The 72089-nt window shown below is 32.8% G+C and overlaps 1 protein-coding gene and 1 non-coding gene across 6 annotated transcripts; one reads left to right on the top strand and one right to left on the bottom strand.

Annotated features, from left to right (window-relative positions):
• The first annotated feature begins 19281 nt into the window (after nt 1-19281).
• LOC139903414 (small nucleolar RNA R71) lies at nt 19282-19388 on the top strand. The gene has a single exon (XR_011778234.1). It is a non-coding gene; the product is annotated as a small nucleolar RNA R71 (small nucleolar RNA).
• Nucleotides 19389-28737: 9349 nt separating this feature from the next.
• On the bottom strand, nt 28738-32016 carry LOC139896124 (myosin-binding protein 7-like). 5 transcript variants are annotated; one of them, XM_071878712.1, is made up of 4 exons: nt 31800-32016; nt 30397-31632; nt 29282-29324; nt 28738-29170 (listed from the first exon to the last, which is right to left on the bottom strand). In XM_071878712.1, the coding sequence occupies exons 2-4, from the start codon at nt 31600-31602 to the stop codon at nt 29133-29135; spliced, it is 1287 nt and encodes a 428-aa protein (XP_071734813.1). In that variant the 5' UTR covers nt 31603-31632; nt 31800-32016; the 3' UTR covers nt 28738-29132. The 5 variants fall into 5 exon arrangements, with proteins under 5 accessions (XP_071734813.1, XP_071734811.1, XP_071734812.1 ...); XM_071878710.1 differs by having other exon boundaries at nt 29278-29324; nt 30397-31721; nt 31800-32015; XM_071878711.1 differs by having other exon boundaries at nt 29278-29324; nt 30397-31638; nt 31800-32015.
• Between the last annotated feature and the right edge of the window lie 40073 nt (nt 32017-72089).

Raw genomic sequence — 72089 nt, 5'->3', positions numbered from 1 at the left:
AACATGCTAACAAGTGTCAACACAAAGGTTGGTGAGTTCATAGTTTTTAATGTTGCGCATAATCTGTATATAAAGGTGGATCACAAGATTTCAGTTGTTCAATCCAGAAACGTTTATCAAAATATTCTACGAAATTGAGCACCCTGGTAACTAAACTTAACGTATATATAATTTGTACCCTTTGTATAATCATCCTAATAATACACGCAAACCAACGTGTACGCTTCTCAAATAGCATACGTCCGTTAAAAGGCTAGTGCTCTAGCTCGGACGGGGATATCAAGCCCTATGGATCCATATACTACTACTCGCGCCCACCAGTTCTTATAACTGGCAGTTAACAGTTACCAAAGCTAAGGGATTTTCTGTTCAAACTCAGTGTAGAATTTAGTATGTACTTGTATCCATTGTGTTTTAAATAAAGTGCATGTATTCTCAGCCCAAAAATATATATTGCAAAAGCAATTAAAAAGGGATCAATGAAACTCACACATATAGATATTGTAAAACAGTTATTAAATCATTTGCATGTGTTCTCAGCCCAAAAACATAAAGAGTAAAAGGGAGCAAATGAAACTCACCTTAGCAGCACATAAAGTTGTTCATCGTAATGTGTCCGAAACCCGAAATATCAAATAATCGTAGATCTCAACCTAGAGAACATATGTTGGTCAATAAATGTCTATCAAGCTAGGTCTGTTCATAGTGTATCACAACCCTAATGCTCGAGATCGACATACAAAAGTTTATCAAAAGTCATTTCAAAAAGTCATTCTGACTTTAGTTCAACAAAACGAGACGTGCCTTATATAAGGATTCATTTACTCGGTTGGTAATATTTAAAAATCCATTTTATCAATCTCGTAAACAAGTTGTTTAAATCTTAATTGTAGATTCAAAAGCAATTTCAATTAACGTCAATCATAATTCAGTTGCTTATATCTTTTAATCCGTTCATCGAAACTATTCGATATCTAAATGAAAAGTTATTGATTTTTCGCTAGCTTTCCAAAAATATGTATATCATATACCTTTTACCAGTAATATATGTATTTAATTCGTGATTTATTATAAACTGTTTAGCGACGAAATTTAGCATACAAGCATGTATAAATATATATATACTCGAGCACTAGACATGGATACACAATTATTATGTAAAAGATAAAATATAAGTACTTACATATCAATATTGAGATTCAATATTGTAGGAAAGTACGTAGACGTAACGGAGATGATAAACACTAGTTTTGACTTGCAAACAAAACCCTTGAACAATACCCATAACCTCCTTAGTAATAACCCATATTTTCCTTAGCTCTATCCCTCTCGAAAACCCATTTTTGAAAGTGACACGCTCATAACCTCGTCGTAGTATTTTATGTATAATACTAATTATTAATAATACTAATAATAATAAGATTAATAATAATATTAATCTTAATAATAATAATAATAATAATAATAATAATAATAATAATAATAATAATAATAATAATAATAATATAACAGAGGGAGTAATTGTGCAACAAATGAACAAAAATCGTCGAAATTTATAGATGTTTGCTGGGATCTGTCACCATGCGATCGCATGGCTCCCATGACCAATTCCCATGCGATCGCATGGATTGGTTTTACAGCTCACAATGTTTTATCGTGTAACTCGTCGACATATAAATTGAATTTAAAATTTTAAAAAGTCGTATTTATTAAATACTTCAGGGGTATTCTATGTAACTTATAATTAATAATTTCTATCATGTCGTTTTCATGTGAATAGTAAATGAATTAATTTAAATTCAACTATTTAAGCTACACGTTGTACGTTGTGCTTTACAAATTGTACATTATTAATTTAACTTTGTTTCTTAAAAAAAAATACAAAAATTATATCATAAAAATAAAATGACTTAATACGTAAAAATTTTAATTTGAAATAGCATCGTTTAATAGTAAATTTTTAATCATTTCGTATATAAATATTATCCGCATGATTCCATATATATCGAAAACTCTTATATTTATTAAAATATGTATATAATACATGTTATGACGTTCGTGAATCGTTGGACAAACAGGGTGGTTAACCGTTATATATAAAAAATCATTTTCAAAAGTTTCAAAATTCATTGCTTATCATGTCGAAAATATTAAATCATATAGAGAATTGGTTTAAATAAGTCGAAATTCTCCGGGTCATCACAGTACCTCCCCGTTAAAGAAATTTCGTCCCGAAATTTGAGTGAGGTCGTCATGGCTAACAATAAAAATGTTTTCATGATGAATATGAGTTGATAAATAGAATTTCTATCATCGTTGAATAATATGGATAAAACAATCCAATTACTCGAAGCGTACGAGGGAAGTTATCGTAAAAGAGTGAAATGAAGAATAGAGATGCATCTTATCTCTTGACGTAGTAACGATTGATTTCCGGAATTTAAAGAATAGAAAATCTTCTTAATCTAAATAAGATTTGATTCTTCGGAATTTACGGAAATTATGATTTTTTTTTTTTTGATTAAATGCGCAATCTGCCTCGATTGCTATGTCTGGTATTTAGCTATAAATTGACCTCTTCCGTTTCATTTATTTTCACCACTCCTATAATCTTCTTTCTTATTTCATACATCCCAATAGATTGTGAAAATGCTTAATCCAGTTCTGATTCTTGATATTTTCCTGGCTATCGTATCCTTCATTCTTCTTTTTCATCTGCCACCAGAGGAAGTTATTTTCTTCTACTATTACCTTGGGGTTATAGTGTTTTTCATTCTCCCGTGTCTTTATATTGCTATACGCATTGATATACACGGTTTGTAATTTCGGAGTTGTTATCGGGCTTATATTCTCCTTTATATTTCGGAGCTTCATGCTTTCTTTTTCTCTTCCCGACTTTAAGTCAAGCGAATAATGGTCCAAAATTCGTAGGTATGGATTTTGAAATGAACATAATTAATATTATAAGAAAGAAATGGTAATGGCACAATATGACTTGTCAAATTACCAGAATACCTCGGAAAAAATCGAATCATCAAGAAAAATATTTTCTTGATATGTTTAGAGGTTAAATAGAATGAAAGAGTTATGTAACATGGTTCATGATGAGGGTGTGATCTGTGAACCTTTATCACATTCCACTAGAAACTCAGCATGACTTACTTTAATATAATCACGTTGATCAAGTGTCATTATATTATACTAACACGTGCTTCAATTCCCAACATTACTTCAAAACATCTATTTTTCGAATTTTTCAGATTTTAGAAACTAAAATAGTTTCTTTTATGATGTAACACAGATAGAGCGAAGAGATGAATGATTTCAGATAAGAATGGTTATAAAAAAGTATCTTCAGAAATATGGAGGATATTTATAATAGAAGATACAATGATATCTTAGAATTTCTAATATCAGAGGATGATGCGAAAAATCTGTCTGTGAAGGTTTAGAATAAGAAGTAAGGTTCTTACTAATGGTTTCAGCAGACACTGAATTATTTGGATTCTTTGAAGGCAGGTTCAGTCTTTGTGATTTATCCACAGCCTCCTTCATACTTTGCTCAATCCGTTTTCCAGTTCCAAACCTTCTCTTTTTCTCAGCTTTACCACCATACTATTCTTTATCATTAAACTTTTGACTGTTAAGGTCGTTTACAGTTTTTGCTGCTTCATCAGCATTGTTCCAATTTCAGCGAACTAGTTCATAGTTTGGGATGTTTTTTTTTTTAGAAACTTCACATTCGAAGTATGTAAGTCTAAAAGATAGACATTATATGTATATATAACTGTTGATGTAGAATTGCTGCGATATTCGAAATACTGATTGCTAATTCCAGTAGTTGATATGGCAATTATTGTTACAAAATGTGGATGAGTACATGATAGGGTTTCAATGAATATTATGATTTTTCGGAAGGTCAAAGATCAATGGAGTTGTTAGTAAATTTACTGCTAATGTGGTGGAACATGAAAGGTTTCCCAGTAACAAGAACGTATATATCAAAGTCACAATAAGGCTAATATGAAAAGTCGAAGTTGGTTGGAAGTGTGATAAAACTGGATACTTTGAAAAGGATTGCAAGATTGTTTTCGGTAAAAACAACGCTAAAGGATCTTGCACAGTTATGAAGTCAAAATATAGCTTTGAAAGATATCGAGATCTAAGAATGATGTCATCGGTTCAGAGTTATGACTTGGATTCTGATCCGTCAATATGTAATCGAATTTGTATGAAAACGATTGTATATCGTTGTGAGCATTGTTAATAATTTTTGAATCAAAGTTGAAGAATGTACAGTGTAACATATTAATTGCGAACTTATATATCAAAGTTATAATAAGGCTTATTCGAATGAATAATTGAAGTTGATTTGTTGGAGCTGTGACAAAACTGTCTATGTTGAAAAGGGTTTGAAAAGTTATTTTTGTTAATAAATGCTAAATGGTCTGACACGATTACATGTTAAACTATGACTTTGGTTTCGAGAGTTTTTCAGGTGCATAACTGTGAGTAACATGTGGTTGGATCATCATCTCGATGGTTCATTGTTTGAAGTGTTTTTCAGAAATTTCGGACGGTTTGAACACATATTGTAATCGTTAATATACATATGATGTTCTAGCACAGTTTTGAAATCAAAGTATAGCTTTGAAAGATGTAGGGATCTAAAAGTGATGATATCGGGTATATCTCTACTTGGATTCTGATATGTTAAAATCAGAATATGTAATTGATTTTGAATGAGTATGGTTGTTTTGATTTCTATGAAAGAATGTTTCTCGTTATGAAAGTAGTTGATGATTGGATGAATCAGAATCGAAAAATATAACGTGTTAATTATGGATTTATATATCTCTCGGGTATTACCTACCCGTTAAAATATTCTCACCATTAACAGTTTATACAAAAGAATTTTCTTAATTACAATCTTTATGAAAATATACCTACATATATATTTTCTTTAGATGTAATCATGGATTTAATGAGCTAACATAATATTAATCTCATCTGGTTTTTGACTAGGACTAGAATATATAATCTCTAAAACTTTTAGAAGCTACATATTCTCTGCAGAATATTTCTTCGATGAAGTTATGAATCAATACTTCATCGTTTGTTGTTGTTGTTGTTGGTATTCCTTGGTATCTATGGTGCGTATGACGTTGATGTTCGAGGTACAGATTGTGATGTTAAGGTGTGGGATGCGGATGTTATTGTTGGTGGTGGTGATGGTACTGTTGGTGTTGCTGATGGTGGTACTGTTGCTGTCGGTGCTGCTGGTGGTGCTTGTAACCTTTGCACCACATTCTCCAAAGCCACTACCCGAGCGCGAAGCTCGTTGACTTCTTCTATTACACCGGGGTGATTGTTGGTTCGGACGAGTGGATGAATAAGATCTAGAATTTGAGATAATATATAATCGTGACGAGACACTCTGGAAATGAGAGAGAAAATGGTGTCTCGAACAGGTTCGCCGGTAAGTGCTTCAGATTCTTCGCCAAGAGGGCAATGTGGTGGATGGAAGGGATCACCTTCTTCTTGTCTCCAATGATTGAGGAGGCTACGAACCCATCCCCAATTCATCCAGAATAGATGATGGCTAATTGGTTGATCCATTCCGGTTACACTGTCTTCGGAGTTCAGGTGAATATCCATATCGGAATAGCTGTCGAAATTTAAGGAATTTGAACTAGATACGGGATCCATCTTGTATAATTAGGGAGATTATTTTTGATATGAATTAGATTATAGAATTTAGTTTGGTATTCTTCAATACATAATTTACATATGTATATATAATACCAAATTCCATAAATCACGGAGAAATTTTCGGAAGATGTCAGGAAAAGTTTACAGTATCCGATATGCTAAGATATGTATTAGAAGATATGCTGAGATATGAATTTTATCTACACACTATTCATGCAATAACTGCAGGTAAACGTGTCTAGACTTAAGAATGATAAGCATGTAATTTCTGACAAGAAATGATAAGTAAAACTTTTGACATGTAGACACAGTCGAAGTCCAGACTTACTAATGCATTCTAACAACTATCAGTTAGACACACTCATGCAAGACCTGGTTCACTAGGACCAACGCTCTGATACCAACTGTGATGATCGCTCCAAATCCATATGGACGAACACGTCATTCATTGATTTCATTGCGAGGTATTTGACCTCTATATGATACGTTTTGTAAACATTGCATTCTTTTGAAAAGGCACACCATAAATGTATATTTAAATCAAAGGTTTTCGACATCTGATGATTTCTACATATAGACAATCACCGTATATAATAGTTTACAATAGTACTTTCGTTGACAATGCAGTCAAAATAAGGTACATGGTAATGAATTGGTGAATGCAACGTTTTCTTGAAAAATATGCCATGTAAGACTCCATGCACATAGCTTGTATATCATAATAGCAAACAGCGGAAGACTTCTAGGGAACCTGAGAATAAACATGCTAACAAGTGTCAACACAAAGGTTGGTGAGTTCATAGTTTTAATGTTGCGCATAATCTGTATATAAAGGTGGATCACAAGATTTCAGTTGTTCAATCCAGAAACGTTTATCAAAATATTCTACGAAATTGAGCACCCTGGTAACTAAACTTAACGTATATATAATTTGTACCCTTTGTATAATCATCCTAATAATACACGCAAACCAACGTGTACGCTTCTCAAATAGCATACGTCCGTTAAAAGGCTAGTGCTCTAGCTCGGACGGGGATATCAAGCCCTATGGATCCATATACTACTACTCGCGCCCACCAGTTCTTATAACTGGCAGTTAACAGTTACCAAAGCTAAGGGATTTTCGGTTCAAACTCAGTGTAGAATTTAGTATGTACTTGTATCCATTGTGTTTTAAATAAAGTGCATGTATTCTCAGCCCAAAAATATATATTGCAAAAGCAATTAAAAAGGGATCAATGAAACTCACGCATATAGATATTGTAAAACAGTTATTAAATCATTTGCATGTGTTCTCAGCCCAAAAACATAAAGAGTAAAAGGGAGCAAATGAAACTCACCTTAGCAGCACATAAAGTTGTTCATCGTAATGTGACCGAAACCCGAAATATCAAATAATCGTAGATCTCAACCTAGAGAACATATGTTGTTCAATAAATGTCTATCAAGCTAGGTCTGTTCATAGTGTATCACAACCCTAATGCTCGAGATCGACATACAAAAGTTTATCAAAAGTCATTTCAAAAAGTCATTCTGACTTTAGTTCAACAAAACGAGACGTGCCTTATATAAGGATTCATTTACTCGGTTGGTAATATTTAAAAATCCATTTTATCAATCTCGTAAACAAGTTGTTTAAATCTTAATTGTAGATTCAAAAGCAATTTCAATTAACATCAATCATAATTCAGTTGCTTATATCTTTTAATCCGTTCATCGAAACTATTCGATATCTAAATGAAAAGTTATTGATTTTTCGCTAGCTTTCCAAAAATATGTATATCATATACCTTTTACCAGTAATATATGTATTTAATTCGTGATTTATTATAAACTGTTTAGCGACGAAATTTAGCATACAAGCATGTATAAATATATATATACTCGAGCACTAGACATGGATACACAATTATTATGTAAAAGATAAAATATAAGTACTTACATATCAATATTGAGATTCAATATTGTAGGAAAGTACGTAGACGTAACGGAGATGATAAACACTAGTTTTGACTTGCAAACAAAACCCTTGAACAATACCCATAACCTCCTTAGTAATAACCCATATTTTCCTTAGCTCTATCCCTCTCGAAAACCCATTTTTGAAAGTGACACGCTCATAACCTCGTCGTAGTATTTTATGTATAATACTAATTATTAATAATACTAATAATAATAAGATTAATAATAATATTAATCTTAATAATAATAATAATAATAATAATAATAATAATAATAATAATAATAATAATAATAATAATAATAATAATAATAATAATAATAATATAACAGAGGGAGTAATTGTGCAACAAATGAACAAAAATCGTCGAAATTTATAGATGTTTGCTGGGATCTGTCACCATGCGATCGCATGGCTCCCATGACCAATTCCCATGCGATCGCATGGATTGGTTTTACAGCTCACAATGTTTTATCGTGTAACTCGTCGACATATAAATTGAATTTAAAATTTTAAAAAGTCGTATTTATTAAATACTTCAGGGGTATTCTATGTAACTTATAATTAATAATTTCTATCATGTCGTTTTCATGTGAATAGTAAATGAATTAATTTAAATTCAACTATTTAAGCTACACGTTGTACGTTGTGCTTTACAAATTATACATTATTAATTTAACTTTGTTTCTTAAAAAAAATACAAAAATTATATCATAAAAATAAAATGACTTAATACGTAAAATTTTTAATTTGAAATAGCATCGTTTAATAGTAAATTTTTAATCATTTCGTATATAAATATTATTCGCATGATTCCATATATATCGAAAACTCTTATATTTATTAAAATATGTATATAATACATGTTATGACGTTCGTGAATCGTTGGACAAACAGGGTGGTTAACCGTTATATATAAAAAATCATTTTCAAAAGTTTCAAAATTCATTGCTTATCATGTCGAAAATATTAAATCATATAGAGAATTGGTTTAAATAAGTCGAAATTCTCCGGGTCATCACAAATATAAATGATAATATTGAAAAAAATTAATAAAAATAGAAAGTACCTCAAATTTTCTTCAAGGTTTTGAGAGAATAACTTAAGTTTTTGTGTTTGGCAAGAAAAAATGAATGAGGAGCCATGTATTTATAGGTAAAAAATGGTTGGTGAAAAGAAAAAAAAATAATAAAATAAAGGTGTCAATTTTGACAAAATAATAAAAACATGTTAAAAATGTTTTTAATAAGTTTTTGTTTTTGAAAATATTTAGTCAAAATTCATGGGCTCATTATTTAATTTATAAAAAAAATCTTATTTCTTTTTATTTTTATTTTTTTTATAAGCTAAAAATATATATAATAATTAAAATAATTTATCATTTAATTAATAATTATGTTACATATAGTTTTAAATATAATACGCATTAATATTAACTAAAGTTATTTTATATAATTAGTGTAAACTTTAGTTAACAGAACGTGTCGACTAAAAATAAATATTTGATCAACGTCGAATTTAATTATATATTACGTATGGATAACAACCCTATAGTCAAATTAGTCAATTCAGGCATGGAAATATGAGGGTTGTTATATTAATGGTAACCAAGTGTTTAAGATAAAAATTTTAAAATCTGAAAGAATTTAACCCCTTCCCACACTTAAGATCTTGCAATGCCCTCATTTGCAAGAGATCAGTAACAATTTAAATTATTGAGGGTGATTTGTGTGAAAATGATTAAATTTTACCAAAGTTTCCAAACATATTTGTGTTTGTGTTTAATGATAAATGGTGCACATCATTTGTTCATTCCGTCTTGTTGTTATATCACATTTATTTTGCATCTTGTCGTCAAAATTAGTTGCTTTTGCTGAACTTAATGCCAGTCTTTGAAAATGAGTTGTTTTACCCTGTTGTGTACATAAGATAAACTGCAAACATATATACATATTTTTGAAGTTTGGTATATTACCCCACATTCAAAAATTATTGAAATCTAAGAATAAAAGTTAGAAAATTATAAAAACTATTACAATATTAACATAAGTATTAAACGTATCAACATTACAAATTACAAAATAAATAAAATTAAGTAGACTAGGGATGATACTGATACCAGTAGGGGTTCCATGCATAACCATAGGTGCTATAAAATGTTTCGGCTGGGTTATACGTAGGATACGGTGGTTGGATCTCTATAGACCAGGGAGGGAATATGGGCGATGGAGTAGTAATATAGTTTCTACCTATATGTTGGCAATAAGCTATGATTTGGTTTTGATGAACTTGCCAATCTTCAAATGCTCTATGTCTAGCATTTTTATACTCTTGTGAAGCTATAAACCTTTGCATTTCTGCCATTTCATTTCCCCCTCCTACATTACCTTGCTGTTGGTTTCTCTCAACCTGTGGATGTCTACCATTATATCGTGCTGCGGCGTTATTTCGCCTCTTCAAAACTTTCGCACCATGGTATAAATTTAAACCTATTGTATCTCGGGGTTCTGGTTCTTCGATTAGTAATCTCCCCCGACTTATATCCACACCGAGATATTCAGCAATCAAAGTAATAAATATACCACCTCCTATTATGCTATGCGGTCTCATTCCCCTAACCATAGCTGATAAATAATAACCCACACAATAAGGTATACTTACAGCGCTTTGTGGGTCTCGAATACACATGTGGTAAAATAAATCCTGTTCATTTACCTTTTCTTTGTTCTTACCTCTTTGTGTAATCGAATTAGCTAAAAACCTATGAATTACTCTTAACTCTGCTCTATCTATATCCAAATAAGAGTGATTTCCCCCTTTAAATCGGTGATGGCTAGTCATTTGACTCCATACACCATGTGTATCAAAATTTTCGTCTATCTTTTAGTATCAACCCTCTACAATCGGCAGATGCTAACTCCTCAGGCGTATATATACGTAAAGCCTGAGTCATGTCTAGTAAAGACATGTGGTTCATCGAACTTCCTAACAAAAATCTAATAAAAGATCGATCGGTTAAACTAGCTACTCGATCATTTAATTCTATACTACACAACAATTCTTCACACCATACTTTATATACAGGTCTACGCATGTTGAATAACCGTACCCAATCGTTAAAAGTAGAATTACCATACCTATGTGCAAGTAATTCCCTAATTGGCCCGGCCAATTCTACAGCTTCTAATGGTCCCCATTCTATGACCCTAGGTACTTCAACAGCTTTAGAATGAAGAGTATGCAAACCCCTTTGGTATTTTGGATAATCTATCCAAAGTCTGTCAAATCTCAGGTTCGGGTGCAAATCTTCCAAGTTCATATCAGAAAATGTCATGACTGGATGAGGTATATCTTGTTTGTAGTAGTTATCCACCTCCTGTTGTTCCGTATTCTCAGCAGGAGCATTGCAAGCTTGGGATGAAGATTTACCCCTTTCAGTCTGCAAAACACATCAAACACAATTTTTGTGCATCCAAATATGCATTAGTGTCAGCAAAATCATCAATCAAAATAATTACAATGACATGATCAATTTATATCAAACTTAAGCTCATTTTCATATTTTCATCAAATCTACACTTTTTCAAATAAGCATATACGAAAATGTTCGCCAAGTTCATAAGCATTCAACTCAAATAACATGTCAAAATAATCATTACTAGCAATTAAACAAGTTTCAAATGGCATTATCTCTCAAAAATCAAGTTCATGAATTTTAGACTTGAAAAAGTCCACTTTAATTCTCAAAATCATGTTTAGGCTCAAATTTTGGATCATTTAACTACCTAAATATGTTACACTACTTAATTTAGCAACAATTCATGACAAAAATCGGCCATAACCTATTTATATCAAAAAGCCCCAAATTTGCTCAAGAACACAAACCCTAGATTACTCAAAATTTGAAGTTTAAGGCTTCTAATCATATTAAATAGCATCAATCTAGGTTATACAAGCATAATACATAAACAATTTAAGCATAATTACACTAAAAAGCATCAAAATCAAATTGGGTATAAAATTGCTCAAGAACACTAATTTTTGGATTAAATGGTGTTCAGGTGTAGAAATTTACCGTTTTTCTTGAGTAATTCCTTGATAGCATCCTTCTCAACATGATTTTAGTAAAAGATTTGATGATTAACGGTGAAAAATTGTGAATTTGGGAGGTCTTTTTCGGGTTTTTTCGGGTTTTATTTTCGCAGTATTTGTGTTGTGGTGTGAGGATACTGATCTGATTACGTTTTTATTTTTTTCTGGGTTTTGGTCCCTCCGCGAGTCGCGGTGTTTGACCCTTCAAACTCCGCGAGTCGCGGAGTTTGTATTTTTTTTTTACACATCTTATACTAATTAAAACAATTAAATAATTAATTTTAAAATTTTGTTTCCCTTGTTATTTAGGATGAGGTCGTTTCGGATCGATGTCCTAGTCCGTCCTTCGACAAAATTTTAAAATTTGTCTTTTTGTAGCGATTGTTTTAAAAGCTAAGATTTTTGGGTTTTTTTTTAATGTTTTTGGCATACTTTAATTCAATAAGATTAAAAATAATGATAATAAAAGTTCTCGTCCCTCCCTCGGGTAAAGCAATTTCGGTTCAAAGACCTAGTCTTCAACTTACGACGAATTTTAAAAATCATATTTTTAACTTAATGAGATAAAGTAAATTTCTGTTTTTAAATTCACACCAACTTAAATTAAAAATACATAAAATTCAAAATTAATATTAAAAATTCACACTAAACTTAAAATTTGAAATGCATAAAATTAAAAATTCATATTTTAAAAATTAAAAATTCACACCAAACTTATATTAATTTTTCAAATATTTACAATTTTAAATATATTGATTTTACAAAGTTTACAATATTAATTTAAGATTTATATATTAATTTTAAAAACATGGTAAAAATAAAATTAAAAATCTTTTTGACTTTTATCCCACTTTAATCAATCAAATATTATCAAAAATATGCGCCCCTCTTTTCGGTAAAGTAATTTCGGTTCCAAGACCTAATTTAACTCATGACGAATTTTTGAAATATTTTAGGTTGATTGATTAAAGATATTTATACCTTAAGAATAAACGTTAAATTTCGCAGTGATGTAATAAATTTTTGTATGATATCAATAATTTCGGTCGCCAAACCTAATTTTATTCAATACCAATTTAATACTTTATAGCGAACAAATTAGCGTTTATTATCAAAAGGTTAAAAATAAAAATAAAAATAAAAATAAAAATAAAAAAAACTGTACAGACTTACCTGTGAGATAGTATTCTTAGTTATATGATCTATACCATTCATAAGATAGTCGGTTTAATTGGTTTTCCATGGCTACATAGGCGTAACCTCGAGCATTCAGTGTTTTTTCTTCTAAACATATGAACGGTCCGTCTCTGCATAAATTAACAAATTCGGTGTTTGAATAGGTTTGATTATTTGAACATTTACCTCCATGTGACCATTTTCCGCATTTGTGACATCTTTCTAGGTGTCGTGCTCTTCTTTTTTGCTGCGGATTTTGATTTTCCTTTACCAAATTGTAACTTATTATCTTCGCATCTGGATTCTTTTCTTACTCCGTCTAATCTTTCTCTGATTACTGATACTATTTCACTCGGAAGTGTGTCATTATTACGTTTAGTGATCAAAGCGTGTAGCATTAGACCATGGTTTAGTTCACAGGAAGTCTTCATTTCGTAAAAACCTAAAAAAATAAAAATTCAGAATGGGGTTAGAAGACTAGTTCTTTAGGGTCTGCTAGGGAAAGACCATTCGGGTTCCATTTTCGAGAACTACACGAAAACAGAAAATCTAACTCTAACAGAAATACATAAACTTCCCTATACTTAGTTGAAATTGTGATTAACATTATTTTCAATTGAATCATCAACAACTTGTATATCTTTGACTTTTACTTCAATCCATTTGTTGATTTCCTCCGTAACTTTCACAAATTCAACTAACATCTCCTTTTATTTTGACGATAAATTGGATATTAATCGGTTATATAACTTAAAGTTTCCTTTAATCTTAGCATCGTGAATCCGTTTATAAAGTTTCTTCGTTGAACTGTTAAAAATGGGTTCATCTAATTTCGTATCATCAACGGCATTCTTTGTGATTGGATCATCATTAAGTGTTTCTTTATCTTCCCCACACTTATGCGTTTTTATTGGTCTAACAGTTTTGGTTTGTGGAGATCTAAACTTTCGGTTCACAAAGGTGATCGATGTATCACCATCCCTAAGTGTCATTCTACCTTCTCTTACATCAATGAATGCCTCGGTGGTTGCTAAAAATGGGCGACCTAGAATTAGAGGAATATCAAGGTTTTCCTCCATATTAATCACTATGAAGTTTGCAACAAAGGTCAAACTTCCCACGTTAACAAGTAAATTATTTGCTATTCCAACCGGGTGTTTAATGGTTTGGTCAAATGATTGAACACCTATTTTGGTTGGTTTAATTTACCCATGCCTAATCTTTTGTATAAGGAAAGAGGCATAATATTTGCACTTGCTCCTAAATCTGCGAGTCCATTATATACATCACCATCATTAAGCAAGCAAGAAATGATAAATTCACTCGGGTCTCCTGCTTTAGTAAGTCGAGTTGGTTTGTAAACCTTTTTCGTGTGTTCTTTCCTTGGTTCTTTCACTTCTATTTGAATTTCTTGTTCACATTTTTCTTCGTTTCTTGGAATGGGAGGTTTGTATAAGAATTCTTCTTCATCACTCAAATTTGAATCCTCCTTATATTCTAATTTTGATTTTTCATATGTTGTTGATAACATATTTATGTTTTCATTTTGAAGGTTTTCTTTGGTGGTGAAATTATGATTAACTTCATTGTCAACTTCCATCGGACCATGTATGTAATGTTTAACTCTGTGACCATTAACTTTAAATTCAATCCCATTTGAATTTATTAATTCTATCGTTCCGTATGGGAAAACTCTTTTGACTATGAATGGTCCAGACCATCTTGATTTCAATTTTCCAGGAAATAGCTTGAATCGTGAATTGAAAAGAAGAACTCTGTCTCCTTCTTTAAATTCATTTGAACTTTTGATTCTTTTATCATGCCATTTCTTCATTCTTTCTTTATAGATTAACGAATTTTCGTATGCTTCATGTCTTAATTCTTCTAATTCGTTTAGTTGACTTAATCGTAGACGTCCAGCTTCATGTAAATCAAGATCACATGTCTTCAAAGCCCAAAATGCTTTGTGTTCAATTTCTACTGGAAGATGACATGCTTTTCCATAAACAAGTCTAAAAGGTGTGGTTCCAATTGGAGTTTTGTAGGCTGTTCTAAAAGCCCAGAGTGCATCCTCCAATTTAATGGACCATTCCTTCGGATTTGATCCTACGGTTTTCTCTCGAATACGTTTTAAAGCTCGGTTGGTATTTTCAACTTGTCCACTTGTTTGTGGATGATATGCAGTGGAGATTTTATGAGTTACTCCATATCTTTTAAGAACTTTCTCAAGTTGATTATTACAGAAATGAGTTCCCCGATCACTTATTAAAGCTTTCGGTGTTCCAAACCTTGCAAAAAGACGTTTTAAAAAGTTGACTACAACTCGTGCATCATTAGTTGGGAGAGCTTGTGCTTCCACCCATTTAGATACATAATCAATGGCTACGAGAATATAGAGATTATTATGAGATTTTGGAAATGGACCCATAAAGTCAATACCCCAAATGTCAAATACTTCACATACTTGGATGACATTTTGTGGCATTTCATCACGTTGACTTATTTTTCCGGCCCTTTGACAAGCATCACAGGATTTGCAAAGAAGGTGTGCGTCTTTGTAAATTGTAGGCCAATAGAAGCCAGCATCGTAAACTTTTCTTGCTGTTAGTTGAGGCCCATAATGCCCTCCTGTTGGTCCTGTGTGACAATGTTTTAAAATTTTACTAGCTTCATCTCCGAATACACATCGGCGTATTATTCCATCGGGATAACTTTTAAACAGATGTGGATCTTCCCAAAAATAGTGTTTTATATCACTAAAGAATTTCTTTCGTTTTTGGTACGATAATCCTTTTTCAAGGAATCCACATACTAAATAGTTTGCATAGTCTGCAAACCATGGAATTTCATTATAATCTATCTTCAATAGATATTCATCAGGAAAGTTGTCTTGTATGGCCGATTCATTTAGAACTTCTAATTCGGGATTTTCAAGACGAGAAAGATGATCAGCGGCGAGATTTTCTGCTCCTCTTTTATCTCGGATTTCAATATCGAACTCTCGTAAGAGTAAGATCCAACGGATTAATCTTGGTTTGGCATCTTGTTTCGAAAATAGGTATCTAAGAGCAGAATGGTCGGTATAGACCACCGTTTTAGCTAGAACGAGATATGAACGAAATTTGTCAAAAGCAAAGACAATAGCAAGGAGTTCTTTTTCAGTAGTTGTGTAATTCGTTTGTGCTCCTTGTAACGTCTTACTAGCATAATATATAGGTTGAAATCGTTTTTCAATCCTTTGTCCTAAAACGGCTCCCATTGCAAAATCACTTGCATCACACATTAGTTCGAATGGTAGATTTCAATTTGGTGTTATCATGATCGGCGCATTAGTAAGTTTCTCTTTAAGAATATTAAAAGATTTGATGCATTCATCTGAAAAGATGAATGGAGCATCCTTTTCTAGGAGTTTATTCATAGGAGTAGCAATTTTAGAAAAATCTTTTATGAAACGTCGGTAAAAACCGGCATGCCCTAGAAAACTCCTAACTCCTCTAACATTGGTGGGATGTGGAAGTTTAGCAATTATATCTACTTTAGCTCTATCCACTTCAATTCCTTCTTTTGAAATTTTATGACCAAGAACGATGCCTTCTTTAACCATGAAATGGCATTTCTCCCAATTAAGAACTAGATTTGATTGTTCGCATCTAATCAGCATTCGTTCAAGATTAGCTAGACATGTTTCAAATGTATCACCGAAGACTGAAAAGTCATCCATGAAAACTTCCATGCATTTTTCTATCATGTCGTGAAAAATCGCCATCATACACCTTTGAAAGGTTGCAGGGGCGTTGCAAAGTCCAAATGGCATGCGTTTGTAAGCAAAAGTACCATAAGGGCACGTGAATGTGGTTTTATCTTGATCTTTGGGTGCTATTGGAATTTGAAAATATCCGGAAAATCCATCAAGAAAATAATAGTAACTATTTCCGGCTAATCTTTCCAACATTTGATCAATGAAAGGTAAGGGAAAGTGATCTTTTCTGGTGGCGTCATTTAATTTTATATAATCAATACACACACGCCATCCTGTTACAGTCCTAGTAGGAATAAGCTCATTGTTCTCATTTGTAATGACAGTCATGCCACCCTTCTTAGGTACGCATTGAACTGGGCTTACCCATGGACTATCAGAAATTGGATAAATTAAACCTGCATCTAGTAGTTTAATAATTTCTTTCTTAACTACATCTTGCATATTAGGATTTAGTCTTCGTTGGCGTTGCACATACGTTTTATGACCTTCTTCCATAAGGATTTTATGTGTGCAATACGAAGGACTTATTCCTTTAATATCATGAATCTTCCATGCAATGGCTGGTTTATGAGCTTTCAACACAGAAATGAGTTGTGATTTCTCATTTTCAGTAAGAGAAGACGATATTATTACAGGTAATTCAGATTCACCATGTAAATAAGCGTATTCCAAATGGTTTGGAAGTGGCTTTAACTCTAATTTCGGTGGTTCTTCTATCGATGATTTATATCGATATCTGTCTTCTTCTTTTAGCATTTGAATTTCTTCTGTTGTTGGTTCATATCCATTAGCTATAAGTGTAGCTAACATTTCAGCTTCATCAATTTGTTCTGTTCCTTCTCCTAAAGAACATTCTCCCGTTCCTTGTAATTCTGGAAATTCTTCTAACAATTCTGCATGTGCATCTATAGTTTGAATATAATAACATGTATCATCTGCAGATTGTGGTTGTTGCATTGCTCTATCAACTGAAAAGGTAACACTCTCGTCCTCTATACTTAGGGTCAGTTTCTTACCAAACACGTCTATCATTGCTTTAGCCGTGTTTAAGAATGGTCTTCCTAATATGAGAGGAACTTGAGAATCTTCTTCCATGTCCAGAACAACAAAATCTACTGAAAATACTAAAGTACCAACTTTAACTAGCATATTCTCCATTATCCCTCTAGGATATTTTATTGATCGATCGGCTAGTTGTATACTTATTCTGGTTGGTTTCAATTCTCCAAGGTCTAGTTTAGTGTATAGTGAATACGACATTAAATTTATACTAGCACCTAAGTCTGCCAATGCTTCTATTGAACTAAGACTACCCAGAAAACATGGAATTGTGAAACTTCCTGGATCAGATAGTTTTTCTGGTATCTTATTCAACAGCACTGCTGAACAATTAGCATTCATAGTAACAGCCGAGAGTTCTTCCATTTTCTTTCTATTTGAGATTAGATCTTTCAAGAATTTAGCATATCTAGGCATTCCTGAAATCGCATCAATGAAAGGAAGATTTACATTTATCTGTTTAAACATATCCAAGAATTTGGATTGCTCGGCTTCAAGTTTCTCTTTCTTCATTTTACTCGGGTAAGGAAGTGGTGGTTGGTATGGTTTAACATAAGGTTTAGCCTTAACTGTGTTATCTTCATTAACCTTCTCAACTACCGGTTCTTTTTCCTTATCTTGATCAGGTTGTGGTTCTTGTGGAGTAGGAATAGCTTCATCAGAAGTTACAGGTATTTCAGGTGGTTTAAGTGTTGTACCACTTCTTGTGGTAATAGCTTTAGCTGTTTCATTCCGGGGGTTAGCATTTGTATCACTTGGTAGACTTCCCGGTTTTCTTTCACCTATTAACCTTGCTAGGTTACTTACTTCTTGTTCCAGATTTTGAATAGAAGCTTGTTGATTTCTAAATGCTTGAGCATTTTGTTCATTAGTTTGTTTTTGAGATGTGAAAAACTGCGTTTGAGTTTCAACTAGCTTCGTCATCATATCTTCTAAATTCGGCTTTTTATCATCGGGTTGTGGTGGTTTGTTTTGAAAATTAGGTCTTTGCTGGTTGTAAGTATTATTGGATACTTGTTGATTGCTAGGACCTTGTTGGTTGTTGTATGGAATATTTCTGTTATAATTCTGGTTTTGATTGTAGATCGGTCTTGGCGGTTGATAATTATTCTGATAATTATTTCCAGGCCTTTGGTTTATGTATGAAATATTCTCTCTTTGTTCCATTGTTAATTCAATACTGAGACAATCTTTTGTCAAATGTGGTCCTCCACACTGCTCACAACTAATTCGTATTGAGTGAATATCCTTAGTCATCTTTTCCATTCGTCTCTCGACAGCATCTATCTTTGCGGAAATGGAATCTAAGTCATGGCTAGAATCGGCTCTAGCTGCTTTAGATGATCTAACGATATCTTTTTCTTGGTGCCACTCATGTGAGTGGGAAGCAGTGTTATCAATAATTTTGTAAGCATCAGTTTCTGTTTTCTTCATAATAGAACCACCAGCTGCTATATCGATGTCTTTTCTTGTAGTGATGTCGCATCCTTGGTAGAATATTTGTACTATTTGACAGGTGTCTAAACCATGTTGCGGACATCCTCTTAATAACTTTTCAAATCTTGTCCACGCCTCATATAGAGTTTCATTCGGCTTCTGTGTAAACGTAACAATTTCTCCTTGAAGTCTTACGGCTTTAGATGCAGGAAATAATTGTTTAAGAAATTTTTCAACTAAAACGTCTCATGTATAAATCGCCCCTTCAGGTAACGATTCCAACCAATCTTTGGCTTCTCCCTTTAAAGTCCAGGGAAATAACATGAGATATATCTGTTCATCCTCAACTTCTCGGATTTTAAATAGTGTGCAGATCCTATTAAAGGTACGTAGATATTCATTTGGATCTTCCTTCGACGCACCACTAAATTGGCATTGATTAGTCACCATGTGTAGAATTTGTCCTTTGATTTCATAATCTGGCGCATTAATGTCTGGATGAGTAATTGCGTGACCTTGGCCAGTGCGTTTAGCTCTCATTCGGTCTTCCATACTTAAAGGTTCTAGATTCTCCATAATTGAATTTGTTGAATCGGAATCACTAAAGGATTCTGATTTAATGGTTCGTTCCTCAACAATCTCTGTTTGAATGATTGGTGGTTCCGGAGGAAAGTTTAGTGGTTCAGGATCTATGAATCGTCCCTGAATATTCTCCGGATTCTCAATTGTGAGGTCGGGTTCAAAAAATGGATTATCGGAAATTTGAACTGGAGTACTTGGTCGACTGGATGACGATTCTAAAGAAAAATCAACGGCGGTAATTTTTGCTAAATGTCTTTATCTAGTTACAGGTGGTGAACGTACAAAAGGTGGTGAACGTCTTGCTCGGTGCATTCACTGAATATCCTATTAGTTTTTTTTAAAAAGAAAGAAAAATTATATAAGTTATCCAATCAATAGACTTTTCTGATTTTGCCCACGTTTCGAATAGCCAAAAGATGCAGCAGAGGGGCAGGATTCGTTTGGTCTCAATATAATTGAGGACTGTTTGGCTCCAATAACCCGGTCCACGTACAAATCCAACTATTACTACGAACCAGAAAATTTTGATGTCTATCAATTTAACCACTTAAAATAAATTTTCGTAATTTTAAGAAATTTAGATAAGAAGTAGAATAAAAATCTATGTCCCAAAACTAGAATAGCGAGAAATAAGAAAGAAAAAGAGCGTGTCGGAAAAAGATTGAAAAATAAAAATAAGAAAGAAAAAGAGTAACTTATAGAACTTAAAAACACTCGACTAACCCAACCTTATTAATATTACTAACTTAAAATTATAATCGCAAATTGAGATTACTAATTGGAATGATAATTGATACATAGTTAAAAGGTGTCTAAAAATATTAAAGCTGACAAGAAAAACTATATTCCAAATGACAATAACTTAAAAAGATACTAAAACTTAAAAAGGTGTCGCAAAATTCTAAAGCACCTAAATCTTATTCTAAAGAAAAAGCACTTAAGGAATTTTACGGCAAGGCCTAAAAATCTAGAAATAAAAATAACTATGGCAAAAACTATATCTTAAAACTAAATACGAGCGAAAAATACAAATATTACGCTAAAATAATTAAAAAATGGACAAAATATAAAAATATACAAAAAGTTATAAAAAGTACAATTTTTATAAAAATATTATTTTTATATTATTTATTTTATAAAACTATTAATTTTTATATATAATAAAACTAATTAAAATTTAAAATACAATTTAATTTAAAAACTTAAACTAATTATAATAATAATTAAGTAATTAGGGTTAATAATAATAAATAAATAATAATAAAATCCGTAATTAATGCGAAATTAGGGTTCTGTCACGTGTGTCAGGGAGGCTCCGCGAGTTGCGGTATTTTCTTCCTCAAACTCCGCGAGTCGCGGGATATGAAAATTCAGATGACAGGCTGGTTTCGACAGGTTTCGTTTTACTTTTTTTTTTATATATATTTTCTGTTTAAATATTTAAATAAAATATTTATAAAAACTAAATAAAAATTTATGTTTTAAAAACTAAAATAAAAATAGAAATACTTTATAATAAAAATCTTAAAACTAGATTTATATATTTATTAATTAATTTTTTTTCAGTTTTTTTTATATGTTTTAAATAAAAATATTTAAATAAAACTTATATTTTTATAAAATAAAAATAAAGAAACTTTATAAAACTTAAATATTTAACAAAATCTTAAAAAAAATATATAAATTTTTGTTTTCTTTTTATATTTTTGAATAATTAAAAACGTATTTTTACAACAGTGAATTTTAATAAAAGTAAACTAAAAATAAAAATCTTTTTTTTTATTATTAGCGTTGCGCTTTCGGCTTTTAAGCTAGATTATTCCCCGGCAGCGGCGCCAAAAATAACTTGATGTTATGCGAGGTGTATATAAAATAGCTTTATATTTTACAAGGAAATACTATTAAATACGATACAATTTTACACAAGATATTTATTTATTTATTAAATGGATATACTTAAACTTTGCTACAACACTTATAGGCAGTGTACCTAATCGTACAGTAGTATAGTTTTAGTAAGTCCGGTTCGATCCACAGGGAATCTTTTAAACAAAGCTTAACGCTATATTAGTTTTATTTTATAAAAATACAAATATATATATAAGTAATATTATTATTATAAAGGTGGGTTTTTACCGTTTAATGACCGGTTTGTCGATTTTAAAACTTTAGTCGCAGTTAAAACCAAATGTAAAATATAAATAAAAGACTTAATTTAAAGCGTAAAGTAAATAACGATAATGAAATTGCGAATAATAAAAGTGCGATAAAATAAACTTGCAATAATTAAAAAGTACGATAATTAAAAGTGCAATTAAATACAATAACAATAAAAATGCGATAATTAGATTTGCAATTAAATATAAAATAAAGGAAATTAAATATGAAATAAAAGAATTATGCTTATTTAAACTTCCGTAATCATGATGTTTGACGTGTTGATTTTAGTTTTTTGCCCATGGGTTAATTGTCCTTTGTCCTGGATTATTTAATATGTCCATACGGATTTGTCCATAATAGTCCATCAGTCATAAATATAAAGAGCGAAAGCCTTCGTCAAATTATTCTTATTCCCGAAGTCAAATATTCCAACTAATTGGGGATTCGAATTGTAACAAGGTTTTAATATTTTGTTTAATGAATACACCAGGTTATCGACTGAGTGTAAACCAAGGTTTTACTACTTTGTTAACAATTACACCAATTACCCTTGAATGTAATTCACCCCTGTTTCAACAAGTCTATTAACTATTAATCCAGTTCCGTGTCCGGTAAAATGAATAATTATTGGTATTTATAAATATCCCGCCCACCGTACCCAGTCAAGCGTATGTGGTTATATATAAATACGTCGAATTATAAGTTTGTATATTAAATTAACAAGGTATTGTCTAGTTAATATAAAACTCATTAATAGCCCATAGTCTAATTTTCACAAGTGTCGTTCTTTTATCCAAACCCCAATTATGGTACAAAGCCCAATTACCCAATTTTAGTAATTAGCCCAACATCATGATTACTTCGGATTAAATAAGCATAATAATAACTTAGCTACGAGACATTAAATTAAAAAGGTTGAACATAACTTACAATGATTAAAAATAGCGTAGTGTTACATGGACAGAATTTTGACTTACACCCTTACAACATTCGCTAACATACCCTTATTATTAGAATTATAATTAAAATTAAAATTAAAATATAAATATATTTACGTATACATATATAGAGAGAGATTGAATTATGGATGGATTTTGCGATCAAACTGCGTTTGCTTTTATAGGGAATTGAGTCCAGGGGAACTCCGCGACTCGCGGCATTTTTTTGACTTCAAACTCCGCGAGTCGCGGAGTTTGAAATTCCAGCTCAACAGCTTTGGCTTCTTTCTTGCCGACGATTTTAAATATTAATATAATATATATATAATTTTTAAGAATTATTTATATATTATATTATATTCATGTGCATAGTTGACTTGTAATTTTTAGTCCGTTACGTCGAGCGTTGAGAGTTGACTCTGGTCCCGGTTCCGAATTTTCGAACGTCCTTGCGTACAATTTAATATCTTGTACTTTGCGTTTTGAATCTTGTACTCTTATAATTTCGAGACGTTTCTTATCAATAATTGGAACCTCTTTGATTGTATTTTATACTTTTGAGCTTTTTGGTCGTTTGCGTCTTCAATTCGTCGAATCTGTCTTTTGTCTTCACCTTTTAATATTTAAACGAATATCACTTGTAAATAGAACAATTGCAACTAAAAGCTTGTATTTCTTGGGGAATAATGCTATGAAATGTATGTTCGTTTTTAGCATTATCAATAGTATTATAGCTTTAAGCTTTAATTGGTTGTACTCTAGACGGTATAAGGGTAGTTTAAATTGGAACGTGTGGTTATGTAATCCCATGAACGCTTTGTAATTTTTTCTAGCTTCTCGCTAGTTATATTTATTTTATTTTCTGTTTAAAAAAAAGTATTATTGGTATGTATTTTTATATATATAGTAATTTTTTATATTTATTTTTTTGTATTTTAATATTTTTACAAAAAAAACTGATTAACTATCTACTCCTATTTCATATTGTACGAGATTGAATATCTTTATATATGCATATAATATTTATTTTGTTATATTCTAAAATATACATCATTTTGATCATTTTTCATTAAAAAATATAATTGAAATTATGAACTTTATCTTATCAAAATAACCAAATAAAATACCAGAAAGGTTGAAATTATTACAACGAATACATGATTTTAAGAATAACTATATCGATATTAGGTTTCATGTATTTAATGTAAGTTGTTACATTTTAGGTCGTGTTTTTCGCATGTGTACAACTTAGTTATATATGTACGCCACCTCTAACTCAAAATCCTGGCTCCGCCCCTGTTGACACTAAAGACTAACTCAATGTCACATTATTATTAATTTACTAGAAGGCAATGCCCGTGCGTTGCACGACTTGTCTCAAATTTCAATATTTTGAAATTCATGTTCCGAATGGTTAGAGCCATGACGGGAGTTGATTGAATACATATTAACCTTGAAGTGAAAGTTGATGTTGGTCCCATTATTCAAGTGGTCAAGTAGAATTTTGTGCATATATTTTGTTTGCCACTATGAAAATCTGCACATTCGGGACATATGTACTAACCATGAAACTATATATAAACAAAAGTTTACTAAAGGTGGTTAAATGATTTAACAAATAATGCCAAAATACATTATAAGACTTCCATATTGTAGTAAGATTTATAATATTAAAACATATATTACCTTTACAATTTACCATTAAATTTTTGAAGGTCTCTCTTTATAATTTCATATGTGACAATAAGTAGATACATAAGAGCACTGGGTGTGGTGACACGTCAGTTCAGTGTTAGTTCAGTGTCTTGCTGATGACTGGACGCTGACTGGACTGACATTGTAAACTGACATTGGTGAAAAACAGGGGAATTGGAAAGATTGTCAGTTCAGTGTCTTGGAGAGAGAAGAGAGGGTCCACCAATTTTTTATTTATACATTTTCTTATATATTTTTAACACATTATCAAATATCAAATATAATTAATAAAGTAACACATTATTAAATATAATTGTATGAATATTTCATATGAGTAATAAAATTAAAATGGTGAGGCTATAATGAACATGTAAGCAACTACAAGGTTTAAATTGAAAATTTGAAATAAGATGATGTATGTAATACCGAGTAATTGGGTGGGTTCACAAGTAATCTCCTTCACTCATTTATATTCTTCTTCCTTGCAACTCATCCAGCTTCCATTAGAATGAACTAACACCGACCTTTTCTTCTTTTTGTCTCTGTTATCGATTTTGCTTGAAAATTAATACAGATTAAAATACAAACAAACCCAAAAATGAATATATAAAAACACTCAAACGGTCGAAAATTTGAAATTTGGGCCCCACTTAATGTTTAGATACACCGTCGTCTGCACGACTTTGGTCTTCGAAACGCCGAAGCGACGCCGGTCGGGTGTCGAGTGACCGTCGGTTAGGCCGAAATCGGATTCCGACGCCGGGAATCGCCCCTCCACACCGGATGCTCTAATAATTGGAGTTCATAAAAAACTTCTAGATATAAACATGAACCATTACGCATTACTACAACACATAATATAAAACTCGTGAATAGAATAAATTTGGAGGTTTATAACATTGAATAACAATTGATATACAATTAATAATTATTTATTAACTACTATAATAAAGATATGTAACACCACTAAAAGTAGTAAACCTTATAAACTTTTCAATAGGTGTTATTTTTTTATTTTCCTTAATTTAACTTTAGTTATAAACATTCATTCATAATAAGTATATTTTATATGTCATAAATTATATGATTAGTTTCATTCTTTTCATTTTTCTTATCATAATTTTGCCATAAATTTAAAATTAAACTATGACATAAATAATAACAATAGTTTCAAACTTTTCATTTTTCATGTTTACATTGATAGTTATCGTTGCATATATATATATATATATATATATATATATATATATATATATATATATATATATATATATATATATATATATATATATATATATATGTGTGTGTGTGTGTGTGTGTGTGTGTGTGTGTGTGTGTGTGATTATTTATGGAAATCAATTAAATTAACATGATCTATATATTTACATGGATAAAAAATTATTACATCTATAATAATAATAATACTTATGCAAATTATAACAAAAAAGTAACAATAATAAAAAAAATATTATTATTATTAAATCATAATCGTAATCATATTCATAATTATAATTATGAATTATAGTCATAATATATATATATATATATATATATATATATATATATATATATATATATATATAATTATTTATATAAATTAATTAAATAAACATTATCTATATATTTACATGTATAAAAATGTTACACCTATAATAATCATATAGTTATATGTATTATAACTAAAATGTAATAATAATAAAAATAATAATTGTAATCATACTCATAATTATAATTATGAATTATATTTATAATCATAATAGTAATCATAATCTTAATTATTAATCATATAAATTATACAAATATACAATATAACAATCATAATATCATAATAATAACATTAAAAATAGATCTTCGAATGAATCGATCCAACATAGAGTCAATCACGTTTCTTCTTTCCTTGTTCGCAGTTTACAATATTTTGAAATTGACGTATCTTCAATACCTACAAAAAAACAAACATATATATATATATATATATATATATATATATATATATATATATATATATATATATATATATATATATATATATATATATATATATTCGGACATTTCTTCTTCTTTTCATCTTATAAAAAATCGAGAATACAGCATTAGTAATATAGTGTGCTCTTTTGTATGATTGATATGGAAAAATGAAATAGAGATGACATATTTATAGGCTAAAAAAGATAACTTACGTTACTTAGAAGATGAAAGGTTTATATATTTATTGTTAATTAATTAATTAAAATTTATTTATGACGTTTATTTAATATGATCTTTCTTTTTTTTTTACCTTTTTACCATAATAATTTTTAACCTATTTTACGCGTCTATTAAATTACATGGATAAATTTTATTGAGTTAACCGTATTTAATACACCATACTTATGATTCTAGGACTCAATTACTATATATATATATATATATATATATATATATTAAATTACATGAATAAATTTTATTGAGTTAACCGTATTTAATACACCATACTTATGATTCTAGGACTCAATCTATAGTTTCTATTAAAATCCTAAAATAACGATGTCATTATTAGGCTAATTTCTTTGTTAAGAAAAAATTAAAAATAAAAAGAAAAAAATCTAAGCATAGTGATGTCATTAATTTAAATAATTTTGAATTAAAATTAAATCTTATTAACTAATTATTATTATTAAATATTATTAATTAATTATTATTATTAATAATTATTAATAATTATTTTAATTATTAAAATTAAATAATTTTGAATTATTTTAATTAATTATTTTAAATTGAGTACGAGAAGGTATAAAAGCTAGGCAGAAGGAAATAAATTATAAATTTATATTTTAATTTAAACTTATAAAATAAAATGACAATCAATATTATCTTTTATAATTGGATGTGGATTGTTTAATATCATTTCAGGTGTTTGATTAAATGTTCAGCTTACGAGTTTCTTAGTCGGACTCTGTAGTTCCACGGGTCATTAAACTAAATAATTTTAACATTTACGTTCACTTAATACCTAAAATATATCATTAAACTGTTTCGTTTAAACAAACCCGTGGTTTCACGGGTCATTTCACTAGTTACTATATATATATATATATATATATATATATATATATATATATATATATATATATATATATATATATATATATATATATATATATATATATATATATATATATGGGGAAGTAACCAATCGGGGGAAGCAAATTTTTTTTTTCGTTTTTTTTGAATTTTTTTTTTCCGGCATCAAGATCACACGAAAATATGAACATTTAGAAGAGACACTTCGTGATGAATGTTATTATTTAAGCGGGAAAACGATCGACAAAAATAACATTCAAGATAATATTGTTCGTGAAGAATATGAACGTTTTTTTTCTTCATGTTTTGTGAAGTAAAATTTAGCCCGATTTAGAGTTTAGGGTTTTTGGTTTGGTGTTTTGGGTTTATTCCATAAACCCAAAACATCAAACCCTAAACCCTAAACCCTAAACTCTAAACCGTTCGTGTTAAAAACTCAATCTAAATCCTAAATCTAAACCCTAAATCTAAACCCTAAACCCTAAATTTCTAAACCCTAATATCTAAACCCTATAAACCCTAATATCTAAACCCTAATATCTAAACTCCAATAGCTAAAACCTCAAAATACGCTCGAAAAACACGATAATTGTTATATATTACTTCTTCGAGCGTTTTCCCGCCAAAATAAAAACATTTATCACAAAGTGTCTATACTAAATGTACATATTTTCATCTCATCTATAATGTTCGTGAACAAAGTTTTTTCAAAAAACGAAAAAAAAAAAAAAATTTGCTTCCCCTGAATGGTTACTTCCCTCTTGATCCTATTATATATATATATATATATATATATATATATATATATATATATATATATATATATATATATATATATATATATATATATATAGAAGATAGATTTTTTACTATCTCAACATATATTGTATCAAGACCGATACAATATGTTGTTTAATTGTATTTGTTCGTAGCGTTATATTGAAAAGAACTGACTTTTAAAAATGAATTTCAGTATTGAAGATCCATCAAAGGACTAAAAGCTATCAAGATACATATACTAAGATCAATCAACAAATAAATGGAAATAAAGCAAATATACAAAGCCCCTTCTTCCAAACTACAATTTAGAACCCACAAGACTATTATAATAATATAATTATATACAAAGCAATAAAGCATTTTCACTTGCAGATAGCCACTTTACATTCAAGCGTCTGAGGTAAAAAAAAAAAAACTTACAATCCATCAATCTCATACAACTATATATGTATCCATATTTTTCATGACAATCAATTGGAAAACCAATCAAACTTCAACAAATAGAAAACAATACACACTTTCCTGGCACCCGGATTGTTCACCAGAAGGAATTAATAGAAAAAACTATATAGAAAAATCTAATAAGTGGAACAGTGTGATGTAGATGTTCAAACCAGTTTGAAAGTCCAAATTGATGAGCAAGATCAATATTTCAAGAATCGGGTTCTTGAAAGACACCTCCATTGCCCCACCTGTGGGCCCTTATTTACCAGCATCCTTAAGCCCGCATTACTAGCAGACATACCAAATGTATATCTGAGAAAAAGAGGAGAACAAGTTACGGTTTTGACCAAATAGGAAACTTGTTTAAATAAAATGATAATGATAATAGAACTACTATATGAATAAGATGATGAACTTACTTGCTTCGACGTGTACTCTTTCTCCATAACAGAAATGAAGCGAGCCACTGACCAAAGTCAATAGAATCATATAAGTAAAAGTGTGCCGAGAATACAGCAGTAAACAGATACCATCTTTATATAAACTGCTATAAACACTAGACCTTAAGTTCATATCAACAAAACTTGAAGATCCCAAAAAGATAACGAAAGAATCAATGACAAGCATCTTTTACCAAAACCCGAAAAGATAGGTTTGTATTAAAATTTGATTGATAGTTACAAGTTTTTAGATGAAGGTAAGACGCGAATAGTATACGTGGCAAAGTAAAACCTAACTCTTCAAAAAGAGAAAATTATGCCATCTCATAATATAATAATTATGCTGAAAGTACAGAATTTTCGACAGTAAACGGAGCTACTGCCAGACCCATCTACTAGTATTGAGCAAACAAATCGATCTCAGCTGATCAAACAAGATGTTTGTGATAAATATATGAACCGTCAACTACTCTTTAAAATGGTGACCTAAAAGATATACATGGAACTAGGGGTGTTAATTAAACGGTTTCACCCACAAAACCAACCGAACCAAAATGATTTGGGCGAAATGGGGTGGCTAATTTAGTTTTGGTTTCACCCGAAAATATTAACAGATTTTGGATTGGAGTCGGGTTCAAAAATAAAATTTTGGTTTTAACCCGAAAAACAGAAACTGCAATTTAATTATAGTATATATATTATATCTTTGTTTGATTTGTTCTTGTTTGAATTAGATGTGTTTATTGGTTTGATTTCATTTTAACAGTAGATTTTGTTTATCAATTATTAACAATTTTCTTAGACTTCATACTTGACATGTATGTCAATTTAACAACCTCACTACACACTTTTTCATCTATGAATATGAATTTGGTTTAACCAAAACCGATTTCTTGTTTAATTGAATTGGCTTGGTTTAGACATATTTGGTTAGGCTATTGGTGTTCAAAAATATTTGTGAAAACCGAATAAATCCACATAAATTGTATACCAACCGAACGTGCATCCCTACAGGCAACATATGAGCAACAGATATAAAGAGGATCATAAGCAATTTAGTTACTGCAAACCAATATAGAAGAGTAAAATTGCCATTACCTTGAACAGCACAATAAACGAGAATTTCTGAAAAACTGACGGCTTCTTAACAGGCATACTGCTCGGTGGCGACATATCTTTATACAAATGCTGAGCTATTTCCTTCAACAATACCAATTGTGCTTTATCAGTTCGCATGGACATAAGTGCCTGCTTCATTGATTCCCTATCTGCTTCCAATGCATGAAGCCTTGCGTACAACTTCTTAACCTCTGAACCCCCAATATCATTATCCTTAAAATCATCATATGCACCACGATTAGCTTTAGGATCACTATTAAAAGATGCCAGATTATGAATCGAGTCAACGGTATATATCCTGTCACTCATGTCATCTCCAAATTCTGATACACTATCTACCTTCTTCATATCAGAGACCAAATCTTCTTTACTACCATAAGATGATGACTTTCGTGGTGAATTACCAATAATGACCTTCTCGTACACTGGACTGTGCCTAGGACTTCCCTCCAACTGATTAATCCTTTCCTCTATATCTTTCAAATCACGAGGGGATTCGTCAAAAGGATACTTCACGACATCAACCGTCTCATCATCAAGATCTCGATCAGAAGCATGATGTTCAATCAAGTTACATTTCAAAGGAGGGTAATTGTAGGCAGGGAATTCAAATCCGTTTTCACTATCATTCCGTTTTAATCCACCGTTATCTCCATCTGCTTCAGATTCAGTAAGACCAAAACTCAACATCCTGTGTTTATATGCATGTACTTCATAAGTCAGCGCTTCAATAGTCTGTTCCCTCTTATAAAGACAATCCTCCAACGCCATAATCTCCTGCTGATCATGAGCCATCCTCTCTTCAGAAAACCGCTTAAACTGTCGAGCTTCCATCTGAACTTCAGCTTTCTCGCTCTGTAACCGCAAGATCATCGACATAGCTTCATTAGCAGCTGAGGAAGCTGCGTTTCTTTCTTCGTCCAATTCAATCGACAGATCTTGAATCGTTTGTTGTTGACTGTTGACCATCTCGCGTAACGCGGCGCATTCATTTCCAATATCGACACGTGCAACATCACGATCTGAAAGACCAGGTATGAACAACGCGTCTTCGGCATCTCGTTCGTCAAGTTTTCGCTTCACCGTACGAAGCCAGGCACTGGAATCATCGAGTTTAGCAGTACAACAATCACATCCACAATCACACCATTTAACTACAGTAGCCGGCTCACTTTCAAATTCCATATTTATTGTACCAAATGTTCATTCACGAATCTAGGTCTACACAATCACGATCAGGATAAACAATTTAATCGCACGAAAAATTGTAGCTACGAAATTTAGGGCAAACACGATCACAATTTCTTCACGTAACCGAAAATCAGTTACAATTACGAATAAGTAATTAAAATTCGTTAGCTAAATTGATGAATTTACGTTACCTGAAACGATTGAATCGTAGAAATTAGGTGCTCAGTCCAAGCACATGACCAGCGACGAACTTTTGGCCAATAAGATCGACAAATTTGGCGGAAATTTTAATGTGCAAAATTGGGGAATTTGATTGAGATAACAGTGGAAAATAATTTGGGAGTTACAGAAAGGTGAAAGGATTTTGAAACCCTAGAATTTAATTTTGAGTTTATTGTCAATATTTTTTTTTTTTTTGATATTCGGAATAAAAATAAAAGAAAAGATTTTTTAAAATAAAGTTGGAAAATGAAATATAGAAAATATCTTAAAAAAGGTAGTCGTGGGACTAGTAATAGTGATTCTTTGTTCGTGGGTTAGCTGTAGGAAAAATACAACTAACTTTTTTCTGTTAGTTTGTTTATTTTAGAAATAATGAAGATTTTGTTAAAGTAAACAGAAAAAAATGGATATGGAAATAGTATTGTAATATGTAATATGTAATATGTAATATTCAAACAATCGAGAGTGTTTCTGTTGTAAGTAAAATAACGGAAATGATGATCAATAAAGAGATTTGATTTCTGAGTATCATATCATATATGATCATTGATTGATTGACAATATAAAATAAAAACTTGTATTGCATCAAAGTGTTAGGGGAAATATAGAAATTGAATGACGAATATTTCTTATTAAATAATTTTGTGTTTACTTGACGATTTCTAGGTCAAAATTTGTAACCTGGTCAACTATGATCCTTTAAAGGAAGGGGCTTCCTCGTGCATACTTTTCAAATACATATACATCTATAGATTTATATTATTTTCCTTTATATCATGTGTATTGTTTTCTTCTGCATTTACCCTTTGATCTTGATAAAAATCATTCATGCAATACAGTAACATGGACAGTTTTTACACCAAAAACAAAGAGAGTAAGAGAAATTTACTACTCCGTAAAATAATCTCAACCCTTTCTCTCACAAATAAACATTGTTAGGGGGCTTTTCTCAACCCTAGACAAACACTTCGTTTAACCTTTCATTTAACCTCTAGGCATATTAGACGTAATTTCTTTTAAGCAATTAAAATGAACCACGTGTCTAAAATATATCCGCATAGTTTTTTTCCAATTTTTAAATATTTCGCCTAACCTAACCTTTTTAGGCGTATTAGGCAGATTTGTTTAGGCGGGTTAGATGTATACATAAAAATCAATTAAAACTGCCACGTGTATTTTAAGTTTCCACCTAAGCCACCGCACTCACCTATTTTCTCAGGAGGTCGGACAACAACCACCGTACCCACCATCTACGGCCAACAATCATCGTAACCACCATCTACGTCGAACAACTACCCCTCACCACGTACGTCATGAATATACGCCTGAAAAATGTAGGTTAGGCGAAAACTCAAAATACATGTGACAGGCTTTAATTGGTTTTTATGAATACGCCTAACCCGCCTAAACAAATCCGCTTAATACGCCTAAAAAGATTATGTTAGGCGAAATATTTTAAATAATTGAAAACAACTAGGCGGGTATATTTTGGGCACGTGGTTTGTTTTAATTGGTTAAAATAAATTACGCCTAGAGCTTGGGTGAAATGTTTTTTTAGTATTGAGAAAAGACTCATCACAATGCTTATTTGTGAGAGGGTTGAAAGTGCTTATTTCGGTAAATTTCTCATTTAAAAAGTTAGGTTATGCGAAACATGATAAAAAGTTGAAAAAAATTATGCGGATATAATTTGGACACGTGATTCGTTTTAATTGGTTAAAATGAATTATGCCTAATACGCCTAGAGCTTAGATGAAATGTTTAATAACTGTTGAAAAAAGCCCCCTGACAAGGCTTAATTGTGAGAGACGATTGAAAATTGCTTATTTCAGTAAATTTCTCACAAAGAAAACCATGTTTAATTGTAACACCCCGTCAAAATCGACATTGACGCAGATGTTAACTCTGGTCCCAGTGCATGGCTTGACTTCTAAGTACATCAAAGTTCTACAGCGGAAGCATAATATACAAGTACCTGAGACAAAACATGCTTAAAAGTGTCAGCCAAAAGGTTGGTGAGTTCATAGGTTTATCATAAACAATGATTTTGAAAATAATGATAGATCACAAGATTTAGTTTAAAGTTGATTGATATAGAAATATCAATCTAAAAGTGTTGCTGCAGTTTGTAATATCGCTACTAAACAAAATTTACCCTGTGACACCTTGTACTGTCAGTGTCGTAAAATCATTATTATGTAACCAAAGATCAACGGTCGAATGGTTAGAGACGTTACTCTCAATAGGCCTACTCATAATAATTAAGTTTGTATTTAAACATAGCAATTAACGATATTACGGTAGGGATTTAGCATGAATCAAAGCATGACAGCATAGTTAACAATTTAGTACTTGTGTCTAAGCGTAAAACAGTTATAAAGCAAGCATGTGTCTCACCCCAAAAGTTGTAAAACAGTTATGAAACAGTAAAAAGTGGGGCTATGAAGTTCACCTTAAATAGCAGTTGAAGATAATCCACAAAGAAAATAAATGACGGAAGTAAGTAACGGAGATCTCAACCTAGAGATATAACGTTTAGTCAGTTATGTTCTAACAGACAAAAAGTATGTTTATTAATATAAGGATTATATTAATAGTGACAATTTACAGTAAGAGTTTCTACTTTTGAAAAGTTTCCATTTAAAGCAGGTTTATAGTTTTAGAAAGTTTGGGTTATAATCCTCCACATTAAGACGTTGTACAACTTTGTCCAAACTTCGTTGCTATTAAGTAAGTCGGGATGACCAGATGTAACCGGGGGTCAGGAACTTTCAGTTGGACTATAAGTCTACAACCTTTCGTTTAATCCAAAACCTTATTCCCATTATGGCAACCTAGACATCATCCACTTTACGGTAAATAGCGGTGAGTTCGTATAAGTGATACGTTATCTTTTGATCATAACCTTCACCCATTATGTGCGTATAGAAATACGACATGTTTATGTATTAATAATATGATATTAATAAGTTTATTGTTATCGTATTAATAATTCGATTATCTTTATTATTTATTTAAGTGTATATAAGTTTAGGTTTATTATTATATATATTATTGTATTTTATGAATTAATAAAGTATATGTATGTATAATAGGGAAATGAATTAATTAGTTATTATAAGTATTATTTTGATGTTTTATAATAATAGTAACAATATAATATTAATGTATTTATATGTATTTAATTAGTTTAGCCGAATTATATACATATACGATTTAATTTGTTGATTAATTCCATTAGTCACCAAAAAAATTATGTTCATAATTTTTATAACTTGATGTTAAAGCGAAGGGGTATAAAATACTATTAATTTTTACAAGGAAATACTATTAAATACGATACAATTTTACACAAGTGATTTATTTATTTATAGAGTGGATATACCTAAACCTTGCTATAACACTTATAGGCAGTGTACCTAATCGTACAGTAGTGTAGTTTTTAGTAAGTCCGGTTCTTTCCACAGGGATCTTTAGCCAAGCTTAACGCTATATTTTTAACTTATAATTGTAAAAATACAAAAATATATATAAGTAGTATTATTATTATAAAAAGGGGGTTTTTACCGTTTAATGACCGGTTTGTCGATTTTTAAAACTTTAGTCGCAGTTAAAACCTAATGTAAAATATTAAAAATAAATATAACTTAATTTAAAGCGTAAAGTAAATAACGATAATGAAATTGCGATAAATAAAAGTGCAATAAAATAAAATTGCGATAATTAAAGAGTACAATAATTAAAAATAAAATTAAATAAAATGACAATAAATAAAAGTGCTATAATTAAAAGTGCAATTAAATATGAAATATATAAATTATGCTTATTTAAACTTCCATAATCATGTTGTTTTTAGTTTATTCCTATGGGTTAATTGTCCTTTGTCCTGGATTATTCGATATGTCGATACGGATTTGTCCATAATAGTCCATCAGTCATAATCATAAAGTGCGAGAGTCTTCGTCAAATTATTCTTATTCCCGAAGTCAAATATTCCAACTAATTGGGGATTCGAATTGTAACAAGGTCTTAATACTTTGTTTAATGAATACACCAGGTTATCGCCTGCGTGTAGTCCAAGGTTTTACTACTTTGTTAACAATTACACCAATTACCCTTGAATGTAATCCACCCCTGTTTCAACAAGTCTATTAACTATTAATTCAGTTCCGTGTCCGGTAAAATGAACAATTATTGGTATTTATAGATATCCCGCCCACCATACCGAGTCAAGCGTATGTGGTTATATATAAATACGTAAAATTATAAGTCTATATATTAAATTAACGAGGTATCATTTAGTTAATATAAAGTCCATTAATAGCCCATAGTCTAATTTCTACAAGTGTCGTTCTTTTATCCAAACCCCAATTATGGTACAAAGCCCAATTACCGAATTTTAATATTTAGCCCAACATCACGATTACTTCGGCATTAAATAAGCATAATAATAACTTAGCTACGAGACATTAATTTAAAAAGGTTGAACATAACTTACAATGATTAAAAATAGCGTAGCGTTACACGGACAGAATTTCGACTTACACCCTTACAACATTCGCTAACATACCCTTATAATTAGAATTTAAAATTAAAATTAAAATTAAAATAATATATATATATATATATATATATATATATATATATATATATATATATATATATATATATATATATATATATACGAGTGAGATAGGGAGATAGATGGAAAAGATATGTTATTCGATCACCAACTGCGAAATTTATAGGCATGTGGCCACAAAAAGTGGCCCATGCGATCGCATGGATAATATGCCTACAGGCCATGCGATCGCATGGAGGTAGGTACCAGCTCACATAATTTTGTTTTCAAGCTTGTCGACGTTATTTTTAAATATATATAATATATAAATAATTTATATAATTATTTAAATATTATATTATATTCTTGTGCATAGTTGACTCATAATTTTTAGTCCGTTGCGTCGAGCGTTGAGAGTTGACTTTGGTCCCGGTTCCGGATTTTCGAACGTCCTTGCGTACAATTTAATATCTTGTATTTTGCGTTTTGCGACTTGTACTCTTGTAATCTTGAGACGTTTCTCATCTATAATTTGAACCACTTTGATTGTACTTTGTACTTTTGAGCTTTTTGGTCGTTTGCGTCTTCAATTCGTCGAATCTGTCTTTTGTCTTCACCTTTTATTATTTAAACGAATATTGCTTGTAAATAGAACAATTTCAACTAAAAGCTTGTCTTTCTTGAGGGATAATGTTATGAAATATATGTTCGTTTTTAGCATTATCAAATATTCCCACACTTGAGCGTTGCTTGTCTTCAAGCAATATAGTCTTGAAATAAAAATACTAGAATCACTTCTTTATTCTTCACACTTTGTACATCAGTGATTTCTATACAGCGGTATGAACAATGGTAGTAACGATGTGGTTTACAGTCCCACATGACTATGAAAATTTAGATCCTTAAGGAAATTTGATCTTTATGAAAACATTTGATCTTTTGAAAATTAAATCTAGTTTTTACCCTAGATAAGTTTTCCGGAATAACCCTTCACCGGTGTTGCAAAATGTTTTTGTGGGTTTGGTGGGTTTCAGATTTGAAAATTTTAGCTCAAAACTTATGGTTTTGTGTCACCCACTTGCTAACCTTGTATTGGGAAAGCAACACGTCAAGTATACTTGCTCCATATATTACCTTTCGATAAACTACCGTCCGGTTGTAAAGGAAAGCGTTGAACAAGCAACTGTTAAGGCAATGTCCCCTGACAATCTTTGTAGGAGCAATAGTAAAGCTCACCCTATAGTTTTTCGATCTGGCACAAGGTCCTGTCTTCGACCATGCTATGCAACCACCGTTCTTATGGTTGACACCCGATTTGGTTCAGGTGACCTAATGAATTCCAGGTGAATTCCTAGGATTTTACGTTCAATGGTAATGAACACATTAAAAATAGGGTTTTCAGAAAACAAATCGGTTTGTAATTTTTATCAAAATATTTTCTCGTTCAAGATCGAGTTTAGATATCATCGAATTCCATGAGTTTGTAATTCTCAATCTTTAAAGTCAATCTCAAGGATTGAGTAATATCAGTCTTAAAAGCTGATTTTTGATATTTAAGGAGATTATCCTTTTCTGGGGGTCTGATTCATTAGTATTATCAAGCTAATTTGCATGGCGTCCTCCCTATTTTACGAGACAGATCCTCTCATGGTTAGGATAAGTCTGACCACTTGGCGACCCTGTTTGATGCTGAGGTCCGTGGATTTCCTGCTGATTTTTGTGATGACTTTTCTAGATTTTTCGTCAACCTACAGCTGGTCTGGACGACAACTTCCTGACCTAAATCAAGAAGCGCGTGTCTTTTTTGGAAGACTTTACTTCCTTTTAATGATGGAATTGATTCATCGTGTAGATCCATCTTTCTTTCAAATATATTACAGTAAATTTGGTAAAACTGATTAGTTTAGTCTAAAGCAAAAGTATCTTTAATTATTTGTTACGGAAATATGTGATATATTGTAACAGACTGAAACCGGGGTTAGAAGTAAGATTACTTAATTGCCCTTAGGTTTATAATTGTGTTTAAATTATGCTTTTATTTTATTAATATATTTATTATTAATTGAATATGGAGTTAAGACCAGTTTGTGACAAGGGTCCCAGAACAGGTTGGTTTATTTAATTTGGTCTCCGTTAGGACCGCCTAAAGAGATACGAAAAGTTATCAGATAAGATAACTGGTAAATACCCGTGTGTTGTGAGGTATGAGTTATAACCCACATAAATGTGTAAATATCTGCTTCTTATCTTCATTTCTTGAACATTCTCAAAAATAAGAACGTACCTAAACTTCATCCCTTCACAAACCCTAATTGAATCTAAGTCTTAAATTGGATTGTGAGGCTTTAAGGATTGATTCATATCATCCTTGTGATCATTTATCCAGGTTTGTTAGCTTGAATTTGTGCTTTAATTCATAGAAATTGGGTTTTTTGTGTTCTTGAATAAAAGTGTGGTTTTTGAGCTTGAATCTTCATGAAATATGTTAGATATGCTTAATTGATGTTAGAAATAGGTTGCATATATGTTTAGTAGCTTCCTTGTGCTTAGAATTTGGTCAAAAACGCTCAAAAATCGAGTTTTGGGCGAAAAATGTTCGAAATCAGCGTAAGTGTTCGAACCAGTTGCTACAGTGTTTGCTACAGTATTTTGCTACAGTATTTTGCTACAGTACCCGAACTGCTACAGTATCACTATTTGCTACAGTATCACTATTTGCTACGTGTCACTATTTGCTACAGTGTTCGGGATTGCTACAGTACCACTATTTGCTACAGTACCCCCCGAGTTGCTACAGTACCGTGTTGCTACAGTACCGAGTTGCTACAGTGTTCGGAAATCACTATTTACTACAGTACCTTTTATGAAATTGAAACGGGCGTAACTTTCAAACCGTAACTCCGTTTTTGATGAATCAAATATCGTTGGAATCGTATTGAAGAGTACTTTTCAATGATGAACTTTTAAGAAACTAGATCAAACTATTTTTAGGTCGAAAAAGGAGTTTTAGTGTGTATGTCGTGTTTTGCACGCACCTGTATGCCATTATTGAATGGAGTCATAATGTAGACTCATAAAATTATGAATATATGGTGTTATGAATTAGTTAATCATATGAAATGATTATATTATTTATTGGATATGTATATTAACTTTGTTTGTGTTGTTCTCAGGTTATAAGGACAAGGAGGAAGCTCAGAAATAATAACTGAACAGTTGCTGGTAATTGGTGAGTGGGTCTATCTCCGGATAGAGTTTAAGTAGCATATCATGCTACTGTGGTTGACTCTTTTACCATGCATAGTGTAGAAATTGCCATGTTAGAATAATATAGTATGCCTGATGTTGTATGTGAATTATGTGTACACTGTGTGAATGGCACCAGTCGGGCCTAGGGAGACTGGGGACTCGAGACCGTGCCTAGGAGAGGTTAGAGTCCGTATGAGGTCAACCGTGCCTAGGGGAGGTTGGGTCCATAGGCTACTGATTGTAGAGTATAGTGTGAATGATGCATCCCCTGCATCTGGATAACTATACTGTCAATTGAGTAGCAGGGACTATCGGTAGACTCAAGTCCGATCAGCTAGGAGTCGTGTGCTCGTACAAGCCGCCGATCCTCGTATTGTCTTATTGTATGCTAGTTGATAGTTAGCATGTGTTGTTGTTAGTATATAGCTTGTGTGTGACTTAAGCTATATCTGTTAGATAGATTCCATTCACTTAGCGGTGCGCTAATCCCCCACATATTCTCCCCTTGCAGGTTTAGGTACTGCTAGTCGGGAAGGGTGCTATTGCAGAAGACATGTTTGACAACCCAACTCTGATGTGGACTTTTGTATAAATAATGTTTTGTGATAACGTAACACCGTTGTGTAAACTTAAACGTAATGACATGACTTATATTGTGTTTGTTAATAAAGTCTTCCGCTGTGTTTTAAAAAAAAAAAAAAAAATTGCCGGTGTTACAAGTTGGTATCAGAGCATGGTTTGGCAGCAAATACGTGCGCGTATTTTGTTCCCAAACCCTGAGGCAAGTCAAACATGTCTGTGGGAGTGGGGAAGTGAAAATAGGATATACGTGTGTTAGTTGTGATTGAACTAACTGTTATCCACTAAGCTTTTGTGTGAGCTGTTTTGTAGCACAGGTATGGCTGATAGAAACGCAACTGGCCCATCTAACCCCGGAACATTCAGAGCACCAGAAGAAGGTGTTGAGTCAGATGATGATCAGAGTAGTTACATCCTTCAGTTAGAAAGCAAGCTAAAAGAGGCCGAGGACAAAATTAATGAGCTTGAATTGGCGAGGCATTCTGGAAATGATGATACACCACCTGGATTCCCAACCGCGCAATCCCAAACGATACCTAATGTGCCCAGAACCAGTTTCAGAATCAAATACCTAACCAATATTATATGCCACCACAAAACACCTTTACTTACCAAAATCTCATGATGATGAATCCATACCAAATGCAAATGTTCCATCAACCTTACATGCAACCACCCAAAAGATGTACGTATAAGAACTTCCATGATTGCAAACCCTCCGAGTTCTCTGGAAGTACTGATCCGAATTTAACTCTCAATTGGTTGCGAGAAGTTGAAAGGGTATTTGAAGCGTGTCAGTGTGAACCCGAGCTGAAGGTAACATATGCTAGTAGACTGTTGAAAGGTAGGGCTATGATTTGGTAGGATTCTTTAATTTCTAGTATACCAAAAGAGCAAGTGAGTATGATCACATGGGAGCAGTTTCATGGGAAGGTGTGTGAACAATATTGTAATCCATTTGATATGAACCGAATCAAGACTGAGTTTCTTGAAATGAAGATGACACCTCAAATGACGATCGATGAGATAGTAGAGAAGTTTATGGATAAACTGAGGTTTGTACAACAATGGGTGCCAGACGAAGCGTCTCGTATCCAGCATTTTGTTAATATCATTCTGCCTGAGTACAGAACTTTTGTTAGAACAGCTACATCATTGTCTCAAGCTGTTGTGATGGCTAAGATGGTAGAAAGTGATGTTCAGGCTGCCAGAAACAGAATGTTTGGTAATGTGCTACAACAAGGTGGACAAGTATCTGGTCAATCAGGATCTAAATTTAAGAAGTCTAGTGGGTTTAAATTGAAGGGTAAAAGTGGTCAGAGTAGTACTGGATCTGGATCAGGTAAAGGGAATTGGTGTCACACGTGTCGATCTTCTCACAGTGGTCAGTGTTCTGAGGCTACAAGAAGATGCTTAAAGTGTGGTGTTGTTGGGCATGAGTCTTCAGCATGCCCGTATCCGAATAGTGTGTGTTGGAGTTGTCACAAACCAGGGCATCGTGCAATTAGTTGTCCGTCGAAGAGTGGTAGTTCCGGGGCAGGGTCAGGGGCGCGTTCAGCATCAGCTGGAGGGTCAACTGCCTCGAGTGGGCAGAAGAGGAAGAACCCTCCAACAGCAGAGGCTAGAGCTTTTCAGATGTCAGTGGAAAATGCTGTGGCAACCGAAGAAGTAATCACCGGTATGTTTCTAATCAACTCAATACCTGCTCGCGTATTGTTTGATTGTGGTGCCAATAGGTGTTTTATGTCCCTAGATTTCTGTGCTAAGTTGAATTTACCAGCTACTGTGTTACCCAAGCCGGTTAGTGTAGAAGTAGCTGATGGTAAGACCACACCCGTCACAACCTATGTGACTGGGGTTTGTATAGAGATCGAAGGGAAGTCTTTCCCGGTGACTTGTTTAGTGTTACCTATTCCTAGCTTTGATGTAGTACTAGGAATGGATTGGTTGAGCTCGCTTAGGGCTAATATTAAGTGTGATAGGAAAATGATTACCTTTCGTTCGACCGATGGAACCCGTGTTGTGGCCCGAGGGGAGCGGGGAGGGTATAATTTTCTGTTGATAACCATGATGAAAGCGAAAAAGTCGATGGCAAAGGGTTGTGAATCATTTCTTGCATATGTGATTGATGCGAAGAAAGAAAAGAAAACAATGGCCGATATTCCGATAGTATCAGAATTTCCCGAAGTGTTCCCAGATGAGTTACCAGGTCTGTCGCCGGTAAGGGAAGTTGAATATAAGATTGAATTGGTTCCTGGAACAACTCCAGTTGCAAAAGCTCCATACCGATTAGCGCCGTCTGAAATCCGTGAAATGATGTCACAGATTCAAGAACTATTAGATCGTGGGTTTATCCGACCGAGTTCTTCACCGTGGGGTGCTCCGGTATTGTTTGTTAAAAAGAAAGATGGGTCAATGCGTATGTGTATTGATTATCGTGAATTGAACAAAAGAACAGTGAAGAATAAGTATCCGTTACCTCGAATAGACGATTTGTTCGATCAGTTACAGGGTGCTTCATTCTTTTCTAAGATAGACTTACGATCCGGATATCATCAGGTTCGTGTTGCTGAATCAGATATACCGAAAACAGCGTTCAGAACAAGGTATGGTCATTATGAATTTCTTGTCATGCCGTTTGGGTTGACGAATGCGCCATCAATCTTCATGGATCTAATGAATAGAGTGTGTCGTCCATTCTTAGATAAGTTTGTGATTGTGTTTATAGACGATATACTAGTGTATTCAAAGACCGAAAGTGAACATGCTGAACATCTGAGACAGGTTTTGAACATGTTGAAACGTGAACAATTATTTGCAAAATTTTCAAAGTGTGAATTTTGGTTACGTAAAGTGCAGTTTTTGGGTCATGTGATTTGTGCCGAGGGTATAAAAGTTGATCCGACAAAGATAGAAGCAGTAATGAATTGGAATTCTCCGAAGACTCCGACTGAGATTAAGAGTTTTCTGGGATTAGCCGGTTATTATCGCAGATTTATCAAGGATTTCTCGAAAATAGCGAGTCCGTTGACTAAGTTGACTCGTAAAGATGTAGCCTTTCGATGGACTGATGATAAGGAAAAGGCTTTTCAGATTTTGAAACAGCTACTGTGTCAGGCACCAGTGTTAGCTTTACCAGAAGGTTCAGACAACTTCGTGGTATACTGTGATGCATCATATGCTGGGTTGGGTTGTGTATTAATGCAAAGAGATAAAGTAATCGCCTACGCCTCGCGACAGTTGAAAGTTCATGAGAAGAATTATCCAGTGCATGATCTTGAAATGGCTGCAGTAGTGTTTGCTTTGAAACTGTGGAGACACTATTTGTATGGAACCCATTGTGTTATATGTACATATCACAAGAGTTTGCAGTATATCTTCTCACAGAAAGAATTGAATATGCGTCAGAGACGATGGCAAGAGTTGATCAAAGATTATGATTGTGAAATTAAATACCATCCGGGTAAGGCAAATGTGGTTGCAGATGCGCTAAGTCGTAAAAAGTCAAGTGAAAATGTGAAATTTCTTCGTTTGAATATAACTTCAGATTTGATTAACAGCTTAAAAACCATTCAGGCCTGTGCTTTAGAGGACGAACATATTAAATCTGAACAAATGACCAAACGAAAAGTGGACTTAATTGATGACTCACGTGGACTAAAGACCTTAAACAATCGTGTTTGGGTGCCTAAGCTTGGAGATTTGAGGGATTTAATTATGACGGAAGCTCACAAATCCAGATTGACAATACATCTGGGTAGTAATAAGATGTATCATGATTTGAAAACAGTGTATTGGTGGCCAACAATGAAATCAGATATCGCCCGTTATGTCGAAAAGTGTCATATATGTGCTCAAGTGAAGGCCGAACATCAGAAACCTTATGGTTCGTTACGTCAGTTACAGATTCCAGAGTGGAAATGGGAACATATAACGATGGATTTTGTGACCAAATTACCTCGAACTCAGAAAAGACATGATATGATTTGGGTAATAGTGGATCGCCTAACTAAAAGTGCTCATTTTCTTGCTACTCGTGAAACAGCTTCGTTAAGTGAGTTAGCCGAATTGTATATAAACGAGATAGTTAGTCGACATGGTGTGCCATTATCGATCGTTTCAGACAGAGATTCCAGATTTGTGTCGAATTTTTGGAATAGTCTTCAACAGAATTTGGGTACACGTGTGAATTTAAGTACAGCTTATCATCCTCAGACAGACGGTCAGAGTGAAAGAACGATACAGACTTTGGAGGATATGTTAAGGGCTTGTGTGTTAGAATACGGTGGTTCGTGGGATACACATTTGTCGTTGGTCGAATTTGCGTATAATAATTCATATCATTCGAGTATAGGGATGCCGCCCTATGAAATGTTATACGGTCGTCGTTGCAGAACTCCGACTTGTTGGTTAGAAGCCGGGGAGAAACAGTTTGCAGGTCCCGAAATTGTTCAAATGACAGCCGAAAAAGTTGCAATTGCGAGAGAAAGTTGAAAGCCGCTAGAGATAGGCAGAAAATGTATGCTGATCCGCGTAGACGTCCAGTAACCTTTAATGTGGGTGAACGAGTGTATCTGAAAGTTTCGCCGTGGAAAGGGGTTATCAGATTCGGTAAACGTGGTAAGTTAGCACCGAGATTTATTGGTCCGTTTCCGATCAGTGAAGTGTTGAATGATCAGACTGTGGTGTTAGATCTTCCGTCAGAGTTAGCCGGTATTCATAATACATTCAACGTGTGTTATTTGCGTAAGTGTAAAGTCGATGACGAGACACAAATTGTACCGCTGGTAGATTTGAAAGTTGATTTGAGTAACAAGTTGGTTGAGGAACCTATTCGAGTGGTCGACAGAAAGGTTACTGAGTTAAGAAAGAAAAAGATCCCGATGGTTTTAGTAGAATGGAAACACAGCTTAGGGTCTAACTTGACGTGGGAGACAGAAGAGTTGATGAAGACCCGTTACCCTCATCTGTTTGAGCAAGACCAGATTCCGAGGACGGAATCTCTTTAAGGGGGGTGGATTTGTAACAGACTGAAACCGGGGTTAGAAGTAAGATTACTTAATTGCCCTTAGGTTTATAATTGTGTTTAAATTATGCTTTTATTTTATTAATATATTTATTATTAATTGAATATGGAGTTAAGACCAGTTTGTGACAAAGGTCCCAGAACAGGTTGGTTTATTTAATTTGGTCTCCGTTAGGACCGCCTAAAGAGATACGAAAAGTTATCAGATAAGATAACTGGTAAATACCCGTGTGTTGTGGGGTATGAGTTATAACCCACATAAATGTGTAAATATCTGCTTCTTATCTTCATTTCTTGAACATTCTCAAAAATAAGAACGTACCTAAACTTCATCCCTTCACAAACCCTAATTGAATCTAAGTCTTAAATTGGATTGTGAGGCTTTAAGGATTGATTCATATCATCCTCGTGATCATTTATCCAGGTTTGTTAGCTTGAATTCGTGCTTTAATTCATAGAAATTGGGTTTTTTGTGTTCTTGAATAAAAGTGTGGTTTTTGAGCTTGAATCTTCATGAAATATGTTAGATATGCTTAATTGATGTTAGAAATAGGTTACATATATGTTTAGTAGCTTCCTTGTGCTTAGAATTTGGTCAAAAAGGCTCAAAAATCGAGTTTTGGGCGAAAAATGTTCGAAATCAGCGTAAGTGTTTGAACCAGTTGCTACAGTGTTTGCTACAGTATTTTGCTACAGTACCCGAACTGCTACAGTATCACTATTTGCTACAGTATCACTATTTGCTACAGTGTCACTATTTGCTACAGTGTCACTATTTGCTACAGTTTTCGGGATTGCTACAGTACCACTATTTGCTACAGTACCCCCCGAGTTGCTACAGTACCGAGTTGCTACAGTGTTCGGAAATCACTATTTACTACAGTACCTTTTATGAAATTGAAACGGGCGTAACTTTCAAACCGTAACTCCGTTTTTGATGAATCAAATATCGTTGGAATCGTATTGAAGAGTACTTTTCAATGATGAACTTTTAAGAAACTAGATCAAACTATTTTTAGGTCGAAAAAGGAGTTTTAGTGTGTATGTCGTGTTTTGCACGCACCTGTATGCCATTATTGAATGGAGTCATAATGTAGACTCATAAAATTATGAATATATGGTGTTATGACTTAGTTAATCATATGAAATGATTATATTATTTATTGGATATGTATATTAACTTTGTTTGTGTTGTTCTCAGGTTATAAGGACAAGGAGGAAGCTCAGAAATAATAACTGAACAGTTGCTGGTAATTGGTGAGTGGGTCTATCTCCGAATAGAGTTTAAGTAGCATATCATTCTACTGTGGTTGACTCTTTTACCATGCATAGTGTAGAAATTGCCATGTTAGAATAATATAGTATGCCTGATGTTGTATGTGAATTATGTGTACACTGTGTGAATGGCACCAGTCGGGCCTAGGGAGACTGGGGACTCGAGACCGTGCCTAGGAGAGGTTAGAGTCCGTATGAGGTCAACCGTGCCTAGGGGAGGTTGGGTCCATAGGCTACTGATTGTAGAGTATAGTGTGAATGATGCATCCCCTGCATCTGGATAACTATACTGTGAATTGAGTAGCAGGGACTATCGGTAGACTCAAGTCCGATCAGCTAGGAGTCTTGTGCTCGTACAAGCAGCCGATCCTCGTATTGTCTTATTGTATGCTAGTTGATAGTTAGCATGTGTTGTTGTTAGTATATAGCTTGTGTGTGACTTAAGCTATATCTGTTAGATAGATTCCATTCACTTAGCGGTGCGCTAATCCCCCACATATTCTCCCCTTGCAGGTTTAGGTACTGCTAGTCGGGAAGGGTGCTATTGCAGAAGACATGTTTGACAACCCAACTCTGATGTGGACTTTTGTATAAATAATGTTTTGTGATAACATAACACCGTTGTGTAAACTTAAACGTAATGACATGACTTATATTGTGTTTGTTAATAAAGTCTTCCGCTGTGTTTTAAAAAAAAAAAAAAAAAAAATTGCCGGTGTTACATATATGTTTTAAATAACTTGGTAAATTTTTCCCACACTTGGCTTTTATTTTTCTTTCTTTGCCTTTTTATTGTCCTCTATTCCATTTTAAATGAATTCTAACATTTTGGGTTGTTTCTCAATTTATGTCCTTTCTGAGGTAACAATAATTTCGATGTTAACACCTAGTTTTATCGTTCATAAATATGTATAAACATGATTTTGAATTTATTTAATTGAAAATTTTGAAAATTTTTACTGGAATTGGGTAGTCAGTATATAAGACTAGGGCTGTTCTTTATTATCAGAGAGTACTAGATTCTAATACAACTACTACTTTACTAGTATTTTTAATGGTAACCAAGTGTTTAAATTTAAAATTTTAAAAATCCGAAGGAATTTAACCCCTTCCCACACTTAAGATCTTGCAATGCCCTCATTTGCAAGAAATCGGTAACAATTTAAATTATTGAGGGTGATTAGCGTAGAAACATGATTAAATTTTACCAAAGTTTCCAAACATATTGGCGTTTGTTTACTGAATGATAAATGGTGCACATCATTTGTTCATTCCGTCTTGTTGTTACATCACATTTGTTTTTCGTTTTGTCATCAAAAGTACTAGCTTTTGCTGAACTTAATGTTAGTCTTTGAAAATGCGTTGTTTTACCCTGTTGTGTACAATTAACAATATACATACATACAATACAAATATAAACATGCATGGTAATTTGAAATGGGACTTAAAATCCCACTTTCAAATATGAAATATTAGTACAACATAATAAAAATATTAAACTTACATAAAAGTATCATAATATAATGTGTTTAAACATAAATAAACAGAAATAATAAAAAGATAAAAATCATAAAAATCACCAATAGGAACTATATCAATCTGGATAGGGGTTCCAGTTCATGTCATCGTCCGGCTTCCATGGTTGGTGATAGGTGTACTGGTATGCCTGGTTAGGGTCATAGAGAGTAAATGGTGGTCTCATCTCTGGCTGGTGTAGAGGATAGTAAGCGGGTTGGGTTGGGACGTAGTGATCCTGAGGTGACAGCCGGCTCATGATCTGACGCTGATGATAGTCCCATCTATCATGCTGTCGTTGCCTGGAATTCTCGTAATCATTCCGGGCTTGCCACTGCTCCATCCGACTAAATCTCTCCGCGTTTGTCATATCTACCTCATCTACACACTGGTAGACGTCAGTCATAGCCTCCCTAATGACATCCCTAATGTCATCCGCTTCCTCCATTTCCTCATCTGATCCTCTCTCTACCTGTGGATGACGACCTTCATAGGGTACTGCCTGGTTTCGTCTGCTCTTTAATACCTTAACACCCTGATAGACCTTCAATCCTAAAGGCTCAACATGTTCCCTACATTCCAAAAGTGGACCCCCTTGGTCCCTATCTACACCCAAATACTCTCCAATGAGAGTAACAAAAATATCTCCTCCTATTATTCCCCCTTCCTGTATTCCTTCTACCATCTTAGACAAATAAAAACCAACACAGTAAGAGATATTAACAAAGCCTCTTGGGTCTTGAATACACTTTAGGTAAAATAAATCATGTAAGGTCATTTTCTCCTTATTGTGACCTCTCTGTGTAATCGAGTTAGCCAAAAATCTATGAATTATACGAAGCTCGGCTTTGTTAATATGTAAGTAGGAGTGTTTTCCTCCCAGCGTGAAAACATTATAATCTGACATACGCCTCCAGATGGCGTTCGCGTCAAAATTCCTATCTACCCTTTCACCACGATAAATCAAATTCATACAATCGGGTAGTAGTAATTCACCAGGAGTATATATCTGCAAAGCCCGGCCATGTCCAGCATGGACATCCTGTACATCCTACGGCCAAGTATAAATCTAAGAAAACTTCTATCATCTAATCTATCTACATCTGCATTTAACGCTATAGTACTCATAAGTTCAATACACCATTCCTTATATACAGGTCTACGAATGGTGAATAGACGTTCCCAATAGTGAAAAGAAGAGCTGCCATATCTTTGGATCAAATGCTGTCTAACTGAGTTAGCAAGTTGGACCCTTTCCAAAGGCTCCCAATCGATTACCCTTGGCACTTCTACATTTTTCGGTATCAGTTTGAATTTGTTACTTTGATATGTTGGGTAATCTCTCCAGCTTCTATCGAATCTCAGATTAGGATGCAACGTGTGTTCAGGAATCGTTGGGTATTCTACTGGCGGATGCATCGAAAATACTATGAAGGCATCAACAAATTGTAGCGGATCATAATATGGAACGTGTTCATCAGGTTGTTATTGTAGTTCCTGTTGTTGCTCCGGTTCAGGTTCATATTGCATTTCTGGTTCAGGTTCTGGAGCAGGTTACCTGGATGATGATGTTGCACCATCAGTATCTGTAAATCTCTGCAAAATACATTAAACACAAAATTTGTGCATCCAAATATGCATTAGTGTTAGCAAAATAACAAATTGAAACAATTACAATAACATGTTAAATCAAAATTAAATTTATACACATTTTTACAATTTTTTTTTACAATTCTACACTTTTTCAAATAAGCATATATGAAAATGTTTACAAAGTTCATAAGCATTTAACTCAAATAACATGTTAAAACAACCATTACTAGTAATTAAACAAGTTTCAAATGGCATTTACATCAATTTAATCAAGTTCATGAATTTTATACCTAAAAAGTCCACTTTAATTCTCAAAAATCATGTTTAGGATCAAAATTTGGATCATTTAGCTACCTAAACATGTTACATTACTTAATTTAGCAATAATTCATGACAAAAATCGGCCATAACCTGTTTATATCAAAAAGCCCCAAATTGCTCAAGAACACAAACCCTAGATTTCTAAATTTTTTGAAGTTTTTGGCTTCAAATCATGTTAAATAGCATCAATCTAGGTTATACATGCATAAAATACTAACAATTTAACTCTACTTACACTAGAAATTAACAAAATCAAATTAGGTAAAATATAGCTCAAGAACACTAAAAATCAAATTTAAAGAGGTTTAGGGATGAAATTGTTACCCTTCTTGATAAACTTTTTATCAAATTCATATTTAGAGCGGATTATAGCAAGAAATTTGGTTGATTTTGGTTAAAAATTGGTGATTTTAGGGTGGATTTTGGAGAGTGTTCGTGTGTGTTTGTGTGTGTGGTGGAGTGCAGAAACAGACCCGCTGGAACTTTTGTTTCTGGCCAAATATTCAGCTCCATGCGATCGCATGGTCCTGAAGGCCAAATCCCATGCGATAGCATGGGGTCCGGGTACAGTAACTTTTTTTTTTTTTTTTTTTTTTTTTTTTATAAAAACCTTATACTAATGAAACATATAATTAATTAAAAATTAAAATTTTATTTCTTTTTTGGATGAGGGCGTTTCGGATCATCGTCCTAGTCCGTCCTTCGACAAAATTTTAAAATTTGTCATTTTTAAGCGCGGTTTTAAAAGTAAGGATTTTTGAATTTTTTTTTAATGTTTTTGGCATATTTTAATTCAATAAGATTAAAATTAATGATAATAAAAATTCTCGTCCCTCCCTTGGGTAGAGCAATTTCGGTTCAACGACCTAGTTTTCAACTCACGACGAATTTTAAAAATCTCATTTTTAACTTAACGAAATAAAGTAAATTTTTGTTTTTAAATTCACACCAAACTTAAATTTAAAATGCATAAAATTAAAAATTCATTTTATTAAAAATTCATACCAAATTTATATTATATTTTTGTTTTTATACATATAAACTTATATTAAAAATATTAATTTTTCAAATATTTACAAACTTAAATATATTGATTTTAAAAAGTTTACAATATTAATTTAAAATTAATTTTAAAAACAAAGTAAAAATAAAAATTAAAAATCTTTTTGGTCTTTTATCCCACTTTAATCAATCAAATATTATCAAAAATATACGCCCCTCTTTTCGGTAAAGTAATTTCGGTTATATTACCTAGTTTTACTCCTGACGAATTTTTGAAATATTTTGGGTTGATTGATTGAAGATATTTATACCTTAAGAATAAACGGTAAATTTCGCAGTGATGTAATAAATTTTTGTATGATATCAATAATTTCGGTCGCAAAACCTAATTTTATTGAGTATCAATTTAATACTTTATAGCGAACGATTTATCGTTTATTATCAAAAGGTTAAAAGCAATAAAAATAAAAATAAAAACTGTACATACTTACCTGTGAGATAGAATTCTCAGTGACCTGCTTTAGCCCACTCATAAGATAGTCGAACTAATTGGTTTTCCATAGCTACATAGGCATAACCTCGAGCATTCAACGATTTTTCTTCGAAACATATTTTTTGTCCTTATCTGCATAAAGTAACGAACTCGGTATTGGAATATGTCTGATTCGTCGAGCATTTTCCTTCGTGTGACCATTTTCCGCATTTGTGACATCTTTCAAGGTGTCGTGCTCTTCTTTTCACTGCGGATTTTGATTTTCCTTTATCAAAATGTAACTTATTATGATCGTTTCTGAGTTCTTTTCTTACTCCGTCCAATTTGGCTCTTATTACTGATACCAGGTCACTCAGGAGTGTGTCATTATTACGTTTAGTGATCAAAGCGTGTAGCATTAGACCATGGTTTAGTTCACAGGAATTCTTCATCTCGTAAAACCTAAAAAAAAATAAAAATTTAGAATGGGGGGAGAAGACTAGTTCTTTAGGGTCTGCTAGGGAAAGACCATTCGGATTCCATTCTCGAGAACTACCCAAAAACAGAATATCTAACTCTAACAGAAATACATATTACCCTAAAAAGATTCGAACCTCCCCACACTTAGTTAGCTGTGGTGTTTAAATTGTGATTAACTTCATTGTCAACTTCTATCGGACCATGTATGTAATGTTTAACTCTGTGACCATTAACTTTAAATTCAATCCCATTTGAATTTATTAACTCTATTGTTCTGTATGGGAAAACTCTTTTGACTATAAATGGTCCAGACCATCTTGATTTCAATTTTCCAGAAAATAGCTTGAATCGTGAATTGAAAAGAAGAGCTCTGTCTCCTTCCTTAAATTCTTTTGAACTTCTGATTCTTTTATCATGCCATTTCTTCGTTCTTTCTTTATAGATTAACGAATTTTCATATGCTTCATGTCTTAATTCTTCTAATTCATTTAACTGACTTAACCGTAGAAGTCCAGCTTCATGTAAATCAAGATTACATGTCTTCAAAGCCCAAAATGCTTTGTGTTCAATTTCTACTGGAAGATGACATGCTTTTCCATAAACGAGTTTAAAAGGTGTGGTTCCAATTGGAGTTTTGTAGGATGTTCTAAAAGCCCAGAGTGCATCCTCCAATTTCATGGACCATTCCTTCGGATTTGATCCTACGGTTTTCTCTAGAATACGTTTTAAAGCTCGGTTGGTATTTTCAACTTGTCCACTTGTCTGTGGATGATAAGCAGTGGAGATTTTATGAGTTACCCCATATCTTTTGAGAACTTTCTCAAGTTGATTGTTACAAAAATGAGTACCCCGATCACTTATTAAAGCTTTCGGTGTTCCAAACCTAGCAAAAAGACGTTTTAAAAAGTTGACTACAACTCGTGCATCGTTAGTTGAGAGAGCTTGTGCTTCCGCCCATTTAGATACATAATCAATGGCAAAGAGAATGTAGAGATTATTATGAGATTTTGGAAATGGACCCATAAAGTCAATACCCCAAACGTCAAATAATTCACATACTTGAATGACATTTTGTGGCATTTCATCACGTTGACTTATTTTTCCGGCCCTTTGACAAGCATCACAGGATTTGCAAAGAAGGTGTGCGTCTTTGAAAATTGTAGGCCAATAGAATCATGTATCGTAAACTTTTCTTGCTGTGAGCTGAGGCCCATAATGCCCTCCTGTTGGTCCTGTGTGACAATGGTTTAAGATTTGACTGGCTTCATCTCCGAATACACATCGGCGTATTATTCCATCGGGACAACTTTTAAACAAATGTGGATCTTCCCAGAAATAGTGTTTTATATCACTAAAGAATTTCTTTCGTTTTTGGTACGACAATCCTTTTTCAAGGAATCCACATACTAAGTAGTTTGCATAATCTGCAAACCATGGAATTTCATTATAATCTATCTTCAATAGATATTCATCGGGAAAGTTGTCTTGTATGGCCGATTCATTTAGAACTTCTAATTCAGGATTTTCAAGACGAGAAAGATGATCAGCTGCGAGATTTTCTGCTCCCTTTTTATCTCGGATTTCAATATCGAACTCTTGTAAGAGTAAGATCCAACGGATTAATCTTGGTTTAGCATCTTGTTTCGAAAATAGGTATCTAAGAGCAGAATGGTCAGTATAGACCACCGTTTTAGCTAGAACGAGATATGAACGAAATTTGTCAAAAGCAAAGACAATAGCAAGGAGTTCTTTTTCAGTAGTTGTGTAATTCGTTTGTACTCCTTGTAACGTCTTACTAGCATACTAAATAGGTTGAAATCGTTTTTCAATTCTTTGTTCTAAAACGGCTCCCATTGCAAAATCACTTGCATCGCACATTAGTTCAAGCGATAGATTCCAATTTGGAGTTATCATGATCGGCGCATTAGTGAGTTTTTATTTAAGAATATTAAAAGATTTGATGCATTCATCTGAAAAGATGAATGAAGCATCCTTTTCTAGGAGTTTATTCATAGGAGTGGCAATTTTAGAAAAATCTTTTATGAAACGTCGGTAAAAACCGGCATGCCCTAGAAAACTCCTAACTCCTCTAACATTGGTGGGATGTGGAAGTTTAGCAATTACATCTACTTTAGCACTATCCACTTCAATTCCTTCCTTTGAAATTTTATGACCAAGAACGATGCCTTCTTTAACCATGAAATGGCATTTCTCCCAATTAAGTACTAGATTTGATTGCTCGCATCTAATAAGCATTCGTTCAAGATTAACTAGACTTGATTCAAATGTATCACCGAAGACTGAAAAGTCATCCATGAAAACTTCCATGCATTCTTCTATCATGTCGTGAAAAATCGCCATCATGCACCTTTAAAAGGTTGCAGGGGCGTTGCTGTGATGACCCGTCCTAATCCATCCGGATGAAGTCCATCTCGATTATAAACGATTCACAATAATTGGTTACATCGCGAGGTACTTGACCTCTAAAGGATACATTTTACAAACATTGCATTCGTTTCAAAAGACAAACTTTCATTTCATTGAAAGTTGATGACATGCATACCATTTCATAATACATCCAACTATAATTGACTTAATAATGATCTTGATGAACTCGATGACTCGAATGCAACGTTTTTTGAAATATGTCATGAATGACTCCAAGTAATATCTTTAAATGAGCAAATGCACAGCGGAAGATTTCTTTCAAACCTGAGAATAAACATGCTTTCAAGTGTCAACCAAAAGGTTGGTGAGTTCATTAGTTTAACATAAATAATCATTTTCATCATTTTAATAGACCACAAGATTTCCATATTCAGTTCTCATAAATGTACGTCCCATGCATAGAGACAAAATATCATTCATATGGATTGAACACCTGGTAATCGACATTCACAATATGCATATAAGAATATCCCCATCATTCCGGTATCCTCCTTCGGACATGATATAAATTTCAAAGTACTAAAGCATCCGGTACTTTGGATGGGGCTTGTTGGGCCCGATAGATCTATCTTTAGAGTTCGCGTCAATTAGGGTGTCTGTTCCCTAATTCTTAGATTACCAGACTTAATAAAAAGGGCATATTCGATTTCAATAATTCAACCATATAATGTAGTTTCAATTACTTGTGTCCATTTCGTAAAACAGTTATAAAAACAGCGCATGTATTCTCAGTCCCAAAAATGTAAAGAGTAAAAGGGATCAAATGAACTCACCTATTGTATTTTGTAGTAAAAATACATATGACGACATTAGACAACTGAACAATGCAAGGTTAGCCTCGGATTCACGAACCTATATCAATTGTATATATATATTAAAACATATACTCGTAATCGATCAAACTTATATATATTATTATTAATAATCGTACTTGTGATATTATGTGTTAGATAGATAAATTTAATTTATGTATATTTTATATAACTAATATTCATTGTAACATGTTAATGATACTATTTCATATTAAGGTTTATATATGATAAAAATGTATTTTTATATATTAGTTGATATTCTTCATATATAGCTTAGTTATTATAACAAAATTGAGTGATACGTAATATTAATACTATCGGAAAGTATTTTTATATATATATAAAAAATATATATCTATTTGTAATATTACTAAAATGATAAGAAGAATAATATTAATGGTAGTAGTAATACTAATACTAATAGTGTTAATTTTAATAATGATAAATATAATAATTTTGATAATTTTTAATTTCTATGGTACCTTACATTAATAATAAAATGATAATAATAACAACCTTGTTAACAATACTAATTTTTATAATAAATCTCGTATTAATTTTCTAACTTATAACTAGAGTTTCTTATAACTTAATTTCACATTCATATACATATTTGTACAAGTATCCATATAATTTAAAATCAGTTTCCGAATTTTACCATAACTACTTTTATCACTAACTTCATATTGGTTTATAATGTTTTCGTAATCATAATATCTAATAATAACAATAATAATGATACAATAATAATAATAATACTAATGATAATAATTTTAATACTAATAGTCATTATAATCTAACTATATTAAGGTTAATAATCTAATAGTACAATACTACTAGTAAGTAATACTAATAATTAATAATAACACTTGTACAATAACAATAATAATTATGAGCATAACAATAGCACTTATAATAATAATAATAATAATAATAATAATAATAATAATAATAATAATAATAAAAATGGAATTAGAAATAAGAAATTATACCCTTTAAATGTTTTTTGTAAAAAGAATTGCCCAATACCGGGTTCGAACCCGAGACCTCTCGAAAACCCGACAACCCCTCAACCAACCGTCTGCTGCTTACTTATCTGTTTAAACTCTCCACCTAAAACTATATATCTATTATCTATCTGTGATCTTCTTCTTCTTCAAAATTTCTCAAATCGACCAGGACCATAACTGAATAATTAAGTTACGTAAATAAAGTGTAGGATTTAAAATAATTACAGAATGATTAGGGGGTAACTAAATTAATTAAAACAAACGAAAAAAAAATTAAAAAGAAAAAAATAATAAAAAAAAAAAATTAAGAACATAAGCTGTCGTCGCTGCTATATAAAAAAAAATTAGTTTTGCAAAAGGCTATGATTTTGAATAAGGTTATAACACAAATTAGTTTGTAAATTGTTTATAGAAACTAATGGAATCATAATTTTTACCTTAATCGTAACATATAACATTAATTTGAATGAAGAACATTAGTTGACTTTTATGAACCCGAAACTTTGACTCACGAATTCTCGTTCAATAGAAAGAATTGGAACCCCAAATTTTTCAGATAGTTTAAGTGAAATATTCCTAACAAGACTGCAATATTACATTTTGACAATTAGTTCGAATCGAATTTTGAAAATAAAGAAGATAGAACAGGGATATCGAGTTGTTTATAAAAAATAAAACTTTCACAGATATATTAATGCTCAGACTGTTGTAAATTGATATTGAGAGTCGAATTTTGATTTAGTTGTTGTTAATGTAAGAATAATCGTTGTGCTTATCTCTGAGAAAGGATCGACAGATAATATAACTCAGAAGAAGGAATAACCGGAAAAAAAAGTAGATAAAGTAGACATTGACTTGCAACTGAATTTGTCATATAGTGAAATTGATTTGTACGATTTCTAACAATCATCTACAGCAACAATCGGGATGTAACAGATTTTGGATTTCTCTAGTTGTTTTATTTACTTACTTATTTATTTATTTATTCCTATATGTGTATATGCATATTTATATATATGGACATATGCTTGTATATTTATTTATACAATCTGTATTTTATATATGTATAAGTATTTATATATATTTCAGTAGTTATATATCTATTTATAATTAAATTTTTAACTAACATTAGTAATTATTAATGTATTAATGTTAATAATATTATTAACACTCATAATAAGTAAAATATTTAAATCACAACTAAATTATAAGTTTACTTATTCTTATAATAATATATATATTTTTTAAAATATTATTTTATTAATCGTACCTTGAAGTTATTAGAATCTTAATATTTATAAGTATATCAATAATAATGATAATAATATTAATAATACCAATATTGATATTATTATTCATAATAATAATGGAAGTAGTAACATTAATAATACTATAACAATTATATTTTCAGCTTATAATTAAATATGTAATACTATTACAATTTATTAATTATTTAAAAATTAAAGATTAATAATATATATGTGCAATAACATATTTTTACTATTTAATACAATATACATATAATCACCAATTATACCAAAATCATATTCATGTATATATATAAATATATTTATTTATTTATTTATTTAAAATAATTGTTCGTGAATCGTCGAAAATAGTCAAAGATCAAATGATTCCATTTAAACAGTTCACAAATTTCAAGACTCAATCTAATAGACTTTGCTTATCGTGTCGAAATCATAATAAGATTAGATTTAAATTTGGTCGGAATTTCCGGGTCACTACAGTACCTACCCGTTAAAGAAATTTCGTCCCGAAATTTGAGTAAGGTCGTCATGGCTAACAATAAAAAAATGTTTTCATGACGAATATGAATTGATGAATAGAGTTTTATCATCGTTAGATATTTGAATAGAATAATTAAATTATTCGGAGCGTATGAGAGAAGCTATCGCAAAAGATTTAAATAGGAAAAGTAAGGTTTCGTCTTAACTTTTGACGGAGCCTGGGTTGAATTCCGGAATTCAAGGGATTTATAGAAAATTTTCGAAATAAAAAAGATTTGATTCTTCGGCGAATAAGGAAATTAAGATCTCTCGAATTAAATGCGGTGATCTGCTTGATTACTCTGTCTGATATTTCCATTATAAATTAAATTCTTCCGTTCCATTATTCTCACCCTTCCTATACTTTCCTTCTTGTTTCATACATTCAAAAGATTCTGAAAATGCTTAATCCAGTTCTGATCCTTGTCCTCATCCTTATTATCGCAACAATCATTCTCCTTTTCCAACTTCCACCAGAGGAATCTGTTTTCTTCTATTTCACCCTCGGGATTATAATGTTTTTAATTCTCCCGTGTCTTTATGTTGCGATAAACATTGATATACACGGTTTGTAATTTATGTGTTGTTATCGGCTTTATATTCTCCCTTATATTTCAAAGCTCTATGCTTTTATTTTCTCTTCCCGACTTCAAGTCAAGCGATTAATGGTCCAGAATTTGTAGATATAGAGTCTCGAATGATTATAATGTTCTAAGTAGGGTGGAACGTGATAGCACGATTTGATTTTCAAATTTATCAAAAATACAGACGATAGAATTATCATGAATATATTCTTCTTGATATGTTCGGAGGTTATGTAGAATAAAAGAGTTATGTAACATGACACATGATGGTGGTATAATCTACTGTGAACCATCATCAGGTTTCATTAGAAACTCAGCATGACTTACTGTAATATAATTACGTTGATCAAGTGTCATTATATTATACAAACTCATGCATCAGTTCCCAACACTACTTCAAAAACATTCATATTTTAAGCTCGAAAGTTTAAAGAATATAGAAACTACCAGTTTCTATATGATGTAACATTGATAGCACGAATAAATTATTGATTTCAGATACGAATAGTTATGAAAATATCTTCAGAAATATGGAGGATATTTATAATGAAAGATATGATGATATCTTGGAATTTCTAATATCGATGGATGATAGAAACTATTGTCAGCAAGGGTTTAGAGTAAGGAGCAAGATATTCACTAAAGACTTTAGCAGACATTGAATCACTTGGATTCTTTGAAGTCAAGCTTATTCTTTGTGATTTGTCCACGACTTTCTTCATAGTTTCGCATAATCTGTTTTTCGATACTAAATTTTCCCTTGAATGTTTCCAATATAATGATACACAGGAAGCACGAAGAGGTATATAATTTCGGACGAGAATATTTATGAAAATATCCTCAGAAATATCGAAGATATTGATGATGATATTTTCGAATTTCTAAGTTCGATGGTTGATGGAAAAAGATTTTTCCGCAAGATTTTAACATGACTTCGGAGCAAGATATTCTCCAAAGATTTCAACGGATCCAGAATTACCTGAATCCTTTGAATATAGAGTTTGGTTTTTGTATTTGTCCTTGGTCTCCTTCATGGGTAACTTAATCTGTTTTTCAATACCTAATTTTCTATCGAGCGTTCCTAACACTCCTTTCTTTATCATCAAACTTTTGGCCGTTTAGACCATCTACAATTTTTCTGTTTCCTCTGCATTTAATGCTATGATATCTGAATCATCGGTTATTAATCCGAGGTGGTTTCGAGAGAATTGTGTTTTTAGATGATTAAACGCTGATGGTAATATGGTGGAATATGAAAAGTTCCCTGGTAACGATAAAAGAGCACGCGTATATATCAACGTTATAATAAGGTTGTTTCGTATGAAAAGTCAAAGTTGTCTTGCTGGAGCTGTGACAAATTTGGCTATTTCGAAGAAGAACTGCAAGGTTATTTTGGGTAATAATAACACTAAAGAAATTAGCACAGTTATGTGTTAAACGTTTACTCAGTTTCCGTGTGTTTTTCAAGTGCATAACTAAATGCATCAATCTTTTTCTCCCGTAGATGAAGTGCGGTTGATTCATCTTCTCGATTGAGGTATTTTCAAGGATCATGAAAGGTTTGAACGCGGATTATAATTGTCAGGATACAGATGAGATTTAAGATGAAATCAAGTGGCAAACTTGAAGATATGTTTAGTTTCATATGTTATAATCAATATTTTAATTCATTTTAATTATCCATTGTCGACAGTCCATATTTGATAGTCCACAATTAACAGTCCGATAATACATATATAGCTTAATATATAATATCCGAATTAATTAATACGTATCGGGACCCGTGTACATGTCTCAGACTCGATCACAACTCAAAGTATATATATTATTATAGAATCAACCTCAACCCTGTGTAGAGAACTCGATCATTACTGCATATAGAGTGTCTATGGTGATTCCAAATAATATATATAGATGAGTCGATATGATATGTCAAAACCTTGTATACGTGTCCCGATATTTAAAGTGCGTAAAATATATAACAGAAAATTAAATAACGATAAATAAAGTGCGTAAAGTAAATAACAGAAATTTAATGATGATAAATAAAATTGCGAGAATGTAAATTGCGATAAATAAAATGTAATCAGTTAGCTAGGATTTTGTTAGCGTGGATTCCTAACAAAATTTCTCATAGTTAATTTGTTTGTTTCTAACAAATTTTATTTTGTCCAATATTTTCTTCATTATGCCATTTGTCAGATTCTGATAGGTCAAAATCCAAATATGAAATTGAATGAAAATGGTTATTCTGTGATGAACGGATTCGTATAGCTGTGGTTGCAAGTAGGATAGTAAATGACTGTTGAATCAGATTCGAAGAATGTACAGTGTAACTTATTAATGCGAAATCTAAATATTCCTCGGGTATTACCTACCCGTTAAAATATTTTCACCATTAACAGTTTGTACAATAAAATTTTTATTTACAATCTTTATGAAAACATATATACATATATATTTTCTTCAGACGTAATTATGGATTTAATGAGTCAATATTATATTAAACTCATTTGATTTACCGTTAGAATAAGAATATATAATCTCTAAAACATTAATGATTACCTAATCGCCATGTCGAACGAAGATAAATGATGTAGAACGATTCGTAGAACGATGATTATACTCGAGGTACAGAATGAGATGTTGAGGCATGGATTGTTGAAACTTGGGTTGTTGGTTGTACTGGTCCCATTGGTGCTGAGGCTGGTGATGGTACCGGTGTTGGTGATACAGCTGGTGCTTGCAAATTGTATATCGTGCTCTCTAAAGTTAATACTCGAGCTCGGAGTTATCTAACTTCTTCTACTAACCCTGGTTGATTATCAGCGTGAGGTAGTGGTCGGATATCTTCTCTAGTTCCGTTAATGGTAGATTCAAGACGAAAAATTCTTGCAAATAGGGTATAAACGGTGTTGCGAACGGGTTCGCCGGTGAGCGGGTCAAGTACTCCAAGGTTAGGTGGTAGATTCGATTCATGATATGGAGTACCTTCTTCCCTTCTCCATAGGGTGAGTATGTCGCGAACCCACCCCCATTTTCTCCAGTAATCACGGTAGTTGATTGGTTGGTGTGCTCCTGTCACGCTGTCTTCGGAGTCAGAGGAACTTGGTTGATTCGGAGAGGCCATCTTACGCGATCTCAGGAAAGATTTTTGGTATGAAGAGTTTAGTGACAGCAATTTTATAGTTGAATGGTATTCTCAATGCATAATTTGCATAGATATATATAGTAACAGGATCTCTTAAATTAAGGAGAAATTTACGAGAGATATCAGGCAAGGTCTACAGTAACAGATACACTAAGATATGAATTGTCAGATACGCTAAGATATGAATTTTGTCTATACACTATTCATGCAGTCAATGCAGCAAGACGTGTCTAGACTAAGAATGATAAGCAGATAATTTTCGACACAAAATGATAAGCAAAACTTTTTGACATGCAGACACGGTCGAAGTCCAGACTTACTAATGCATCCTAACAACTTATCAGTTAGACACACTAATGCAGACCTGGTTCGCTAAGACCTCTGCTCTGATACCAACTGTGATGACCCGTCCTAATCCATCCGGGCGAAGTCCATCTCGATTATAAACGATTCACAATAATTGGTTACATCGCGAGGTACTTGACCTCTAAAGGATACATTTTACAAACATTGCATTCGTTTTAAAAGACAAACTTTCATTTCATTGAAAGTTGATGACATGCATACCATTTCATAATACATCCAACTATAATTGACTTAATAATGATCTTGATAAACTCGATGACTCGAATGCAACATTTTTTGAAATATGTCATGAATGACTCCAAGTAATATCTTTAAATGAGCAAATGCACAACAGAAGATTTCTTTCAAACCTGAGAATAAACATGCTTTCAAGTGTCAACCAAAATGTTGGTGTAGTGACCCGAACTTTTTCATGTTTATATATATTAATTGAGATTGATATTTACATGATTAAATGTTTCCAACATGTTAAGCAATCAAACTTGTTAAGACTTGATTAATTGAAATATGTTTCATATAGACAATTGACCACCCAAGTTAACCGGCGATTCACGAACGTTAAAACTTGTAAAAACGACATGACGATATATATATGGATATACATATGGTTAAAATGAGATTATGATAAGTAAGTATCTCCATAAGTATATTAACAATGAGTTATATACATATAAACAAGACTACTAACTTAAGGATTTCGAAACGAGACATATATGTAACGACTATCGTTGTAACGACATTTAAATGTATATATATCATATTAAGATATATTAATATATCATAATATCATGATAATATAATAATTTAACATCTCATTAGATATAATAAACAATGGGTTAACAACATTAATTGAGATCGTTAACTTAAAGGTTTCAAAACAACACTTACATGTAACGACTAACGATGACTTAACGACTCAGTTAAAATGTATATACATGTAGTTTATTTAGATGTATTAAAATACTTTTGGAAGACTTCAAGACATATATCAAAACATTCATACTTAACGAAAATGGTTACAGTTACTTTCCCATTCTTTTCTTTCATCAAGAATTCTAGTCGTATTCTTACCCGTATTATACACAGCTTCAAAACGTACTTACTATGGGTATATACCAATAGGAACTAGCATGGGATTCCACTCTTGATTATGTCATGTATGACTAATCAATTTTAACTTCTACCATGAGCTAGTCAACTAACTAGAACTCCTTTTAACCCCACTCACCACTCACCAATTACCACTCATCATTCACTCCATTTCACTTCCAATTCTCTTTCTAATTCTCTCTCAACACACACACACTATTATGAACGTATTTTTCCAGTAGTTAATCATCATCTTCATCAAAAATCACTTCAAGAATCAAGCTACAATCATCATAGGAAGAACACTTCAAGAACACTTCAAAAATCCCTTCAAGTGTACTAATTTACTTCCAAGCTTTCTAATCCATTCCAAGTAATCATCTAAGATCAAGAAACCTTTGTTATATACAGTAGGTTATCTTTCTTATTCAAGGTAATATTCATATTCAAACTTTGATTCAATTTCTATAGCTATAAACTATCTTAATTCGAGTAAAAATCTTACTTGAACTTGTTTTTGTGTCATGATCCTACTTCAAGAACTTTCAAGCCATCCAAGATCCTTTGAAGCTAGATCATTTCTTGTCACTTCCAGTAGGTTTACCTACTAAACTTGAGGTAGTAATGATGTTCATAACATCATTCGATTCATATATATAAAACTATCTTATTCGAAGGTTTAAACTCGTAATCACTAGAACATAGTTTAGTTAATTCTAAACTTGTTCGCAAACAAAAGTTAATCCTTCTAACTTGACTTTTAAAATTAACTAAACACATGTTCTATATCTATATGATATGCTAACTTAATGATTTAAAACCTGGAAACACGAAAAACACCGTAAAACCGGATTTACGCCGTCGTAGTAACACCGCGGGCTGTTTTGGGTTAGTTAATTAAAAACTATGATAAACTTTGATTTAAAAGTTGTTATTCTGAGAAAATGATTTTTATTATGAACATGAAACTATATCCAAAAATTATGGTTAAACTCAAAGCGGAAGTATGTTTTCTAAAATGGTCATCTAGACGTCGTTCTTTCGACTGAAATGACTACCTTTACAAAAACGACTTGTAACTTATTTTTCCGACTATAAACCTATACTTTTTATGTTTATATTCATAAAATAGAGTTCAATATGAAACCATAGCAATTTGATTCACTCAAAACGGATTTAAAATGAAGAAGTTATGGGTAAAACAAGATTGGATAATTTTTCTCATTTTAGCTACGTGAAAATTGGTAACAAATCTATTCCAACCATAACTTAATCAACTTGTATTGTATATTATGTAATCTTAAGATACCATAGACACGTGTACAATGTTTCGACCTATCATGTCGACACATCTATATATATTTCGGAACAACCATAGACACTCTATATGTGAATGTTGGAGTTAGCTATACAGGGTTGAGGTTGATTCCAAAATATATATAGTTTAAGTTGTGATCAATACTGAGATACATATACACTGGGTTGTGGATTGATTCAAGATAATATTTATCGATTTATTTCTGTACATCTAACTGTGGACAACTAGTTGTAGGTTACTAACGAGGACAGCTGACTTAATAAACTTAAAACATCAAAATATATTAAAAGTGTTGTAAATATATTTTGAACATACTTTGATATATATGTATATATTGTTATAGGTTCGTGAATCGACCAGTGGCCAAGTCTTACTTCCCGACGAAGTAAAAATCTGTGAAAGTGAGTTATAGTCCCACTTTTAAAATCTAATATTTTGGGATGAGAATACATGCAGGTTTTATAAATGATTTACAAAATAGACACAAGTACGTGAAACTACATTCTATGGTTGAATTATCGAAATTGAATATGCCCCTTTTTATTAAGTCTGGTAATCTAAGAATTAGGGAACAGACACCCTAATTGACGTGAATCCTAAAGATAGATCTATTGGGCCTAACAAACCCCATCCAAAGTACCGAATGCTTTAGTACTTCGAAATTTATATCATATCCGAAGGGTGTCCTGGAATGATGGGGATATTCTTATATATGCATCTTGTTAATGTCGGTTACCAGGTGTTCACCATATGAATGATTTTTATCTCTATGTATGGGATGTGTATTGAAATATGAAATCTTGTGGTCTATTGTTACGATTTGATATATATAGGTTAAACCTATAACTCACCAACATTTTTGTTGACGTTTAAAGCATGTTTATTCTCAGGTGAATATTAAGAGTTTCCGCTGTCGCATACTTAAATAAGGACGAGATTTGGAGTCCATGCTTTTATGATATTGTGTAAAAACTGCATTCAAGAAACTTATTTTATTGTAACATATTTGTATTGTAAACCATTATGTAATGGTCGTGTGTAAATAGGATATTTTAGATTATCATTATTTGATAATCTACGTAAAGCTTTTTAAACCTTTATTTATGAAATAAAGGCTATGGTTTGTTTTAAAATGAATGCAGTCTTTGAAAAACGTCTCATATAGAGGTCAAAACCTCGCAACGAAATCAATTAATATGGAACGTTTTTAATCAATAAGAACGGGACATTTCAGTTGGTATCAGAGCGTTGGTCTTAGAGAACCAGAATTTTGCATTAGTGTGTCTTATCGAGTTTGTTAGGATGCATTAGTGAGTCTGGACTTCGACCGTATTTACTTGAAAAATGATTGCTTAACAAATTTTGTTGGAAACTATATATTTTTAACATGTGTATATTATGTGATATATTAATCTCTTAACGCGTTTGATATTATGTGATAGATGTCTACCTCTAGAACAAGTCCCATTGACTCACCTAATAATAATGAAGAGTCAAATGTAAATTGGAATGATTCATGGACTGATTCACAAGTTCCCGAAAAGGAACCGGAAGAAGAGTCGGAACCGGAAGAAGAATCGGAACCGGAAGAAGAATCGGAACCGGATGAAGAAATAGAACCGGTGGGGGAAATAATAAAACGGTTAAGTAAAAGAAAATCCTCAACCAACCGACCAAGGTTAATTATGGTCAATGGTGTTTCCGCCAAGGAAGCAAAATATTGGGAGGATTACCAATTCTCCGATGAATCGGATTCCGACGAGAATTCCGATGATGTTATAGAAATTACCCCAACTGAATTTAAAAAGGCAAAAGAAAATAATAAGGGAAAGGGCATAAAAATAGAGAAATCTAATTCCAACCCCGATGAACTTTATATGTATCGTCAACCCCCGAAGTCCTTAAGTTGTAACAATGACCCGGGAACCTCTAAACCACCAGGTTTTTCTAAACCAATGTGAAAAACGACGGCTCGTATTAGGGGAACATCATATATCCCTAGAAACTTGGCAAAACAAACCAAAACAGAAGAAGAAGAAACAAGCGAGTCGGAATAAGATAGTTGTATTCGTGTGGTGTAATATATGTAATATAGTGTGCTTATGCTTTATGATATATGTAAAAATTGCTTGTATTAATAAGTATTTTTTTTTATGAATCTAACTCTTGTCTATTTTACAGTATAAAAACAAAAAATGGATAGACAACCTAATATTTTAAGAGACCTACCCGGAGACATGATTGATGAAATCTTGTCTAGAGTCGGTCAGAATTCTTCGGCACAACTATTTAAGGCGAGATCAGTTTGTAAGACATTCGAAGAACGTTCCAAGAATGCCTTAGTTTATAAAAGGCTTTCGTTCGAAAGATGGGGGATATCACATTGGGAAATCCATAAGTTACGATGTGTTTACTTTGACGCATATATTGCGGGGAACCCAAATGCTATTTTACGCAATGGGTTAAGAAATTATTTTGACTCAATATATCCGAATATTGGACTTCGTGATTTAGAAAAAGCGGCTAACATGCAACATAAAGAAGCATGTTATGCTTACGGATTAGTAATGTTCGCTTCTCACCAAAGTGAGAACAAGAACATCAGCCTACAACTATTAAACAAAACGTTCCCACAAGTGACGGAGTCGGTAATTGGGGTAAGAAATGAGGTTTTTAGATTGTTACGGGACTGTTGGACATTACGTAACCCTCGTCCCTTTGACGACGTTACAACACGCTGTCTTATCAACGGCCATAACGGTTATGTTCCACAAGACCAAGGATGGGAAGTAGTCCTAGTAAAACCAGAATGCATGACTTGTTTCTGGACGTATGAATTACGTGTCTTTATTGCCTTCGCTGAACGACTTGTGTACTAGCTAGAATTATCTTCACAACTATCTTGTATCAAAGTTATTGTGTGCTATATTTCATGCTTTATGTAAAATAAGCGGTATTGTAAGTTTGTAAAATATTATATAAAAGTTTGAACGCGAAATATTATTATAATCAGTTTTTCATATAGAATTGTAGTAGTTGAATTGTATATTAGCTACTAAGTATGAACTTAACGGGTAGGTACTACCCGAATTTAAACTTATAAAACGCTAATATGAAGAAAAAGCTTTTATAAATGAGTTCATATTATGCTACGAAATACTATTAACTACTCTTAATATTCTGTATGATTAACTTGTTCCATTTGACTATTTTGAAGGAAATGGCACCGACTACTCGACACACCGTGAATATGAATGAAGAGGAATTCCGTACTTTTCTAGCTTCAAACATAGCCGTAGTACAGGCTGCTCTACATACCAACAATAACCTTGGATCTAGCAGTACAGAAAATCGTGTAGGATGCACCTACAAAGAATTCACTGCCTGCAAACCTTTGGAATTTGATGGAACCGAAGGACCGATCGGATTGAAACGGTGGACCGAGAAGGTCGAATCGGTGTTTGCCATAAGTAAGTGTACTGAAGAGGACAAAGTGAAGTACGCTACACATACCTTCACAGGTTCTGCGTTAACATGGTGGAATACCTATCTAGAGCAAGTGGGACAAGACGATGCGTACGCACTACCATGGTCAGCATTCAAGCACTTGATGAACGAGAAGTACCGTCCCAGAACCGAGGTCAATAAGCTCAAGACAGAACTTAGAGGGTTACGAACCCAAGGATTTGATATTATCACGTACGAAAGACGATTCACAGAATTGTGCCTATTATGTCCGGGAGCATTCGAAGATGAGGAAGAGAAGATCGACGCGTTTGTGAAAGGATTACCGGAAAGAATCCAAGAAGATATAAGTTCACATGAGCCCGCCTCCATACAACAGGCATGTAGAATGACTCACAAACTAGTGAACCAGATTGAAGAAAGAACTAAAGAACAGACTACTGAAGAGGCCAATGTAAAGAAAGTCAAAAGAAAGTGGGAGGAAAACGGTGATAAGAATCACCAATACAACAACAACAGCAATTACAACAATAATCGCAACAATTATCCCAACAATCGCAACATCAATCGCAACTACAACAAACGGCCCAACAACAACAACAACAACAACAACAACAACAACAACAGCAACTACAACAATCATCCCAACAACAATAATAACCGCAACAACAACAACAATCAGAAGCAGCTATGCCAAAGGTGTGAAAAGTATCACTCGGGGTTCTGCACCAAATTTTGCAACAAGTGTAAAAGAAATGGTCATAGCGCGGCGAAGTGTGAGATCTACGGACCAGGGGTTAATAGAACGAAAGGAACAAATGGTGTCGAAACGAGTAATGGCGGAGCAAGTGGTGTCGGAGCAAGTTATGCCAATGTAGTTTGTTATAAATGTGGAAAACCGGGCCACATTATTAGAAATTGCCCGAACCAGGAGAACACGAATGGACAAGGCCGTGGAAGAGTTTTCAATATTAATGCGGCAGAGGCACAGGAAGACCCAGAGCTTGTTACGGGTACGTTTCTTATTGACAATAAATCTGCTTACGTTTTATTTGATTCGGGTGCGGATAGAAGCTATATGAGTAGAGATTTTTGTGCTAAATTAAGTTGTCCATTGACGCCTTTGGATAGTAAATTTTTACTCGAATTAGCAAATGGTAAATTAATTTCAGCAGATAATATATGTCGGAATCGAGAAATTAAACTGGTTAGCGAAACATTTAAGATTGATTTGATACCAGTAGAGTTAGAGAGTTTTGATGTGATAATCGGTATGGACTGGTTGAAAGAAGTGAAAGCAGAGATCGTTTGTTACAAAAATGCAATTCGCATTATACGAGAAAAAGGAAAACCCTTAATGGTGTACGGAGAAAAGGGCAACACGAAGCTACATCTTATTAGTAATTTGAAGGCACAAAAACTAATAAGAAAAGGTTGCTATGCTGTTCTAGCACACGTCGAGAAAGTACAAACTGAAGAAAAGATCATCAATGATGTTCCCGTCGCAAAAGAATTTCCCGATGTATTTCCGAAAGAATTACCGGGATTACCCCCACATCGATCCGTTGAATTTCAAATAGATCTTGTACCAGGAGCTGCACCAATAGCTCGTGCTCCTTACAGACTCGCACCCAGCGAGATGAAAGAACTGCAAAGCCAATTACAAGAACTTTTAGAGCATGGTTTCATTCGACCAAGCACATCACCGTGGGGAGCTCCTGTTTTGTTTGTCAAGAAGAAAGATGGTACATTCAGGTTGTGTATCAACTACCGAGAGTTGAACAAACTTACCATCAAGAATCGTTACCCACTACCGAGAATCGACGACTTATTTGATCAACTACAAGGCTCGTCTATTTATTCAAAGATTGACTTACGTTCCGGGTATCATCAAATACGGGTGAAAGAAGATGATATTCCAAAGACTGCCTTCAGAACACGTTACGGTCATTACGAGTTTATGGTCATGCCATTTGGTTTAACTAATGCACCAGCTGTGTTCATGGACCTTATGAACCGAGTGTGTGGACCATACCTTGACAAGTTTGTCATTGTTTTCATTGATGACATACTTATTTACTCAAAGAATGACCAAGAACACGGTGAACATTTGAGGAAGGTGTTAGAAGTATTGAGGAAGGAAGAATTGTACGCTAAATTTTCAAAGTGTGCATTTTGGTTGGAAGAAGTTCAATTCCTCGGTCACATAGTGAACAAAAAAGGTATTAAGATGGATCCGGCAAAGATAGAAACTGTTGAAAAGTGGGAAACCCCGAAAACTCCGAAACACATACGCCAGTTTTTAGGACTAGCTGGTTACTACAGAAGGTTCATCCAAGAATTTTCCAGAATAGCAAAACCCTTGACTGCATTAACGCATAAAGGGAAGAAATTTGAATGGAAGGATGAACAAGAGAAAGCGTTTCAGTTATTGAAGAAAAAGCTAACTACGGCACCTATATTGTCATTGCCTGAAGGGAATGATGATTTTGTGATTTATTGTGACACATCAAAGCAAGGTCTCGGTTGTGTATTAATGCAACGAACGAAGGTGATTGCTTATGCGTCTAGACAATTGAAGATTCACGAGCAAAATTATACGACGCATGATTTGGAATTAGGCGCGGTTGTTTTTGCATTAAAGACTTGGAGGCACTACTTATATGGGGTCAAAAGTATTATATATACCGACCACAAAAGTCTTCAACACATATTTAATCAGAAACAACTGAATATGAGGCAGCATAGGTGGATTGAATTGTTGAATGATTATGACTTTGAGATTCGTTACCACCCGGGGAAGGCAAATGTGGTAGCCGATGCCTTGAGCAGGAAGGACAGAGAACCCATTCGAGTAAAATCTATGAATATAATGATTCATAATAACCTTACTACTCAAATAAAGGAGGCGCAACAAGGAGTTTTAAAAGAAGGAAATTTAAAGGATGAAATACCCAAAGGATCGGAGCAGCATCTTAATATTCGGGAAGACGGAACCCGGTATAGGGCTGAAAGGATTTGGGTACCAAAATTTGGAGATATGAGAGAAATGGTACTTAGAGAAGCTCATAAAACCAGATACTCAATACATCCTGGAACGGGGAAGATGTACAAGGATCTCAAGAAACATTTTTGGTGGCTGGGTATGAAAGCCGATGTTGCTAAATATGTAGGAGAATGTTTGACGTGTTCTAAGGTCAAAGCTGAGCATCAGAAACCATCAGGTCTACTTCAACAACCCGAAATCCCAGAATGGAAATGGGAAAACATTACCATGGATTTCATCACTAAATTGTCAAGGACTGCAAGTGGTTTTGATACTATTTGGGTAATAGTTGATCGTCTCACCAAATCAGCACACTTCCTGCCAATAAGAGAAGATGACAAGATGGAGAAGTTAGCACGACTGTATTTGAAAGAAGTCGTCTCCAGACATGGAATACCAATCTCTATTATCTCTGATAGGGATGGCAGATTTATTTCAAGATTCTGGCAGACATTACAGCAAGCATTAGGAACTCGTCTAGACATGAGTACTGCCTATCATCCACAAACTGATGGGCAGAGCGAAAGGACGATACAAACGCTTGAAGACATGCTACGAGCATGTGTTATTGATTTCGGAAACAGTTGGGATCGACATCTACCGTTAGCAGAATTTTCCTACAACAACAGCTACCATTCAAGCATTGAGATGGCGCCGTTTGAAGCACTTTATGGTAGAAAGTGCAGGTCTCCGATTTGTTGGAGTGAAGTGGGGGATAGACAGATTACGGGTCCGGAGATTATACAAGAAACTACCGAGAAGATCATCCAAATTCAACAACGGTTGAAAACCGCCCAAAGTCGACAAAAGAGCTACGCTGACATTAAAAGAAAAGATATAGAATTTGAAATTGGAGAGATGGTCATGCTTAAAGTTGCACCTTGGAAAGGCGTTGTTCGATTTGGTAAATGAGGGAAATTAAATCCAAGGTATATTGGACCATTCAAGATTATTGATCGTGTCGGACCAGTAGCTTACCGACTTGAGTTACCTCAACAACTCGCGGCTGTACATAACACTTTCCACGTCTCGAATTTGAAGAAATGTTTTTCTAAAGAAGATCTCACTATTCCGTTAGATGAAATCCAAATCAACGAAAAACTCCAATTC

The sequence above is a fragment of the Rutidosis leptorrhynchoides genome, chromosome 3, assembly GCF_046630445.1.
Source record: "Rutidosis leptorrhynchoides isolate AG116_Rl617_1_P2 chromosome 3, CSIRO_AGI_Rlap_v1, whole genome shotgun sequence".
Lineage (NCBI taxonomy): Eukaryota > Viridiplantae > Streptophyta > Magnoliopsida > Asterales > Asteraceae > Rutidosis > Rutidosis leptorrhynchoides.
The sequence above is the reverse complement of the archived record's forward strand: the minus strand, read 5'-3'. Positions and strand labels throughout refer to the sequence as shown.

Coding starts and splice junctions, on each gene's coding strand:
- LOC139896124 (XM_071878710.1), bottom strand. CDS start 31,602: ATGGAATTTGAAAGTGAGCCGGCTACTGTAGTTAAATGGTGTGATTGT. Junction 29,325..30,396: donor CGTTTATTGTGCTGTTCAAG/GTAATGGCAATT, acceptor GACTTTGGTCAG/TGGCTCGCTTCATTTCTGTT. Junction 29,171..29,277: donor AAGAGTACACGTCGAAGCAA/GTAAGTTCATCA, acceptor TCTTTTTCTCAG/ATATACATTTGGTATGTCTG.